The 53220-nt window shown below is 34.0% G+C and overlaps 4 protein-coding genes across 4 annotated transcripts; 3 read left to right on the forward strand and 1 right to left on the reverse strand.

Annotated features, from left to right (window-relative positions):
• Nucleotides 1-9176: 9176 nt before the first annotated feature.
• On the reverse strand, nucleotides 9177-16821 carry LOC141684927 (putative carboxylesterase 13). Its single transcript, XM_074490062.1, has 2 exons — nucleotides 16692-16821; nucleotides 9177-10183 (listed from the first exon to the last, which is right to left on the reverse strand). The coding sequence occupies exons 1-2, from the start codon at nucleotides 16819-16821 to the stop codon at nucleotides 9177-9179; spliced, it is 1137 nt and encodes a 378-aa protein (XP_074346163.1).
• Nucleotides 16822-19379: 2558 nt separating this feature from the next.
• LOC141684928 (serine carboxypeptidase 1-like) lies at nucleotides 19380-21744 on the forward strand. Its single transcript, XM_074490063.1, has 7 exons — nucleotides 19380-19743; nucleotides 19964-20071; nucleotides 20162-20433; nucleotides 20544-20780; nucleotides 20885-20997; nucleotides 21179-21380; nucleotides 21524-21744. Exons 1-7 carry the CDS (start codon nucleotides 19380-19382, stop codon nucleotides 21671-21673), a joined length of 1446 nt encoding a protein of 481 aa, XP_074346164.1. The 3' UTR covers nucleotides 21674-21744.
• A 1131-nt stretch (nucleotides 21745-22875) lies between these two features.
• On the forward strand, nucleotides 22876-25503 carry LOC141684929 (serine carboxypeptidase 1-like). Its single transcript, XM_074490064.1, has 7 exons — nucleotides 22876-23140; nucleotides 23278-23385; nucleotides 24063-24334; nucleotides 24425-24661; nucleotides 24773-24885; nucleotides 24981-25176; nucleotides 25354-25503. The coding sequence occupies exons 1-7, from the start codon at nucleotides 22876-22878 to the stop codon at nucleotides 25501-25503; spliced, it is 1341 nt and encodes a 446-aa protein (XP_074346165.1).
• A 4267-nt stretch (nucleotides 25504-29770) lies between these two features.
• LOC141684930 (serine carboxypeptidase 1-like) lies at nucleotides 29771-32634 on the forward strand. The gene is made up of 9 exons (XM_074490065.1): nucleotides 29771-29780; nucleotides 30464-30501; nucleotides 30598-30811; nucleotides 30952-31059; nucleotides 31136-31407; nucleotides 31506-31742; nucleotides 31849-31961; nucleotides 32198-32399; nucleotides 32485-32634. The coding sequence occupies exons 1-9, from the start codon at nucleotides 29771-29773 to the stop codon at nucleotides 32632-32634; spliced, it is 1344 nt and encodes a 447-aa protein (XP_074346166.1).
• Nucleotides 32635-53220: the final 20586 nt, after the last annotated feature.

Genomic DNA, 53220 nt, shown 5'->3' on the forward strand with positions numbered 1-53220 from the left:
CTCTCCAGTCGAGGAAATGAAAGAGATCGAATACATTGAAGGAATCTCCGATAAGATGACTCTCCTAGGCAAAAATTTGACAAATCGTCTTAAGCTCGAAATAACGAATCTCATTCGTGAGTTCGCAGAAATTTTGCCTAGGACCTTAAGGACCTGCCAGGTATTCCCGAGATCGTAGCTCGACATTCGCTACATATTGGAAAAAACATAACCCCAATAAGGCATAAACGTCGAATATTCTCAGAAGAAAAGAAATCGGCCATCGACCAAGAGTTAGATAGGCTCCTCGCAATTGGCTTCATCACACCGGTCAAGTTCCCTACATGGATTTCCAACGTCATTTTGGTCAAGAAAAATAACGGCAAGTGGCGAATGTGCATCGACTATTCTGATGTTAATAGGGCATGTCCAAAAGACTTTTATCCTCTACCGAATATCGAATAACTCATTGACGCTACATCAGGCAGGGAACTCCTATCAATCATGAAAGCCTTCTCGGGCTACAATCCGATAAAAATGAACAATCAAGACTTGGAACATATGGCATTCATCACACATCGAGGCATCTTTGGGTACCTTATCATGCCTTTTAGTCTCATCAATGCTAGTGCCACGTTTGAGCAAACCATGAACATTATTTTTGGTGCCCAGACAGGCATAAACATGTTAATTTACGTCGACGATATGATCTTCAAGTCGACAAAAGCTTCAGATCACGTGAAAGACCTCTGGGAAACCATTGAGAACGCGAGAGCCCACAACATGTGCCTAAACCCGGCCAGGTATTTCTTCGGCCTCACGGCCGGGAAGTTCCTCGAATTCCTGGTCACTCAGCAGGGAATAGAGGCCGACCAGGCCCAAAAAAAGGCAATCCTGGAAATGGAAAAACCGAAATTTGTTAAGGATGTGCAACGACTAACAGGGTGCATCGCTTCCTTGAGACGTTTCATTCCCCAATCATCGAAGAAGTGTCTACCTTTCTTCTCGATAATAAAGCAAGCATCAGAATAATCAAAGTTTGAGTGGAACAACGATTGTCAAAACAGCTTCACGGAGCTAAAATCAATTCTCACTAATCCTTCGATCCTCACGAGGCCTTAGCAGGGCGAACCCCTGAGGGTTTATCATTCGGCTACCGATAAAACTGTTGCAGCTATCCTCGTACGACTGGAAGACGACAAAGAAGCCCCAGTTTATTACATCAACCACGCATTATGCGACGCCGAGACTAGGTCTCCACAAGTGGAGAAACTTTTGTATGCACTGATCATCGCGAATCGGAAACTCCATCATTACTTCCAAGCAAGGGAGATTCATATCCTAAAAAATCAGCCGCTCAAGCGAATCTTACAAAAGCCTGATATGACCGGTAGGCTCGCTGCATGGACTATCGAGCTTAGGCAATTTTTCATCGAGTATAAACCACGGACTGCAATTAAAGCCCAAGTACTGTCGGACTTCGTCGCTGAATTCCAGTTTACAAACAAATAATTGAAACCCGAATTCGACCACTCGAGGGTATGGTTGTTGTTCGTCGATGGCTCGTCCATGAATAACTTGGGCAGAGCAGGCATAATATTAATCAGACCCGAAGGTTTTAAAGTGCAACAAGCTCTTAAGTTCATATTTCAAGTTACAAATAATGTAGCAGAATATGAGGCACTCATCGCCGGCTTAAAGCTCATAATAGAACTCGAAGCAAAAATTATACTCCCCCCGTCCCGTTCGATTCTATACGTTTACTATTTGCACGTATTTCGAGGCTTCTATAAAGTATAGTTTGATAATGTTTTTTTTAAATTTTTTTTGAATAAAAGTTTAAACATGAAACTTTTATTCAGAAAAAAAAATTAAAAATATTGTGGAGTTATGTTTTAAATGAGCATTGAAAAGCGTGCCGAAAAGTAACGTATAGAATTCAACGGGACAGAGGGAGTATATATTTGGTGATTCCAGCTGGTAGCCAAACAAGTAAATGGTGAATTTAAGACTTATAATGATAAGATGACATTGTACTCAGCCCGAGCTCTGGAAATACCGCAAAGGTTCTCTTACTGGAAAATATCGAATATCGACATAAATGAGAACCAATGGGCCGACTCCTTGTCGAAGCTCGCCTCTTTAGAACTTCCAAGCAATCCATGCCCAATATACGTCGAGGAGCTTCCATTCCCCTCGATCGATGTGGAGTCGATAAACGATATTCAAAGTGCCACAAACTTGCGAAAGCCCTTCATTGAATATATCCTGGATAACATATTTCCATAAGCGAAAGCCGATGCTCGTTTACCGAGTAGAAGGAACGAGTCTGTTTCGCCGGACCCTAACAGAAACCATACTCCGCTGCATCGGACCCAATGAAATCTAATTGGCGATCGTCGAGGTTCACACAAACATTTGTGGTAAACATATGGGAGGAAAAAACCAGGCATTTAAGATCAAGCGACATGGACTATACTGGCCCACGATGCGCAAGGACTGCGAAGACTATGTCAAGAAATATCGTGCATTCCAAATGCACGGCAATGTCAGTCACCAACCCTCGACCCAGCTAACCTCAATACTCGCTCCATGCCCATTCTTTTAATGGGGTGTAGATATTATAGGAACATTCCCGAAGTCCAAGAACCAATGCCAATATATCGTAGTCGCCATCGATTACTCAACAAAATGGATAGAAGCAAAACCGCCGGCAAAAATCAGGGAGAAAGACATGATAGAATTTTTCATGGAATATGTGGTTTTTCGCTTTGGAATCCCCAAAATCCTTGTCTCCGAAAACGGAACCCAATTCATCGTGGTAAAATTCAAAAAAGCCTTAGAAGAACTGAAAATTCATCATATCAAAGCCTCCGTAGCTTACCCCCAGGCCAATGGTTTAGTTGAGGTATCCAACAGAACTATTCTCCAAGGATTGAAAAAATGAATTGAAGAAATCCCACGTTGCTGGGTAGATGAACTTCCAAACGTGTTGCGGTCATACATGACGACTCATCGTTCAGCTACTGGTGAAACACCATTCCGCTTGGCCTATGGCGTCGACGCCATTCTCCTCGTCGAGGTGAGTTTGATCTCCCCCCGGGTTGAGGCATTTGATCCATCCCTTTCCCTCGAAGGTCTAAAGTTCCATAACGACCTACTAGAGGAAACTAGGGAAGATTCGAGGCTACGGATGATAGCGCAGCAGGAAAAAACTGCCAAGTACTTTAAAAGGATGGTAAACAAAACATTCAAGGTTAATGACCTAGTGCTCCGAGAAGCTGCAGCATCATAGCCCCTGACGACGGGAAAGCTCAAGTCCTCGTGGGAAGGCCCATACAAGATTGCCAAATTTGTAAACTCAGCAACCTATGAGCTAGCTCCATTAAGAACACATGGAACGGGGTTCATCTTAAAAAGTTTTACCCATAACTTTCATTATCTCTGTTAAGTTAAAGCTTGTAAGATACTATTTAAAATCTACCCCGATGCAATGAGGGTCATTATGAGACCCCCATTGAGGGTCAATTAAATTATAATACAAAAGTTTCACTTCTTAATCATGCTATATTCCTCAGTGGAATAATCCACACCCCATCGAAGGCCGATAAAACGACGCTAATATAAATATCAAACCCTAACAGAAAACATATAGATGATTAATTTCAAAACATATAAATGTCTAGTTTCAAAATATCTTGCAATAAATTACGAAACAATTGATCATACAAGTACACTCCTCGAACATAAAAGGCTATCTAAGTAAGGAGAAACAACTCCCACATAGCAAACAACTGGGGAACAAAAGTGAAGATAAGTCACAAAAATACTTTAACAAACTCAAAAAGAAAAAACCATCCAAAAATAGGAGAAATTCATCATCCATAAACCATTAAAGTAAAAACAAACTTCCCAAATCAATAAACCAAAGTACGAAACAACCATCCAAATAACATCTAAACGATAAAACAACAGTCCCCGCTTAAAGTAGTACATAATTCACGGGGCATACCCCGCCTTCATATGTCGGTTGGTGCAGGAGGACCTCGAGGGGCCCCATGCGCCAGGGCAAAGTCTCGAACATACTCTTCAAAAGAATGGCCAATGATGTCTACGCCAACTCCCGATAACCTCGTTAGGCAATGACCGTAACCATCACCCAATGCCTTAGCAACATCCTCCACACTCTTTTGAAGGTCAACCTTCAGCTTATTATTTTCCCTGACCAATGACTTGTTAGAGTCAAGCACGCGGTCTATTTCAACTTCCGCTGACTCCCGCTTACTCTTTTCTTCATCCCTCGCCAAGGTCATCTCCCTCAAAGCTTTCTCCAGGCTCTCAATCTTTTTACTCATTTCATCTCGACCTGCCTCCAACTCCCCCACTTGCTTACTGAGCTTAGTATTAGTAGTAGACAACTCACCAACCTGTCGTTCAACCTCGACATATTGGTCCTCAAATTTCTTCTTCTCCTTCTCCATAGCAGCGAGGTCCGCGGTAAGGCGAGAAACACTCTCTCCCTCCACATCATTCTTAAATTCCTCCAGAATATTGGTGAAATCATACAGAAACTAAGACAATCCAAAGACACACATTAGTCAAAATAAAAATGGAGATAAGTTACAAATAAAATTTGACACGAGCACATTAAAGTAAAACAAGAACATACCCGGCCAGCGCGACTCATACATCTATCATCTATGTCGCTTCTATTCTTAGAGGAGTATGAGACCGCGTCCTGTGAAAGATGAAAGGCCTTAAAAGCTTGGACAGGAACAAACGAGCCCCCAGTCCATCGCTCAGACGGTTGAAACTCGACGTGAACTACCTCCCAAGGTGTGTGCGGTTCGGAGGAAGGATTCATAAAAGCTCATCCCCCAATTATCGTCAAGGTCTTATTCACAGCAGACCGAGCCACATCCCTCAAACCATCTATATCACCTCGGGGCCGCTTTCGAGTCACCACCTCGAAGCCCTCACAAACAACCTTCTCCCGATCCTCGATGACACAGTCTCCTTTATCATCAATCAGCTCCAGCAAAAGTGACTTCCCAACCTTTGACGGACCGGCTTTGGAACCTCCCACCTTCGACGCATCTTCAGCTCCATTACCATGCTTCTAAACCAAAAACATCATTGCCTTGTCCATTTTCCCACCTCGAACTCCGCTGTCAAGAACCTCTTTCAAAGTACTGTTAGTGTTTGTGCTCTAGAGACAACATTGTTATGTTTATGTTATGAGGCATTTAGATTATTAATTATGATTTTATGGATTATTCTTTAGTAATTTATTATATCTTTATTTTCTGCGATAAAATGTTAGATTAATAAATGTCCTTGGAATATGATATGTAAATCTATATCTCTAAATACGTGACTTAGAAATGAGATTATGAGAATAATATTGATATTCCTAAAGGTCACTAGTCAAGTATTATTGTTAAGGGATGATAATAAATACGTTGAGACTAGTGTGTTTGTTGAATGATGATCACATCTCATTAATCATAGGTATGGTGATACTAAAGTCAAAACACAGGCACATGTATTAGATACATGGTGCTGGATTGACCCGTTGTGAGATAGTACATGTTTAAAGTGTCATAAGTTAATCTCACAGTGATAATGATGTATTGGTCCTTAGACCTGAAATCATTATATTTCTATACGAGAAATAATATACTTTGATACTATTGAAAGTTATCCTTGACCGGGTAATAATAAAAGTAGACATTGGGTATATTATGAATCATATGAGAAATATGAATGATCTAGATGGGATTTAGCCCTCCTTTATTAAAAGAGTGATATTATTGGCCTCTTGATTGAGTAAGACTATAAAATGCATGGTTGTGCTCAAATAGTGATTTGTTTAATAGTTTACTCATTGATTAAGGAAAGAAGGATTAAACGTTAACAGAGGATGACACAATGTATGCCTCGAGTTTGATCTATAATATAAGACTAACAGGATTATATTACATTTTACATTATTCACGAAAGGTTTAATTGAATCACCAGTTATTATTATTACTTGGGGAGCAATGATGTATTACTAGATGTCACTCATTGTTTATAATTTTATTATTAGAAAATAAAATTATTGCTAACGTAATAATAACCTAAAGGGTAACACACAAAGAACGTTTAAAACGAAGTGTTATTTAAATTATGAATTTAAATATTTTATTGTTGTTAATTTTAATTTAATTATTAAATTAATTAAGTGAGATTTATATATAAAAATTCGAATTTAATAATAAAATAAATCTAAAATCAGAATGGGTCCTTTTAGAAGCCCATTATGATTAGGGTTAGGCCCGAATCCCCTCTCTTCATATATATACATTAAGATGTATTTTAGGGTTTAGTTGAAAATATCACGTTTTTTAGAAAACCCCAGCACCTCTACATCTTAGAGAGGCGAGAGAGAGAGAGAGAGAGAGAGAGAGAGAGAGAGAGAGAGAGAGAGAGAGAGAGAGAGAGAGAGAAGAGACAACTAAATCGGCTAATACCGGCTCCGGTGATCGTTGGACGATCGGACGTTCATGTGGATACCTTGGAGAGCAGATCTTTGAAAGGAGGGCCGCTATGTTGGTTCATCAAGATCAGAACGTTCATCACAGTCAGAAGGAAAGCTTTATTAAGGTAAACATCAATTCTCCATAATTATCCGGTCATTATACATAGATCTTGCGGTAGGGATTCGAAATTTTTATTTTTCTGTTGCGTTTTATTGCTCGAATCCCTAACAAGTACCACCAGCGACTACATCACAGAAGGACAAAACTTAATCACCATCCAACAAAACCAAAAGATATAAATATGCATGTAAGCAACAACAACAACAACAAATAAGCAATAAAATCGGTCATATATCCTTACAACGGTGCTGTTCTAGGAACTTGTCATCTTTTATTTGCAGATGAGAGTAAACCGACATCGGCCCGTGAAACCCATCTAGGTAATCCGCATCATACTTATCCAACTTATTTAACGAGTCAAGAGTATGCTGACCGACCTTGCGGCAGGGTCGAATAAATTCCAAATCTGGACCCCCGAAGTATAACCACTTTGGGTGATACCCCGAATTCGATGAGCGCACGCTAACAATTTTCATTCTCTTGTGACGGGTGGCAAAATAAACATGTCCCTCATGATAACGTATACTGTAAATAGAGAAAAATATCTGATTCGTCGGCACCCGACCCCTCTCATAACACAACGTGAAGAACCCACTTACATGAGCAACAGAATTCAGAGTCAACTGACCGACCCCACACTCGATTGCCTCATAAAGCGCCAATTGAAATGGATGCATTGGGAGTCAAAACCCAAACTCAAACAAGATCAGAGGGATCCCGTGCATCCCATACTCGGGCATCATCCAAACCCGATCATCGGGACCCAGTACTCGATACCTATACCCGTTATCAAAATCTGCCTACTTCTGATCACCCACTTCAAGGGGCTTTTTTTCAGGGTTTCGATCAGAAACAGTCTTTATAGAGGAAGAAGAACTAGCCATATTCATAACTTGTAACAAAGACGAAAGATTTATGCAAGATAATATCAGACGGATAATGACAAGTACAACCATGATGTAAAAGTCACAACTTTGCAAAGAAAAGAAAAGAAAGAAGGAGATGAGCTTACATGTGAAGATGGAGTGGCTGTAGTCAGGCAAGAAGCGGCAATCTTATTCAAATCAGGAAGGAAAGTCGAACAGTTCCCTTGCTCTCCCAATAAGAAAAAAGTTCTTTTAAGAAAGGGGGGGTACGGAATATATATAGTTTCCCTGAAAAAACAACACAAACAAACAAACAACAAACAAACAAAGTATAACAAAATATATCCTACCTTTGCCTTGATTTGTTATTATATATTTTTTATTTTAATTATTCACCAACTTTGATTATACTTCATTTTATCTCTCCTATCCAATTTTCAGAACCCAAAAGCAAATCTATACATGCTGCTACAAATAGAGGGGATAAATGTTGGATGAAGGATTCAAGAAAAAAAGCACAAGATGACTTAATTGTAATAATTAAATACTTCCTCCGTCTCTTTCAATTATTTACATTTTTTAAAGAGTGTCTGACACGCGTTTTAAGGTGCATATAAAGTATAGTTATGTAATTTTTTTTACAATTTTGTTTTTCTGAATAAAAATTAAAACATTCAATTTTTATTCAAAAAAAGAAAATTGTAAAAATAAGTTACATAACTATACTTTTTATGTACCTTAAAATACATGTTAGACACTTTCTTAGAAATGTAAACAATTGGAAGGGACTGGTGCAGTAGTATTTAGATTAGGCCTATTAGGCCCAATTGTATTAAAAATAGCCATTTAAGCTCTCCTTTGAAAAGGAAGCCAAGGCATTTGTAAGAGTTGGATAATGGAATAAAGAAAAGACTTGCTTAAATATTATTTTCGTGTATTTGATTAATATTTGGGTACAATATATATATATATATATTGCATATTTAAAAATTTATGTATATATGAATTTCGAAAATGTAAAGGAGGTTAAGTAGAGGTCTTACTCCGCCAACATGAAAAGTACATATTTATACTCTTTCTAGAAAAGCAAACATTATTTTGGTGAAATATAATAATATCAAATTAGCAAATTTTGGTTATCACTCTAATTTATAGATAAACTTTCGACGCGGGGTCAATTCCGGCCAACTTTCAAAATAAAATGTATGAAAGAAAGTATTTTTGCTATGTTTATGAGTTTTGAATCGATAGTTATAATCATTTAATTTTAACATTAACAACCGTGAATGACTGAATGTAGAGCAAGTCCAACGATATCTTAGCATGTTCCCTATATATATTATAAAATAATGAATATTAGTAATTTAGGAGATCAAACTATCAGTTCACTTTGTCAACTAAAATTATCATTACTATTACAAAACAATCTTGGAATCTTGTTAAAGACAGTATAACAGCAAATTCGCACTTTGATTTCTAAACCTGAATTGTATTTAATTAACCTCTTTGATATAATAAACTTAATCATATTTAAAACCATACCAATAATCACAGTTCACAACTAGATGAAATATATTTCACTACATTAATACCATAAATTTGCCAAGTTCATGCACGTTATTACATCTCCTCACTAGCAACAACAATACATTAGCAACATGAGCTTGATTATTAAATCTGTATTAATCTATAACACAGAATGAACCTTGTCATCTTTGATGAAAGTTGCTATCAGTTTCATCAGTGATCCGGCCTTCTCACAATTCGGGTCGAACAAATGAAACACATGATCCGTCCCTTTAGTCTCCACAATCTCAACCTCTCCTTTCCACTCACTCTTTTTCAAAGCCTCGTAATAACTCCAAGCCCTTACACTCAAAAAATCATTCTCAGCGGTTGTAATCAGCACTTTCCCGCACCCAAGCTTTGCCAACAAACCCGGATTCGCAGCCGGGTTCAATCTCGGGTCATCCAGACCCGTTTCAGTACCGGAGCAACAATAAATCCATAAATCATGAGGTTTGTTATTCCCGAAATACGGATGAACCAAAATTATTCCCGAAATTTTGACACCTGACTCGAGTCCTTTTACACCCGCCCATGTAGCCATTGTTTGTGAAATATTCGCTCCCGCGCTATCACCCGCCAAAAATAACCGCCCGAAATCCGCATGCTCGTTTACCCACGGGTCAGGACCCGACCCGGATGCATGAGAAACAATCCATTTCAAGGCTTCCCATGAATCATCATAACATGCGGGGATTGGATGTTCGGGTGCAAGCCGGTAATCAACCGAAATAACCATCACATTGCATTGCGACGCGATGGACGAAGTATAAGGAGAGTAAAAAGTCGATAAGGCGGATTCAACAGAGAATCCGCCTCCGTGCATGTACATTAATACAGGGAGTTTCTCTCCCCGTGTCAAAGACCGGGGCAAGAAAATACGAACAGTAACTTCGGGATCAGATGAAACCACAACATCTTTTGATCTGACACCGTTTAAATTTTCTGGTGCAGGCATAAAGGGGTTGACAAATTGCCTTTCAAGTCTGCCATCTTTGTACACAATGAAAAATGGAGTCAAGTCAAGAGCAATATCAGTGGTTTTTGAGTCCATTTCCGAAGGAAAACTCCCCATTTGTACAAGAAAACACAGAGTAAGATATGGAAGAGAACTGAGATTTCTGTGTTCTGCAGTGACACAAAGAGAGTTGAATGCAAATATTAGGCAGCTGCAGAGTTAGTTTATATAGAGAGACATCCCATTATTTAGATCGGAGTAAAAATTTAATGGCGCAACTCAATAATACATGACACCAACGGATCCAACACATATAATAACCGGAATGAGGTATAATTTGTTATTTAGTTAATCCTCATTTTGGTTATGCCGTTACATCCAAATACCAAAAAAAATACTTTGAATCCTGTCAACAACAAACATTTATATTATTATTATTATTATTATTATTATTATTATTATTATTATTATTATTATTATTATTATTATTTATAAAGATACATATAAGTTTTTAGGTTCGAATCTTCCTAACAACAAACATTTATATTATTATTTATAAAAATACATATAAGTTTTGAGGTTCGAATTTCACTGACAACAAACATTTACATTATTATTTATGAATAAAATCTCATCAATCATATACTATTTATGTTATTTGAACTTAACTTGAAATTATACATAATAAAAGTATATTTATATAATCATTATTTACTATTTTAATTATTTATATAAATTTTTAATAAAATTACATAAATTAGAAATGAAAATATATAAATATTAATCAAGACCCGTGAATTGCATGGGCCGTAAGCTAGTACCGCATAAAGTATAAAGTAATGTATGAGGTCAATAATATCTTAGAAAATAATTTATATCGTAGCACATTTATACCATAATAGAATAAGTACATTGCAGAATAATTTGTAATTTGGGTATTTGATTATTCTTTTCAATTACAATAGTTAAATACGGTGTTTACTTTTTACCAATAATAAATTAAAATTGCAAAAGACAAAAGTGAGGCAAATTTAATGTTACAAAAGCTGGAATATTAATTAATAATAAACGATTTCATCAGGTCTTCTTGTTTTGTCTGTTTTTTTGACCATATCTAGACTTTTATTCAAAAAAGAATTGAACAATAATGAAGCTATCATTTTTATTCAACCTAAAATATTTTGGGACGAAAAACTCAATAAACTCATAATGATGACGCTGATTTGTGAGTCTGTCTTTCGTAGATAGACAATCAAACGATTTGTTTAAAAATATGTGTCATGCATGTAATCGTTATTTTGAGCAATTAATCATAAATTAATTGTAAGTAGATTTGTAATTTCAGTCATAATAAATAACAACAAAATAAATATTGATGTTATACTCTACAAAAATTGGTATACATTATTTTTATAACCCTTGTCACCGGTCTTTTTTTGACTAATATGGCTTATATGCCTTACCGAGAAACTGAGACGACAAGAGATAAATCCTTAACCACTTGAGCTATCTCATCGGTCTTTATTTCTTAAAGAATTGTACTGTATCTATCGACCAGGGTAGAATCATCTAAATCCAAATTTTATATCTAAACAGAAAAATGTACGCAATAATATTTTTTAGAGCAACTTTTTTGTTTAATCATTTTGAGAGCAACTAATTACTAAAATATTCATTTGTCACATCAAAATAAAAAATTCAATACAATTGATAATAATTGCATCTGTGATCTGCCCAATAACTTTCATGTAAAAACAACTTCAGTAGATTTTAACTAATTACCCCTCCTCATCATTTCAATTATCCACTTGGTTTTCTACGCGTGTTTTTAAAATACATGGGAACCTATTTATATTTTACATATTTTAAAAAATAAAAAGTCACTATTTACAATTTAATACTAAAAAAGCAAAATATTAGGAAAACATGTGTTCATTGTCTTTAAATAAAACTAAAGCGAACACGTAATTTGAAATGGTGGGTAACAATTTACTCTATTATAATATACTAGCTTACGCCGGGGCGATGCACGAGTCTTGATTAATATTTATATTTTTTTATTTCTATTTTATATAATTTTATTAAAATTCTATAAAAAAATATTAAATAATGATTATATTATTGTGCTTTTTATTGTGTATAATTCCAAGTTAAGTTTAAATAGTATATCATTGATGATATCTTATTCATAAATAATAATGTAAATATTTGTTGTTGATGAGATTCGAACCTCAAAACTTATATGCATCTTTATAAATAATAATATAAATATTTGTTAACGGGATTCGAACCTGAGAACTTATATGTATCTTTATAATAATAATATAAATGTTTGTTGTTGACGGGATTCGAACCTGAAAACTTATATGTATCTTTATAATAATAATATAAATGTTTGTTATTGACGGGATTCGAACCTGAGAACTTGTGGAGTGTATTTTTTAGTATTTAAATCTGACGGCTCTTATTATTTGATGAAGAAGATCTGACGGTCGTGATGGAAAGAGATAACCAAAATAAAGGATTAACCAAATTACAAATTATACCTCATTCCGATTATTATAGTACAGGATAGATATTCTATAGCCTACGCGTGATATACAACATTAGTATTTTCTCAAAAAAAAAACATTAGTAAATTGAGCTTCAATTAAAGTTATTTAGCTGTTTTTCACGTACGGGGTGTCTTGACCACGCGGTTAATTAGGTTATAATTTTTGAAGTTTTCTTTTTGAGATTACAAGCATTGAAATGATATTTTTGTTAAAAAAATAAAAACAAAATTTTAAAGGGTGAATAACCAAAATACCAATTATTTGTGGGTAAATGTCTTAAATGTAATTTGCCGGAATATTACGTCCAAAATACCACTGAATACGTACTTGGGAAATGAATGTATATTTTTTTGAAAATTTTGTGAATAACCGCATATGCATGCACACATGCGTGTTTCATTTTTATTTTACTTGAGTACGCATCTCTATGGAGATGCCTATTATCAAATTCAAAAAGGGAATACACATGTGCCACATGCGTATTTTTTACATAATTTTAAAAAATTGAATATGCACTTTTTTAATGCATATTTCATGGGTAATTTGGACAGAATGTACTGCTAATCATTATTTTGGACAGTTACAACTATAAAATAATTTATTTTGAATATTATTTTAACTTTAGAGTATGTGCCAAAAATTCAAATTTTAATTATCTGAAAATAAAGAGTGCGGTTGCCTACTTCAATTTTAAAAATAACCAGAATGATATTCAAACACTACCTTCCTAACTTATGCAAGGTCAATATCACAAAAAGAAAAAGAATTGTGAGATAATGATGCCGTAAGACGGCAACTGCCAACTCTGAGGGATCCCCATTATAAAAACGGACAAACTTTTATAATTTTAACTTTTTTTGATTGATCAATAATTTTTAATAATGATAGACCCCCTGCATTTATAACAAATATATCAATCAAAACACTCTAAATTTTATAAATTTAGTACTTAACATATGCTCATGAGCACAGACAAACTCTTATAAAAATTAATATAAGTTTGTAAGTGTGGATGGTACTTAAAAATGATTTCAAAAATTGTTTTAAAATAATAAATATTTTAACTATGATTATAATTTTATTAGTGAAATTTGCATAAAAGATGTATATTATTAATGGCTGAAATACCCAATAATATATTGAGAACTAAATATTTTAAATAAATTTTTGGAACGTTTTTCTGAGACCCGTAACATTTCTCGCATCATCGAATCAAGTTTACCGAACTCAGTGTATTTATACCCATAACTTGGTAAGAGCATCTCCAAAACTATTCACCAGTTAATTATAATATTTTTGTGAAAATGAAATATACTAATATGTAAAATATGGTAATATTTTTGTGAAAATGAAATATACTAATATGTAAAATATGGTTCACTTCAACGAATGCTATTGTTAGGCATAATTTTAGATTATGTAAAAAATACATGCTATTGTTGACTCTGCTTCCATCATCTAAAATAATCCATGCTATTGTTGACTCTGCTTCCATCATCTAAAATAATCCACGTCATTTTCATTCTTACAATTTCTTGTAAATCTAATCTAAACCTATTCGGGTGCTTTTTTTATTTTTTAAAAATATTACATATTCTTTCAAATTATTTTTAAATATTATTTAATTGTTAGCAAAAATTTTAAAATCTGATATAATAAACTATGTTTTAAATATATATTTTAGAATTCATATAAGTAATGTTTGTTAATTTTATTTTTTCTATTTTTAAATATGTTATATATTTATAATTATAATATTTTTTATTTATAATATTTACTTAAAATATTTACATAAATATAAAATATAAAAACATTATCATTGAATATTTATTTATTAAATACATGTTTTATTTTCAATTGTATTGATTAAAACTAACTTAAATTTATTTTAATTGTATGTTTAAAACTAAACAATAATATATTTTAAATATAGCTAATGATTATAGATAACATAGCTAATAGGTTTACATGTTAGAGAACCTTCAAGGGGATAGCTATAATGGTTAGCTAAAATATTGTAAAATAATTGTTAGCTGAACCTGTAAGATACTGTACTCCAATGGTGTTAGCTATAATGGTTAGATATAATTCAAAAACAGTATTTTAATATTATTTTCAAATTCAAACGGTTATATTTCAACGGATATATTAAGACATAAGTAGGATTGTGTAACTTATAAACAAAATCAAACTTGTAACTTATGAAAGAATGAGTTATAATAATGAATAGTTATTTTAATCATCATATTTTAAATATGTATTTAATGGTATTAATTATTAGTTAAATATTAAAATATATATTTTATATTATATTTAAATTCAATTCGAGGCAGTGACATGAAAATATTAAAATATATATTTTATATTATATTTAAATTCAATTCGAGATAATGATATAAATTTATTTGTTTTTATGAATTTTTTATTTTGTAGTTTATTAAAATAATTTTAATAAATAACTTTGCTAAATAAATATATAAAGTGCTTAAGAATAATTTTGGTAAAGGTGCTGGAACTTGGTCTTGAGTATAATAGATGACGTGGACAGGAGAAAGGTGGATATAGTCATATAGAAGACCTGCAAGGAATCAACAAATCTGGCGACTCAATTCTCATCCTCTATAATTATGTCTAACAGGTTGAACCCGTTGAGCCAGATTATTTTTGAAGATTATGTATATGTGCTACTGTTTTCATGCCAACTAGACTATATAGCTAACAAACGGTTGGAGTTGCTCTTAGGATTTTAAAAAAAAAATCTAGTAAATAACACTACTCATTCTAAAATTTACCAAGTAGATCGAGTATCCTGTAAGGGCAAATCCAATAGTGATCCAAAGATCTAAATTTGGGACAGATTATTCCAAATTTCATTCTAACAGTGATCCAAATGGTGATCTAAATTTGGATCATTTGATTTAATATAAAATAATGATTTTGTTATTTATAGTTTATGTGATTTTAAATTGATTTTTGATTATTTAATTATATAATCAATAACATAATATAATTAATAGTTAACAAAATTTATTTTTAAAATAAAAATTAAAATAATGAGAAAATATAATTTCATTAAAATTTAAAATAAAAAAATAAAGAGACACATATTACAATTAGAGATACATTAATTGAGCATTTGTGGGAAGACTATACTAATTCGGAAAATTAGTGTGTATCAATAATATTTTGTATGTTAATTATTGCAATAAATGTGTTTTTCGTGAATTAAATGCACAATTTTAATATTTTAATGTGTAATAATTTTTTTTTATTTAATTAATTTATGAAATGTTATATAAATTGTTAATAATGATTAAATGATAAATTTAAGATAAAATTGCTTAATATAATATTTATATATTATTATATGTAAAATGTATTGGATCAGATATTTGGATCAAACTATTGGAGTTGATCAAAAATTTGGATCAGTTGGTGATCCAAATTTGAATAATTTGAATTTTTGGATCACAGGACTGGTATAATACATTTTATTTATATTTGAGGCAGACTGCGCACTTGAGTTCTGATCGGGACGTGCCAGGGTACTCTTAAACAACTTTCATTACAAAATTGAAAAATATGAAATTAAACATAAAAAGATCCAAGCAGGTATTTGTCTTCTTTATTAGATGTCAAAAATTATAAAGCTAGAAACAGGTGGTTAGTATTTTGTTTCCGACAACAAGAAATGTTCACCACTTTTTAAATCCGAAATTGTGAGAGTTAGTAAACGTCAGATGTCAGATTTGTCATATGTTGGAAAGCACACTCTTTAAATATGTTTCAGGTGTTGTCTAAATTAATATTTTCCATCCTAATTTCAAGATGGTAAAAATCGGAAATTGATTCAACTTAGTTCCGTTTTGAAAAATTAAATATTTAAAATTCGGATAGCGTTCGAAATGAACACCTGAATAAATTATTTGAATCTATTTTTTAATTTTAGCACTCATATATTAAAGGAAAATTGACAAATATACCAATTTTGATATATTTATTTGCAACTCTACTACTACCTTATTAAAAGTCTTGTAAATTTACTATTTTTTAAAACATACACACAATTAAATTGTAAAAATACAATCTCTCTAACCTCTTTATCATCCTCATCCTTTCACACCTCTTCTTCCTCCACCACAAACTCCCTCCACCACCACCACCACCCCAAAATCCCCCTCCGCCGCCGCCACTTCCACCCCGAAATCCACAGCCTCTACTACCACCTCCGCCGCCTCCACCCCCGAATCCATCACCTACATCCCCCAATCCATCACCTCCGCTGCCTCCCCATCTTCGTCCTCGAATCCATCTCCTCCACCACCTCCACCCTCAAGATCTAGGAAGGAGCCTGGATTTGGAGTTATCGAGTTCTATTACTTTGAGAATACAAGGAAAATATATTTGCTAGTCACTAAATTATTTGTTTTTCTGATTCGAGTTCCTGGACCCCAAAAAAATGATTTTTTACTTCAAATTTTGTGATCTTTTGGCTGGCATTCGTATAATTTTGTTCAAATTGTTGATTTCATGGTTACTTTTGTGATATTAGTATTGGTCCCGCATGGGCACTCATTGGCAACCATTTGCAACTTATTTTGCAACTAAATGTAATTTTCAACAGATTTTTTCAAATTTGAATTTGTGGTTTCGTATATGGTTGCTAGCAGTTGCAGATATGTTTGCAAATGCAAACTCCGTATTATTGAAAATATTTTTTGAAATATAATATTTTTGCAATTTGTTTCAAAAAATGACAGTATTTTTACAAAAAGTTTGTAAAATTTGGGTATTTATGATAAAATCCCTATATTAAATTCTCACTCAAATTTGAGTATATATACATTACTCAATAATAATTTTTTTGTATTATATGTTATGGTTATATACTAATAAATAATGGGAGTAATAATTTCTTAATAGTATTAAGGGGTTATTTGTCAAATTTAAATATAAGATTGTGAATCGCCAAAATTTCCAAGTGATTAACATATTTAAATTATGAATGAATAATATTGTTTGGTATATAAAATAAATAAAGTTTCTAAATGATAATAATTTTTTATTATTATGAATTTCATAATCTCATAAATTATTTAAAATGAGCATTCTGTCATGATAATTACTAGGGCTTTTTTGAAAAATATCCAAGTCTAAAACTATTTTTACAAAAATACTGTCATTTTTTAAAAACATTTGCAAAAATAATATTTTCCATTTTCTTTGAGAAATACGATTTTTTGTAACTAGAATCAACTGGATGCAATTTTATACGAGTTTATGCAACTACTCATGTCATGTGAACTCAAATACAACAAAAAAAATGTGATTCAAGCATTTGCATATCTGCTTGACTTTGGTTGATTTCGTATTTTTGCAAAAAATATTAGAAGACAGTAAAATCACAATTTTTTTTAAAAAAAATTAGTATTTTTGATAATTTGTTTAATTATTAATATTTTCCAAGTATCATTGATAACTCTAGTAATTTTTAATAGGGGAAAACAATTGGTTTCTTATAAATGGAAAGAAATAATTAAAAAATTCAAAATTGGAAAGCAAATTTAGTTTATTTTAACATGTAACACTCTGATTTTAAAAATATTCTATCAATATCAATTTGACTCTTACCTAACGTACATATACGGGTGTGATGGATGTGAGAATTTGGTAGGATCGCCGTAGGAAATATATTTTTGTGTGTTAAGCCAGGTGAATGAATGTGATGCCGGTTTAGCACTCGGGGGCCTAGTGGTTACACAATTAAATTCTCGTTAAACAGTCAAGATAACTAGAAGCTCAAGATTAGTAATTCGGCTTATCAGGATCATATTTTGTCATCATCGACCAGAGTTCTGATACCATAAAACATCGAGTTGTTAGGAATTGGGTTTACCGAGATCATATCCTGTCATCAACAGTTTTCCATCGTGATCCAGGACTCCATGCAACCCATCTGCTGCGCAACAGATGGTTGAAAAAAATTGTAGTAAGGCCTTCATAAGATATGAAAGATCTTAATGCTTTTCAACAACCTACTTCAACTAACCAAGTCTATTCTAACTTGGGACATGCAGCAAAAGCCTGTGGATTTTGCCTTAATATATTTTTAAGATTCAATTAAAATTTCGTTAAATCACATTAAGAAGTTGAAATATATACAAACAATCTGTTTGTTTTAAGTTACTATAAATTTCTATTTGAAAACAGTTGATTTATTGCTTCATGCTTTCAATCATAATTTTATCAGCTTCTGTTTGTATTTTTGGGAGGATTTGGATAAAAAGTAATTGTAAAACTATTTATCTGCAGTGTTTTGTAAAATTATTAGCTGCAGTATAATTATCGGATAATGTGTACATAGTTATACACACATCAGATCATCTATGAACTTCCAAAAGTTGCAAGTTCTGATTTGAACAGCTTCTGTTTAACAGTTTGACGGGGGCAAGAATATGTAATTTGAACTGTTAGCTGTAGCCTGTAAGGTTTAATGGAAACCGAAAAATTTAATGAAAATGTGCATAGTTATGTTGCACATTTTATCTCTGAACCCTTAAGATCTTGCAAGTTTTGATTCACCAGCTAGCATTTGGACATGGAAAGATGAAAATGTTCTTCATAAGTATAGTTGATGGTGCACAAAGCCAAGCAAGTCAGGGTAAAGTGTAGTTTGTAAACTCAACCAGAATAAGAAAGAACTGATACTTCCAACATCTTTATTTCAAGAATTACATGTATAAAAGAAGGATAATCGTAACGATGTTACAGCATCAAATTCAGCAAATAATTTGCTTGCTAACAGTAAGGCATGACAAGGATTGCAGCCCTTGTGTCACTTTCTTTGTTGTGCCTTGTGGCTTCTGTACAATGTTACGGTGTAAAGAGAAACAACCCTCTCGCTAAATTTATGGAGGCTCAGAAGTCCAAAAGGCCATCTACTTTTCAAAATGAGGTTTCAAGTAATGAGTATTCACCGGTGTTTATTGGATCTCAAGAGGGATTGAAGGAAGCTGACAAAGTAGAATCATTGCCAGGGCAACCTGATGGAGCAACTTTTGAGCAGTACTCGGGCTATGTCACAGTTGATCCGGTTGCTGGAAGAGCACTCTTCTACTATTTTGCGCAGTCTGAAAATTCTTCTAGCCAGCCTCTGGTTCTATGGCTTGGTGGAGGCAAGTGCGGATATGATCTTATAAGCTTTAATTAATTAATTATTAAAGGGCACGCGATACTGTATATTGGAAAATTTGAAACAGAAAGCTTATGAAAATCACAGTTAGAGTTTGAATATACAAATTTGCAGGTTTTTTCCCTAAACACACAGCTTTCAAAATCTCATGACATGCACACTGACCCTAAACTTGTTAATTAACATATCAATTTGAATGACAGAACATGGCTGTTCTTCATTTGGAACTGGAGCAATGATGGAACTTGGACCATACAGAGTCAATAGTGATGGAAAAACTTTATCTCTAAACAAGTATGCTTGGAACAATGGCAAGTGGTTTTTTTCGCTTTCCTGAGAAAAAAAAAATTGTCCATTACTTTCATTGCCAGGTAACTAATAAATTTTTCTTGGATATGCAGAGGCAAACATGTTATTTTTGGAATCTCCTGCTGGTGTTGGATTTTCGTACTCTAACACATCATCAGATTATGTAACTGGAGACACAAAAACTGCAGCAGATTCTTACACATTTTTAATTAACTGGCTAGAAAGATTTCCTGAATATCAAACCCGAGATTTGTTCATTACTGGAGAGAGTTATGCAGGACACTATATTCCTCAATTAGCTCAACTAATTCTTCAGAACAACAAAATCACTAACCAAACTGCCATCAACCTTAAAGGAATTGCTGTATGTTTCTTCTGACAAAGTTTTACTTCAATGTAGCTATTTCACATTTATGTTGTCACACAGAAAACATAATATCAAGGGAAGTAATATCAGCTATATTTGCTTTTCAGATTGGTAACGCATATGTAGACCAGTTAACACATTACCAAGGATCATTCAATTACTTATGGTCACACGCTTTAATATCCGATGAACTTTACTGGGGAATCAGTGCTAACTGCAACTTTTCAGCAGTTCCAAATGTTACAGAAGCATGTACAACCTATGTTGAGCAAATAGACATTGGCGATATTTTTCCATACGATATATATGCCCCCTGGTGTGATTTTTCAAGTGGTTCGCAATCAGTATGTCTCTTTCACTTAACTTTTTAGCTATTTCTTGCAAGTTGCAGCTAATTATTTGTTTGCTCTTCTCATTAGTTCTTATGTTTTTCTAATAACCAAAACAGACATCAGGATTTGATCCATGCACATATAGCTATATCGACACATATTTGAATACTCAACTGGTTCAGACATCACTTCATGTCACTGTTCCTCCAAAGTCATGGTCATCTTGCAAGTAAGTTTCTGAACTAAGTTATGTTCTTCAGCCAAGTAGATAACACAGACGCAAATAGATAAGTCAACTTATGATTTCAGCAATTTATCCCGTTGCTTGAGCAATGAAAATTGTATTCTGATCTTGATATATATATTGTTAGTAATTACTTACCAATAGCTGGTTTATTACCTTGTTGTAGCAATAACATGACGGATCAGTGGACCGACTCCCCAGCAACAGTTTTGCCTGTAATTAAGGAGCTCATGAGCAGTGGCATCAGTGTTTGGTTATACAGCGGAGACACTGATGCTGTAGCCTCAGTGACAACGACAAGATATGCCATAGATTACCTTACAACGTCGGTTAAAACACCGTGGTACCCCTGGTACACTCAAGCTGAGGTACTTTTTTTATTTACTTAGATTTACAACCTCATCAAAAAGGTCAGGAAAGCCAAACACACTGTATAATTCTTGCCTGCACACACAATAGATATCTTGATTTCCTAATGTCAATTTGTTAATTTCCTGCCCGAAATTCTAAGGTGGGAGGATATGCGGTTGGATATGAAAATTTGACATTCGTGACTGTAAGGGGTTCTGGACATTTCGTTCCAAGTTATCAGCCTTCTCGCGCTCTTGCATTGTTTTCTTCCTTTTTGGCGGGAGAGCTTCCTCCGTCTGGCAAGAACTGATCAGGCTTTGCTGCAGTCCAGAAGACGGAACGTTTTTAGTAGTAGAGATTGAATTTGTAATAAGATGTTACAGCGGCTGTCTCCGTATCTGAGCATTCAATACATTGCAACATGTAATTCTTCTATTTAATCTTTTCACTCTGTAATTTTTATAATCGTGATGATGGCCTGTAACTGCAAAGTAGAGTTATTAACTGGACGAGTAACATATTGAATAGTCTTGCTCGATGTTGGAGAGTCGTTTAAATGTATCAAATTCAAAATGATCTTAAAACAAGATGAAAAACAGAACTGCAGACCAACTACACGTCATACGGTTATATGTGTCAATTTGAGAGGGAATGCTCAATTCCTTACCACGCCCATTTTCTTCACGATTCTTATCATAATAAATTTGCACTACCTTAACTAACCGAGTCTACTCTAACTTGGGAAATGTAGCAAAAGCCTGCAGAGTTTTAAGATTGTAGCTGTTCCAAAAGAAAAACCGAAAAATCTACCTACTAAAACTGAATCTATAGAAAAAATAGATGTGTTATAAATTTTAAATTCCTCTTTAAAACAGATACATTCATTGGTTCATACTTTTAAATTTATAAATTTATCATCTTCTGTTTGTAGTGTTTGAAGATTGGGGATAAAAAGGATTTGTAAAGTTATTAGCTGTATAGTTAAGGTTCGATGAAAACCAAAATATAATCTATAAACTTCCAAAAGTTGCAAGTTCTGATTTCAACAGCTTCTGTCTGAAGGGGGTCAGAAAATGTAATTAAAACTGTTAGCTGTAACCTGTAATGTTTGATGAAAACCGAAAAATCTAATGTAGATGTGCATAGTTAAGTTGCACATAATTTTATCTCTAAACCTCCGAAATATATTAAGTTTCGATCCATCAGCTAGTGTTTGGACGATGGTAGGATGAAAATGTTCTTCATAAGTATAGCCGATGGTTTACAAAATCAAACAAAGTCTGCGTAAAAGTGTAGTTTGTAAACTCAACCAGAATAAGAAAGAAGAGATACTTGCAACAGCTTTATTACAATATTTACATGTATAAAAGAAGGATAACTGTAAGGATATTACAGCATTGCTAACAGTTAGGCATGGCAAGGATGGCAGCTCTTCTATCACTTTCTCTGTTGTGCCTTGTGGCTTCTGTACAATGTTACGGTGTAAAGAGAAACAACCCTCTTGCCAAATTTATGGAGGCTCAGAGGTCCAGGAGGCTATCTACTTTCCGCAATGAGGTTACAAATAATGAGTATTTTCCCGTGTTTGTTGGATCTCAAGATGGATTGAAGGAAGCTGACAAAGTAGAATCATTGCCAGGGCAACCTGATGGAGCAACCTTTGAACAATACTCAGGCTATGTCACAGTTGATCCGGTTGCTGGAAGAGCACTCTTCTACTATTTTGCGCAGTCTGAAAATTCTTCTAGCCAGCCTCTGGTGCTATGGCTAAATGGAGGTAAATGCTATACTTTCTTAATTAGACATGGCATTCAATACTGCATATTTGAAACTGGAAGAATTCACATTAATCTTAATATATGCATATTGACAGTAAACTTCACTTGATAATTACTATATCGATTTAAATGACAGGACCTGGTTGTTCTTCATTTGGAAATGGAGCAATGATGGAACTTGGACCATATAGAGTCAATAGTGATGGAAAAACTTTATCTGTAAACAAGTATGCTTGGAACAATGGTAAGTGTTTTTTTTCCTTTCCTAAGAAAACAGAAATTAATCGAAACATCAATCTCTTCTTGATAATCCCAAATCACCCCGGGTCCTTCTCCTTGTTGGGCCCGGACTCAAGCTCCGTTTGGACAGAAACGGCGGCGGCGTGCGGTATATTTGTAGGGTGGGAACCTACAAAACAGAACCGGAGAGGGGTGGCGTCCCCGCGGCACCTCCGACATGGGAATGAGAGAGGGTTTTAAGGAGAAAAGGGGCAAAACGGGAATTATGCAAACGTTTGTATAGTGTGTACGTGTGTATGTATGTAAGTAAATGTGAGAGAGATTGTAATCTGTAACCTTCCTTTTGTCCTGCCTTTTATAGGTCTCTCCCTAGGGTTTAGGGGTTTGTACCTTTTCATCTGGACCGTAGGTGTGCCTTTTGGACTGTTAGACATGTGAACGCCTGTGATGCGTCAGGGTACTATCGAATCCGGACCGTAGCAATGTTCTGGATCCGGGGTACCTGGACGGTGGTGATGTTGCCACGCGTCCTGTGCCCTTCAAGATTAAAGCTGAGTACTTTTTGGGCTCTTCTTATTGGACCCTGGGCCTCTGTTATTGGGCCTGTATTAATATAGGCTATCACTTCTTCTAAAGAATACATGGTCAGGTTGCTAACAAATTGTTATTTTGGAAATGCAGAAGCAAACATGTTATTTTTGGAATCCCCGGCTGGTGTTGGATTCTCGTACTCTAACACAACATCAGATTATTCAACTGGAGACACGAAAACTGCAGCAGATGCTTACACATTTTTAATCAATTGGCTAGAAAGATTTCCTGAATACCAAACCCGAGATTTCTACATTACTGGAGAGAGCTATGCAGGACACTACATTCCCCAGTTAGCTCAACTAATTCTGCAGAACAACAAAATCACTAACCAAACCGTCATCAACCTAAAAGGAATTGCTGTATGTTTCTACTAACAAAGGGTTTATTTTCTGTTTCATGCATAAAAATATATATCAAGGGAATTGATATCAACTATATTTGATTTTCAGATTGGTAACGCATACATAGACCAGTTAACACAGTACACAGGATCATATGATTTTATGTGGTCACATGCTCTACTATCTGATGAAATTCACGAGGGCATCACCGTTAACTGCAACTTTTCAGCAATACAAAATCTAACACCAGCATGTATAGACTTTCTTCAGCAAGTAGACGCTGGCAACATCTTTGGTTACGATATTTATGCTCCCTTGTGTGGTTCTCCAAGTAGTTCTCCCTCGGTATGTTGCTTTATACATGCAACAGTTCTGTTTCTTACAAGTACTTGCAACAAATTGATGTGTTTTCTTTTATCATTAATTTTTAAACTCATTTGTTTTCACCTGAAACAGACATCAGGATTTGATCCATGCACAGATACTTATATCTACAAATACTTGAATACTCAGCTAGTTCAGACATCACTTCATGTCACTATTCCTCCATTTTCATGGGAATCTTGCAGGTACATATATCTAAACGTGTCTGTGTATCGCGTGATCAATTAAAATTAATCTACATACAATTAGTAGTCTAATTAAATGACATTGTTAACAACAGTGACATAATTTCATGGACGGACTCCCCAACCACAGTCTTGCCAGTTATTAAGGAACTAATGAGCAGTGGCATCAGTGTTTGGCTATACAGCGGAGACACGGATGGTGCAGTGCCAGTGACAACAACAAGATATGCCATAAACTACCTTCAAACGTCGGTTAAAACACCATGGTACCCCTGGTACACTCAAGCTGAGGTACCTTTTTTATTAAATTTTAGTAACTTGTTACTTGAAGAAATTGCGAAAAATGCCATTTACTTCAGCTTTACAACCTTACAAAAAAGGCCAAGAAGGCCAAACACACTGTACAATTCTCGCAGACAACTTGATTTCATAATGACAAATTGTTATTTCCTGCTTGAAAATGTTTAGGTTGGAGGATACGCGGTTGGATATGAAAATTTGACATTCGTGACTGTAAGGGGATCTGGACATTTTGTTCCAAGTTACCAGCCTTCTCGCGCTCTTGCATTGTTCTCTTCTTTTTTGGCCGGAGAGCTTCCTCCGTCTAACGAGAACTAATCGAGGTTTGCTGCAGGCAGTTCAGAAGAAGAGACCTTGAATATTTCAGTACAAGTGAATAAGATGATGAGATATATATGCCAAGAAATTCTCAACATAAATCATAACATGTACTCCAATTTAATTATGAAGTTAGTAATAATATGGTTGAAGTTAAGAAGGTTGGGGACCAATATGTCAACTTCATACTAAAACAGAACAAAAAGTTTGGCAAAAAAGGAAAAGAAACAGACTAGTGAATCATTTTATATATGCTCTAGATAATAATACTCCCTTCGTATGAAGATGATCTTCCTGTTTTGACTTTTCGTACTATTCATGTGATTGAGTAATTTAATACAATGAAATTTTTATATTTAATACTAATACGAAATTAAAAATATTAACAATATAAAATGTGTATTGGGAAACGTGTCCAACACAAATACAAAACGTTTTTAGGGAGGGAGAGAAACTACTCAAATAATTACTCTACAGTAATGACCAAAAAATATATAAATTATATATAGATGTGATAAATTAAGTAAATAGTTAAAAAATGCTTATTCTGTTCACAAAAATATTCAAAAAAATCAGTTGTGAGCTTCTTTTTCAATTATTCAATTTTCATATACAACAGGAACCGAAATTGTTTGGAGATATTAGTAAGTTCATGATAAAATTTTCTCGGATTTTAGATATTTTTTGACGCAATTTAAAATGTAAAAGCTCATATTTTTTAGCATATATGAAAGCATTTTTCATTTATGCTTTGGCAAAAATATTGCAGGTAACTAAGTGTAGTATGTAAAAGTAAAATAGTGAAATTGCATATGTAAATGAATCTCATGCACGTATGTAATTATACATATTTTAGATTATAAGGCTTGCAGTCTGAATTTTTTTTGAACTAAAATAACTAAAAAGCCAAAGTAACGAGTCTAATGACTAAATTCTTAGTAAAAAAGACATTAATTTTATATAAAGCTTCATGAGAACTCTAAAATAAAAGTAATTTATTATAGAATCAACTAGGTGAAATTACCGCGCTTCGCGCGGTCTGAAAAAATAATTTTGCAAAAAATAATTTAATTAACTATATACATAGATAAAGAAAATGTATCCATTTATATATAAAATTTAACTTAAATTTATTTATGCTATTTGATGCATATACAAGAAGTCAAAACCGTCAAAACTCAGAAAAAATAAGATGTTTTTGCGGATCTTTTAACAAATACAAAAAAAAAACATGTTTTGATATAGTTAGGGATTGTTTACAATTACAATCCTTAGTCACAATTCCAAAATTTGAAACATTGTACAAAAACTTGGTGCTTGAATAACCACCAAACAGTCACTTTCAAGCGGCACTCTTACTTGAAACCTTTGTATATCTGCAACTTTCATTGACTGGAAATACTAACACTAAAAAGAATTGCAGACCTTAACCTGTATGGGGCAAGTTGACATTGGAAAAGTGTTAAGCCCCCGTTCCTGATGATCACTTACAATGAAGTTATGTTAGCACAAGAATTTTTTGGATGCTGGAAAGAGTTTAAAGCAAAAGAATGCATGAAAATTAAATGAAAACCATTTTTGTATATGATAGATGTTGGGTTGTGCCGCTATCTAACATTGCCTAACTATGCCTAGCATTCTAGCAAGACAACATAGACGCAAAATAGCTCTTTATAATCACCTGAATGATGAAGTAAAATGAATTACGATTATCAATAAATCAATATTTGTTGGTAATGTTGCCCTTTAGCTCCAATCTAGCCTTTCTTCTCCAGCTTCTTGATATAACAAAAGCAATATAAAAGAACACTCAGAATCGCATTAACCTCAAAGTAACTTAGATATGTTCTATAACTAGCAAAAAAATAAAAAACTTTAATATTCTTTACATACTTTGTGCATATACAGAAACAACTTGCTTTTTCATTACCCTTGTAAAGTAGAATCTTATAGTTCACAAACTTGTTTTGAGGGAAAAATGAAGTCTATTTTGTTCCCTAATTCAAATCCATTAGTGGAAAAAAAGTGGAGTTTAAATTTCAAATCAAATAATTTTAATTGTAATACCATGTTATAGTTAGGCAATTTCACATTTCACCACTATTTACCATGTATCAAACAGAGAAATATTTCAATGAAGTCGTGGCTTCAACAACCTAACTAAAGCATAAGTTCAATATGCTTATAAATATGCATACCTATATATGTGCCTATAGCAAAGAGTTGCAGGTTATTCGAAGTATTTTACCATTTCTAATGACAAAGACAATAACACAATGATCAACATAATATTAACAGATCAATAGGAAACAAAATTGCAAACATTAACTTATATGTATAAAGGCTAGAGGCAAGATAAAATATTGAACATAGTGTAATACGAACACAAAATGACATCTATACCGGGATATCAAAATCGAGAATAAGATATCAATGTTCCTCATCACAGTCTAATTAAGGAACTTAATGGCAAATTGACAATGGCAAATTGACATTAATAAGTGCATTACTTAAACCTCCTATACGTGTTGCTCTCTGACCTAGGACGATTAGTTGCAATGAATTTATATTTGCATAACAATTTTGGTTACACATAAAATTATTAGAAAAGAGTTGCATCGAAAGAATACATGGTAGAGTGCTGAATTTAGTGCTATACTGATATATATTTTGTATTAGTTGCAAAGAGTGTTGAATTAAGTGCTTTATTGTCATTTATTTTGCGGTTTTATCGTAGTGCAAAGTGGTTGCCACACCATTGACCTCCTAACTTCCATAATTGCACGACATCTATATTATACGGTTTCAAAAGATCACAACCATATATATAGACAGTAGAGTAAAAGACATGAATTATAATTTAAATTATCAATTTTAAAATGAACGGGAATTCAGGGTAAATAAAAATAGCTACCGGGGAGACTTCCAAGTCATATGCCTAAGATCCTCCTTTATAGATTCACTTGAAATATCTGCAGCAAAAAGGATCACATATTTTTAATCAAACAAAAATGTATATATTCAAATAACCAACACAAACGGGTGTTGCAGTTCAATTATTTAACTCTCGTCAGTTTTAACATTAAAAAACCTACGAAATCTTAGTTGCTTGATTGCTAGCTTGATACATAACAAAAAAAATCATGATATACTCTAACATAATATACCCTACTGTTGAGACTGCTCCAAAGAATATACACAACCTCGAAAAACATTTTTTTATAGCTTCTATTGTATCACTCATGAATCTTCTCAAGTTCTTTAGTACAAAATATAAAAGTCTAAATGAAGGAAAATTCAGGGAAAATAAATAGCTACCTGGAAGGCTGCCAGGTCAAATGCCTAAGACCCTCCTTTATAGATTTACTTGAAATTGAAATATATGTAGCAAAAAGGATCGCATATTTTAATCAAATAAAGAAAATATCTTACTGCTCCAAGAATATATAGGACCTCCACAAACATTTTTCTAGCTTATAGTATACGACCTCGACAAAATTTTTTTCTAGCTTCTAGTGTATCACCCATGAGTCTTCTCAAGTTCTTTAGCGTAGAATGTAAAAGTGGACTTTAACTAAATTTGGCCTTATAATGTAAATACGTGTCTCGAACTTCCAGTGAAGAATGATTACATAGTACAACACAATATCTTGTGACAAATTTTATATGCAAAACAAATAAAGTAATAACTTAATTTAATTTATTTGCCTGAATTGCTAGCTGAAAAGAAATTGTCACAAAAATCATATACGGTCAATGTTAATGTTATACTGTAATCATCTTGATCTTGACCTTAGGATTAGTAAATCATGTATCTGAATTGAGATATAATTGGATAATTGAGGGCTAAAAATCAAAACAAATACAGATCATGATAATTTTGCAAATACGTCAGAATTTCGAAAGCAAATACATTAGAATTTCGAAAGTAAGTACCTATCAAAGTTTTCGATCCCAAAGCAACAACACTTCCGATGAGTTTTTAATGTACATGGAGAAAACAATATACGGTGCTATCATGTAACCGAGCGACCACTTATGGAATTAGCTGTAAATGCACTGCAACAATTAAAAAACAATGAACTAAAGGTACAGTCTGTTAAACATAATCTAATCATTGGATGTGCAGGAGAAATTATCTAATCATTTATATAAACTTTTCTAATCATTTAGATAAACTTATGCAATCATTGAACCGCGTATTATACAATATATACATACATATCAAGAAAATGAAATCGAAAACTGTGGATAACCAACCTCAGTAATGGGTAATTGTCTTTAAATTCTTCCTTCATTTGGCGTAGCCATTAGTTATACATACATTTACCTAATCAATTTGGCGTAGCCATGGTGTTTTGAGCGGGTTTGGTAGATGAAAAGGTTGTAATTGATCGATAATGGAAGAGTGAAAGCCCAAAATTGATCATTTGCCAAAAAGTAGCCCAAAATTTTCAAAGTCCTAGAAATGCGAGAAATTGGCAAAGTCAAAGCTGACGCGAGATTTTCTTTTTGTATAGATATATAGATGCTTTCACAAGTATTTTAATGGAAACTTCAAAATAAAAGTAATTAATTACCGAATTATACAATAAATATCCTTTCTTCTCACTTTTTTCTAAATGTCAACTTTTAACTCTTACAATGAATACCAAATGATCATTAACAACAGCTGTAAGGTTCCGATATGAAAAACTAAGAAATTTACTGAGATGTTGCAAGTTTTAATTCATTTAGATAGTGTTCGGAAAACATTCTTCATAAGTATAAAAACCAAACATGTCATGGTGCTTTGTTTGTAAACTCAACCAGTATAAAAAGAAGCAGTCTTTACAACACTACTTCCAATAGCTTTATTACAAAAATTGCATGTATAAAAGACCGATGATTTTATCGATCTTACAACATCGAAACAGCTATAATTTGCATAGCTAACAGTTAATTATGACAAGGATTGCAGCCCTGTTATCAGTTTCATTGTTATGCCTTGTGGCTTCTGTACAATGTTATGGTGGAAATGGATATAACCCTCTTGCCAAACTTATCGAGGCTCAGAAGTCGAAGAGGTTATCTACTTTCCGCAATGAGGTTCAGAATGTTGAGTACTCACCTGTGTTTGTTGGATCTCAGGATGGATTGAAGGAAGCTGACAAAGTAGAATCATTGCCAGGGCAACCTGATGGAGCAACTTTTGATCAGTACTCGGGCTATGTTACAGTTGATCCGGTTGCAGGACGAGCACTTTTCTACTATCTTGCTCAGTCTGAAAATTTTTATAGTGATCCTCTTGTGCTATGGCTTAATGGAGGTAAATGTGGAATCCTTTTGATCTATACACTTTCAATTTTAAAGGGCATGCAGCAGTGCATAATTGAAATACTAACTAGGTTTAGCTCTTATATTTGAAGTGACTGACAAATTTATAAATATTCAAAATTTGTTTGATAGGACCTGGCTGTTCTTCATTTGGGAATGGAGCAATGATGGAACTTGGACCATTTAGAGTCAATAGTGATGGCAAAACTTTATCCCAGAACAAGTATGCTTGGAACAAAAGTAAGTTTCATCTTCTTGAAATTGTTCAAAAAATTACATTGTCTGGTCAATAACACTATTCCGGTTGGCAATGCAGAAGCAAATATGTTGTTCTTGGAATCACCAGCTGGTGTTGGATTTTCATATTCTAACACAACATCAGATTATGTTACTGGGGATACAAAAACAGCAGAAGATGCCTATACATTTTTGATAAACTGGCTGGAAAGATTTCCAGAATACCAAACCCGAGATTTGTTCATTACAGGAGAGAGCTATGCAGGACACTATATTCCTCAATTAGCTCAACTAATTCTTCACAACAACAAAATTACTAACCAGACTGTCATTAACCTTAAAGGAATTGCTGTAAGTTTTCATCAACCAATATTTCCTTAAAGCAATAACACTTGGCACACATAAAATAGGAATCAAGAGAAATAACATCAACTATCTGTACTCAACAGATTGGTAACGCATATATAGACGAGGAAACACAGAACACGGGATCATATGATTATTACTGGTCACATGCCCTATTATCTGATGAAATTCATGAAGGCATCACTCTGAACTGCAACTTTTCTCCAAATGCAAATGTTTCAGAAGCATGTATATACTATGTTAACCAAGTAGACCTTGGCGATATCTTTCCTTACGATATATATGCTCCCTGGTGTGATTCTTCAAGTGGTTTACCCTCGGTATGTTTGTTTCACAAACTAACTAAGAATTTACTTGGAAAAAATAAATAAATTTTTTTACTTCTCTCATTGTACTGTACTCATGTATCATTTTTACTTGACACAGACATCAGGATTTGATCCATGCACAGAGAGTTATATCGACACGTACTTGAATACTAAACTAGTTCAGACTTCACTTCATGTCACTATTCCTCCAAAGTCATGGGCATCTTGCAAGTACATTCCTAAACTCAGCTAAATGTCTTGTACTTTGTGTATAGTAAGTCTCTCACAGTTAAGCCAGCATATAAATTTCAGTCAACAATCTTGCATTGCATGAGAAATGAAAGTTTTACAATCTCTATAGGTGCAGATATATGAACAAATAAGACGCCCTATATAATATATCGTGACAGACATATTTAGTTAATGGTTATTGATGGTAGTTGATAATTTTTCTGACTTTGTTCTAGTTTTAAAATTAATGGTCAATGGATGGACTCCCCAGCAACAGTCTTGCCTGTTATTAAGGAACTCATGAGCAGTGGCATCAGAGTTTGGCTATACAGCGGAGACACTGATAGTGTAGTGGCAGTGACGACAACACGATATGCGATAAACTATCTTCAAACATCAGTTAAAACTAAATGGTACCCCTGGTACACTCAAGCTGAGGTACAAATACCAAATAAGCCAACACAATCAGATATTTTCTAAAAATAACTAATTATTAATTTCCTGAATGAAATTTCTGTTTTAGGTGGGAGGGTACGCGGTTGGATATGAAAATTTGACATTCGTGACAGTCAGGGGATCTGGACATTTTGTTCCAAGTTATCAGCCCTCTCGTGCTCTTGCTTTGTTCTCTTTCTTTTTGGCCGGAGTGCTTCCTCCTTCCGACGAGAGCTAAATCTCAAATTCAATGTAGTCCAGAAAAGGAGGCGTTTTAAATTTATCTACAGGTTGATTTTGTAATAAGATGTTGAGTTACATTTGGGAATAAGTTGGTGATCATCGATCACCATTGCTATTTCAAATTCTGATTATCCAATGTACTGTAACCAACATATTATCCATACTGTAAGTAACATATTATCCATAAATTTTTAATCATATTATTTACATGTGTTCTAGTATTTTACTTATCTACATGTGTGTTTTTCTCACTATGTCCTTGTTTTACTATGGGTATTGTACCATAAAGAATTTACTATTTCTATCATCAGCATATGAAGTGTATTTTTTTGTATACACAGATTATGAAACAGGAATCCCAAAATTTGGCATTAGCATAAGCAAATAGTAACAGGGAAGCATACATAGTTAATATTTGACAACTAACAATCATCAAAGACAAATCTTGTTATTACCGCACAGAGAGAGAGAGAGGGAGAGAGAGGGAGCGGGAGAGAGAGGGAGGGAGAGAGATAGAGAGAGAGGGAGGGAGAGAGAGAGAGAGAGGGAGGGAGGGAGAGAGAGAGAGAGAGAGAGAGAGAGAGAGAGAGAGAGTCTCAATCTCAACCACACTTGTCGATGTTAAATTTGCAGTCCCCTCCACATTGTCCCAGACACTCCTCTCAACAATCTCCTCGTTCTTCTTCTGTTCAATGTTTTGACCTTTAGCCCTATTAATTAAACTATGATCAGTACTTTTGGACCCCGGGATGAATACAGGATTCTTAGAAGAATCGAACGTGATTTTACAAAGAACAACATCATCCCCATTAGCAGATTTAAGGCCCTTATTAATCCCGCTTAATGAGTACTCATGCATTCTAAAGTGCCCGGCCTTACTAAGATCAAACTGATCCCCAGTACTGTCATGAATCTCAAAAAGTAACATTCGTTGCTCACCGATAACATTGCCATTACGAAAAAAAATACTCCATTAGAAAATAGATAAAAGCAAAAAATATTATTAATTAACACGCGTGTTTAATAAAACACATTAATTTTATTTTAATTTTAAATACAGAACATCATTATAGTTTACAGAAAACATAGATTTTAATTAAATAATATAATTTTATTTTTATATTATTTTTACAGAACTTTATAGTTTCTGTAAATAGGTGTTAAAGTAAAATAATTTGTAGAACATGTGTAACAATTGCATGAGAAATCAACATAAACAATATTACAAAAAAAAACAAAATTCAATACACATAATTTTTTTAAATATTTTACACAATCTTAGATTTGATTTTACAGTAGAAACTATAAATATGTTACAATTTTTTTTATAGAATACGTGTTTAAATAACATTATATTCTTCAAAATAAATTATATTTTTTTATATTAACGCGTGTTTAATATAACACATTAATTTTATTTTAAATACAAAACACCGCTATAATTTACATAACACAAATAATTTATTTAAATAATATAATATTATTTTACATAATTTTTGAAGAATTTTATTTTTGATGAAATAGTGAAAAAATGAATGAAAAACGTATAGATACACGTGCATTTAGAAATATCACACAAATAATAAGCAACCTGCTTAGGGGCCAACCTGGATCTAAGGGGTATCAGGCTCAATTGATGGATCAAGACCCCCCTTACCTAGCACAATCAAGTGGAGAGACCCAGGCTCATGACCAATCTAGGACCTGGATCATCTCCTAACCAGGATCCAGCCCATTACCTGGATCTTCTCCTACCAGGGTCCAGATCTACTTGATTTTCTTCTTCTTCTTCTTCTTCTTCTTGATCATCTGGCGCTAGTGATGATTGTTTTAGCAGCGTATTGAATTTGATTGATTTTGATTCCATAATTAGGGTTTAGTGAATTAATGTGTTTATTTTAGTGTGTGTAATTATAGGGGTTTGTGTCACCTGTCTACCTGGATCTAGCCTAGAATCAGGATCACCCTAAAGGGGGTCCCAGCAACCATATGCACATTCCACAACCCGCCAAGGAAGGATACGTGGGCGCGAGATGATGACAGCTATCAACAACTAACGTATCAGACAAACATGACGCGTGCCAGAGTACCGTTAGGACACCCTGAGGGTGGTCCTCGCCTGGACACGTGTACGCAATCCACCCAAGCCAGGCGTCCTCCGCATCCAAGAACCAACGACCCTGATCTAAATGTACCAACCCCTAAACCCTAACTTTGGGGCTATATATACCCCCAAAGATGAAGGGTTTAGGGGCTAGAAACAATTCACTACACACACTCTCATATACACAGCCTATACACACACAAGCCACCTTAGTCCTCTCCATCTTCATCTTCCCCAACCAGCTTCGTTTTCTCACACCAAAGGCGTCGCGGGGACAAAACCCCCCTCCGGTGTTGTTTTGCAGGCTCCCAACAGACGCTACACCTTATTCACACCTAGAAGGTCCAGGAACGGCATCGAAAAGAGCCGCCCCGCTCACCGGAGTTATCATATATATAACGGAGGTCAGTTAGTTCCTACGTTACTCGTTTAAGTAGTTAGTTCCTACGTTACTCGTTTAAGTAGTTCCCCACTGAGACTCACCATATATATATATATGCAATTACTCAAATACAAACCAATATTAGAATACAAACTACAAACCAATAAGATCCACATATTTAATCTGTTTCTCTCTCTTCCATGTGCATTATGTATTATTTTCCCCTTCGTTTTTAATTTGACTTTTCCCGTTAATCGGTTAACTATTTTTAAAAATTAATTTTATCATATTTTTATCCATCTCTCACTCATCAATTTGTATAGTATATTTGCTATATTTTGACGAGAAATCAGTATTTAAGCTTAACTGAATCACTAAGCTGAAAATCAGTACTATTTTAGGAACCAGTAGATTTTAGTGATTCTCGTAGGCATAATTACTGATTTATCGCCGAAATATATCAAATATGGTATTCATACTGATGGTTGGATGATATATAAAAATACAGTGAAGTTAGATTTTAAAAAGAATTCACCAATTAACGGGAAAAATTCAATTAAAAATAGAGGGAATAAGGTGGAGTTGTGTGTGTGATGGTGTAGTTTGTAGTTTGTATTTTAATTTAGTTTGTATTGGAGTAAAACTCTCTCTCTCTCTCTCTCTCTATATATATATATATATAGGCCTCTACTCCTTAGAGAACCATCTTATACGGAGAACCGTGGAAAACTATTGATTTTATTATAGATACTCATCACAAATTGGAAATTTTATTTTTAAAAAAAAAAAAATTCGATGTTAATCTAGAATAATAATTATATTTGAATATAATAAAAAATTTAACAATTAAAATTAGATAAAATTACTTAATTTTAAATTTGATTCTACAGTGGAATAATTTTTAATAAGTGTGATCTACTGTGATTCTACTATATAACCAACTTAAACTTTTTGATTAATTTCAATGATTTTTTAAATAAAAAAATTGTGTAACTTCGATTTTTAACTTGATAATTAATATATATAACTATATATGATGAAAAATAAAATAAAATATATATTTTAAATTTTTTAAATAATGGTTCTCCACGATTCTCTATATAAGAGGGTACTCTATGGAGTGCTGCCCTATATATATATTGTGTTACATATTGAATTCTCAATGATCAGAAAAAGCTCAGGATCTGGCTGTTCGGGTGTCATTAGTATTTGATGTGTCGTCAGGATTTGACACATCATCAGCATTTGGATGTCATCGGTATTTGAAGACAGTCAGCTTAGAAGATTTATTTTGTTATTTGTATTGTGCAGTAGATATCTTTTACTTCTGAGTTATAGGACTTTATCTATTCAGTTGAAGATATGTATTTGTTTCAGTTAGCTTTTGATAATACATATCTTAGATTGATTAGTTGTAGTTGTGTAGTATATAAATACAGTTTAGGTCATCACACAGTATATCGATCTCGAGTATCATTCGACCTAGCAGCTCTCAAGAACATCGGTATTTTTTGAGAGAGTTTTGTAACAGTTTTTATCAGAAATATAAAAACCTGTTATATTTTATTACTTGTTCGAAACATTTATACAATTGTATCCAACCCCCCCTAAACAATTGTATCTTTACTGGGAAATAATTGGTATCAGAGCTCACTGATAAACTTACAATTAGAAACGATCTAAACATGTCTCTGAACAAGTATGAAAGTATTAAAATTTCCATTCTGAAAAAGACTGAATATCCTATATGGAAGGTGAAGATGCTCATGCACCTCGAAGCTACAGATCTAGATTATCTCGACGTGATTAATGATGGACCCTATATGCCAACAAAACTGATGCCTGCAACTCCTACTATTACTGAACACTATCAGCTAAAGGAGAAGAGTGAGTGGACTCCAGAAGAGAAAGTAGTTGTGCTGAAAGATGCAAAGGTAAGAAACATTTTGCATAACAGTCTTGATTTCGTGATGTCAAACAGGGTTATAGCCTACAAGACTGCCAAAGAGATATGGGATGCTCTTGAAACTCAATGTCAAGGAACCATGGCCATCAAGAAGAACAGAAGGGATGTTCTGATTCAAGAATATGAACACTTTGAGGCCAAGCCTGATGAAAGTCTCACTGACATCTATGACAAATTTCTGACCCTGCTCAACAATCTGTCTTTGGTGGGAAAGGTGTATGATCAAGAGGATTCAAACACCAAGTTTCTGAGAGCCTTGAGTGAAAAATGGGAGACTCAGACTTCAATCATACGACATCAGTATGATTTGGAAATAATCACTCTGGATGAAGTCTATGGCATGATGAGAACTCATGACTTGGAAGTCCAGCAAAGGAAGGAGAGAAAAAGCAGCAAAGGAAAATCAGTTGCTTTGAAAGTAAATGATAAAGCTTCAAAAGAAAAGTATGTTGGAGTTGTAAGAAAGAAGAACAATTTGCCAAAATCAAATACTGATGATTCATCATCCAATCCTGATGATGATACTGATTCTAAAACTGATGAGAACATGACAGATTCTGATGTCATGCAAATGGTTGCATTGCTGGTTAAGGGCTTCAAGAGGATGCAATTCAGGAAGTCTAAGAACAACATAAGCTTCCGGAAGAAGTTCACTGGAAGTGAAAGGAAGTCAACTGGGAGAAGAGATGGAAAGGACTCTAAAGTTGGAAAGGTAGACAGGACAAAGATCAAGTGCTACAACTGTGATGAACCTGGTCACTTTGCTACAGAGTGCAAGTAAACAAAGCATGATAAAGGGAAGAACAAAGCCCTGATCACATCAAGCAAAAATTGGATGAACTCCTCTGATTCTGAAAATGAAGACACATGATATGCACTGATGGCTAGCCTTGATGATCCTGCTTCTTCTGAGTCTAAGGTACCAACTTCTTTCTTCTCTTTTGATACTGAAGATATATCTGAGTTGAAATCTATTCTTAAATCTCAACATGGTAATTTTAAGAATAAGACTCTAGAAAATGATAGACTTATAACTAAAATTGAGATCTTGAAATCTAGGAATGTACAGTTAGAGTCTGATTTAATAAATCAGATTGATTTTAAGAAAGAATGTGAGAGAGCTAAACATACAGTAAAGATCCTTGAAGCTAGATACAGTATGTTAGAAAAGGATTTAGAAAATGAGAGAAAAACCATTAAAGCCTGGACTGATTCAGGTAAAAAGGTTCATGAGATGATCTCAAAGAAAAACTGGAAAGAATGCCTAGGCTATAAAGATGGAGTTAAAGATGTTGACACTGAAAATAAAATTTCCCTTAAGACTCCTGTTAAGTTTATCTCTTCAGAAGCTGATGAGCCCAAATCCATCTTTGAAAAGGGTTCAACATCAGTATCACAAGAAAAATTGGTAAGTAATAAATCTCAAAGAAAGGACAGCAAGGAAACCATTAAGACTGTTAAGAAAGAAAAGAACATAGGACTTTTGTCAGCAAGACAATTGAAAAAGAAATTATCTGAGGTTACTGACAAGCCTCAAGTAAAAAGTCCTAAAAGAAACAGGAATGGTAAGCAAGGTATTTCTAAGGATTCAAATTACAAGGTTGTTCCCAATGCTCCTAGAAAAACTTGTTTTAACTGTGGAAATACTAATCATCTTGCTATTGATTGCAGGAGGAGTAAGAAAATGAAAACTGTTATTCCTGAGTCTGATGTTAGAGGTAGATCAGTATTTTATAAATCATAAAATCCTTGTTTTCATTGTGGAAGTAGTTGGCATTCAATTTATACTTGTAGTTCCTATCATAAGCTGTATCACAACTATTATGAACCTTTGCCTAAATTTAATAAAGTTGCTTGTGTGCTTAATTCTTTTGGTTCTACTAAATCTGCTTCTGACAAGACAAATCCCGACAAAGGAAAAACTGTCAGAAGTACTCCTGACACACAAAGGCTTAAGTTATCCAAAAAGAGGTCCCAACAAGTGTGGGTCCTTAAAAATTCTTCTAATTAATTATTCTTCTGATTGCAGGGTAACAAGAAAAATACACTTGTCTTAGATAGTGGATGTTCAGGACACATGACTGGAAATAAATCCCTGCTGTCAGAATTTGAGAAGAAGGCTGGCCCAGATGTATCTTATGGAGATGGAAATGTAGGACACACTCTGGGATATGGCAACTTGATAATTGGAAAGGTAACAATAGAGAATGTAGCTCTGATGGATGGACTGAAGCATAATCTTCTGAGCATCAGTCAAATCACTGACAGAGGTTATCATGTGGTATTCTATGACTCACACTGTGAAGTTGTTAATAACAAGTCAAATAAAATTGTCTTGATAGGATACAGACATGGTAACATATATGAAGCAAGGCTACATGAAAGTCTTGAAAAGGAAGCTACTTGCCTTATCTCTAAGGCATCAGTAGATGAGAGCTGGAATTGGCACAAGAAGCTCTCACATCTCAATTTTAATTCAATCAATGAACTTGTGAAGAAGGAGCTGGTAAGAGGATTACCAAATATGCTATACTCATCTGATGGTCTTTGTGATGCTTGCCAAAAGTCCAAACAAAGAAGAGTATCTTTCAAAAGCAAAACAGAATTCTCAATTTAGTGCCATATCACATGCTACACTTGGACCTCTTTGGACCAGTGAACATAATGTCCATCAACAAGAAAAGGTACACACTCGTAATTGTTGATGATTTCACCATATATACTTGGGTTTATTTTCTACACATGAAGAATGAAACTCCAGAAATTCTTCTGGACCACATAAGGCAAATTGAAAATGGATCCACTCATAGAGTGAAAATTCTGAGAAGTGATAATGACACTGAATTTAAGAATTCAAAAATGGAGGAATTCTGCAAGTACAAAGGCATAGAACAACAATTCTCAGCTCCTGGTACACCTCAACAAAATGGAGTTGTTGAGAGGAAGAACATAACTTTGATTGAAGCTAGCAGAACTCTGCTAAAAGAAGCAAAACTACCTACTTACTTTTGGGCTGAAGCAGTAAACACAGCATGTTATACTCAGAATATCACTTTGATAAACAAACATGGTGTTACTCCTTATTAAATGCTGAAAAAAAAGAAGCCCAGTCTCAAACATCTTCATATATTTGGATGTAAGTGCTTTGTTTTGAGAACTCATACTGATCAGCTAGGAAAGTTTGAATCAAAAGCTGATGAAGGAATCTTTGTTGGATACTCACCATCAAGAGCATAAAGAGTTTTCAATCTGAGAACAAACACTGTAGTTGTCTCCATAAATGTATTTTTCGATGATAAGAAGATTCCTGGTTTTGAAGAAGACACTCATGAGAATCTAATTTTTGCAAATGAAAATGCATTGTTGGAATCTGAATCAAACTCTAATGAAGTGTCAAATCCTGATGATCCAAATCCTGACACTCCTTCAGATTCTGAAGATAATCATTGTACTGATGAACCTGCACATGTTGAGGGGGAGCAACAACAAGGGTCAGCTGATGGTACTAACATTGAAGAATCATCTCAAGGTTCTTCTCAATATAATCTCTCAGAATCTCATGCTGACTCAATATCAGATGAACATGAGTCAAGTCCCAATATTTCATCAGGAGATAAGACAACAGATTTAGGGGGAGCCTCAAATGCATTTGATGAGGCATACAATTTAGGGGGAGCATCTAGCTCCAGAAGGACACTACCCAGTGCTAGAAAATGGACTAAAGATCATACTCCTGATCTGATCATTGGAAATCCTTATGATGATGTAAAGACAAGAAGTGCAACTCAGAATGAATATTTATATCACGATCTACTTTCAAAAGAAGAGCCAAAGAAAGTAAAAGATGCACTCAAGGATGCAGATTGGGTCATGGCTATGCAAGAAGAATTAAATAAGTTCGAAAGAAATAAAGTATGAAGGCTTGTGCCTAGACCTAAGAACAGGTCAATTGTAGGCACAAAGTGGGTCTTTAGAAATAAGACTGATTCTGATGGAACAATCATCAGAAACAAGGCAAGACTGGTGGCTAAAGGTTATTCCCAATATGAAGGTATTGACTATGATGAGACATTTTCTCATGTTGCTAGGATGGAAGCAATCATAATCTTCTTGGCATATGTTGCTCACAAGAAGTTTAAAGTCTTCCAGATGGATGTCAAAAGTGCATTTCTCAATGGAGAACTTGAAGAGGAAGTCTATGTTGAACAACCACTAGGATTTGTGGATCCTAAACATCCTGACTATGTTTACAGACTTGATAAAGCACTCTATGGACTGAAGCAAGTATCTCGAGCATGATATGAAACCCTTGCTCAGTTTCTACTTAAAAGTGGATTCAAAAGAGGTACAATAGATAAAACCTTATTTTATCTGAATAAAGGTAATGATTTGCTTTTAGTTAAAATTTATGTTGATGATATCATTTTTGGATCAATTAATCAAACACTGTGTGGTAAGTTTTCAAAGTTGATGCAATCAAGATATCAAATGAGTATGATGGGAAAGATGAGCTATTTTCTAGGCTTGCAAATAAAACAGACTGATAATGGCATCTATATTAATCAGTCCAAGTACACAAAGAATCTACTGAAGAGGTTTAATATGCAAGAAAGTGCAATTGCAAGTACTCATATGACAACTGCTACAAAACTTGATCCTCATGAAGGTACAGCAGTTGATGTCACAAGCTACAGAGGTATGATTGGTTCTCTTTTATACCTAACTGCTAGTAGGCAAGACATTATGTTTACCACTTATTTGTGTGCAAAATTTCAGGCAAATCCAAGGGGCCACATCTAATTGCAGTAAAGAGAATTTTTAGATACCTCAAGGGTACTGTTTCATTTGGACTCTAGTATGCAAGGGAAGCTGATTTTGCATTATGTGGTTATTCAGATGCTGATTTTGCTGGATGCAAAATAGACAGGAAGAGTACATCAGGAAGCTGTCAGTTTTTGGGAGGCAGATTAGTCTCATGGTTCATCAAGAAGTAGAAAACTATTTCTACTTCAACTGCTGAGGCTAAATATATTGCAACTGGGAGTTGCTGTGCTCAGTTGTTATGGATGAGAAATCAGCTCATGGACTATGGATTATCATTTTCAAAAATTCCTATTTATTGTGATAATCAAAGTGCTATTTCCATGACAGGAAATCCAGTGCAACACTCTCTCACCAAACATATCAGTTTCGGATATCACTTTATAAGAGAGCATGTCATGGAAGGAACCATATATCTTCATTTTGTTCCTACTGATCAGCAGCTGGCTGATATCTTCACAAAGCCATTACATGAAGCAACATTTACAAAGCTTGTAAATGAACTTGGTATGGTTAGTTAGGACAAATAAATTCTTTTCGATTTATATTTGATTAAATCCTGATGTATATCGATCAAATCCTGATATGTCCTAAATGTTATTTTAGATATTAAGCCAGGAATATTTGATGTATTTTATTATATGCATGATAAATTAAGTGAATTTATTTGCTAATTGTGCATGTATGAATAAATATATCATTGTCATCATTATAAATCAGTCTAGGGAGACGTGCCTTAACAAGACATATTTTGGTTAAATCATTAAGTTAACTCTACACTTAATAATTGATCAGTCCTCTAGTCCTTAGATATTCCCTTGGTTATTTAAACCATCACTCTCATTCCATCAAATCACCCTTGCCTATACACAAATTGCCTTCGTCACACTCATCTCTCATATTGCTTTTCTCCATAAACAAAAATGGTTCTTTTCAACATGTTCATGAACTTTGAGAACTTCAACGTCGAGTTCAGTTGTGATGACTAGCAGCAGGAATGACACATCACTGCCATTCCCAATGAGGTGTGGAACTTGGTTCCACAGGAGATTCAAACATATCTCCTGTTCTTTGAGATAGATTATCATCTCCATCTTGATCACTTGGAAGAAGCACGACGAGAAGCCCTTCTTCAGCAAGAATGGATCATTCGTCTTGCTGTGCTATTTGTAAATAGTAGGAGGAGCTAATCAACATCAAAAGCCTTAGTTCTTTGACTAAGGCTGTTGATGTTCATCTTTTTAGACTAGGACTATCTTGTAATTTCTTTTGCATATAATCCACAGATTTTATAAAATGTACTCTTCTTATATATTAATGAAATTTCTTTTGATTTCAAGATTTAGTCTATGCTTATTTCGCTATGTATGCATGTGAATGTTCTTAAATTGAAGCATGTTAATCTTTACATCATCCACTTAAAATGTATATCTTGATGATTATTTTGATTAAAATTGTGGTTTGCTAATAATTTGTGATGCTTGGACAAACAACTGTTGAATTCGAATCGACATATCCTGAGTTTGTCAAATCCTGACAGAAAAGAGGTCTCAAATACTGACGACAGGTCAGCATGTTCTAATTCAGATTATTTGTACTAATTAATTTCTGAGTAGTTTTATTACTGCAATTAAGTGTCTCACTTAATTAATAGTTAATGGTGGATTATCTGATAAACAAATTTCTACAGTTGTGTCTTGACATATCTGTATGTATTTTGTCTTTACTTCCGCAATTTACTTCACCGTCAAATTCTATTACTCAGTAATTGTTACCTATCCGAAGTCAAATTCACTAAATTACCTTCTTCATATGAATGTGTTATACATACTCCAGAGTAGTAAAGTTAAATAACCAGAAGAAATTTTGTGACACAATTCATCATACACATAGTTTCATTGTGCACATCTCACTTATACTCTCTCTCACAAGCTATACACATCATGACACCGTCTGAAGTTTCACCACTTTTCAGCCAAACCACAATCATTCATGGAAATACATTTGGCACTAAAAATTACTTAGCTCTACTTACACATCAGCAGCTACCATCATCTTTTCATGATATTCAGGATTTTCTACTTCAATGTCCAATTGGGTATGCTCTTACGAATCCTGTCAAGGTGTCATACAGGGCTGTCATGCAGGTATGGAATACAGCTTTGGTTAATTCAACAAACACTGGGTTTTTTTTAGTATGAGGGCCAAAGATATGAAGTGGATGCTGATATTCTGCTTCAAGCCTTGAGATTGCCTGCCCTTGATGGTGCTCCTGATACTCATTCCACTGAGCAGTTGTTTGATATGCTAAGGAATTTAGGCTATCAAGGAGAAATCACAACCATTGGAAAACTGGAAAGGACTAAACTGAAAGGAGAATGAAACTTTTTCCTTGATTGCATCAGCAGGTGTTTCTTGAATAAAACAACAAATTTTGATGCTCTTCCATCCACTTCTCTAAAAATTGGGTACTCTCTTTTTTACTCTGGTAATTTTGATTATGATAATACTATACTACAATTCATAATTGCTAGGAGAGCAGATGCTTCAGGCGTGATAGGGTATACTAGATTTCTACAACTGATTTTCAATTTTCTATGCCCTACTGCTATTTTTGATGATGATGAATTACTTCCTGTTTTTCAAATTTCTGAAAAAGCTATCACTGATCATATTAAAAGGGATGAAAAGAATAAATTTTCAGGACCTCCCTTTCTGCCTAGAGAGGCCAGACAATTTCTGTTAAGAAATAGACCTACTCCTACACAAGTGCCTGCAAATCCTGATGCTGGCACCTCTGTCACAGTTCCTGATGCTGAGAATCAAGAAACCACCCATCTTGTTTCTAACCCAAGCATTTCTTATTCTAAACAACAAACACACCCAGCTTCTAAATTAGCCTCCTCTGCTGTCTCTCAAAAGACATCAGTTGTAACAAATAAAAGGCTGTTTAAGAAATCTGTCACAACTGGACATAAAGATAAACAAGCCTCACTGAGTGAGAGTGAGAAGAAAGAAGACTATTTTCAAGTCAGGAAAATAAGACTGATCATACATGATGATTCTAACTCAGATGATCAGATGCCAATAGGGTCACTGTCTAAAATCAAGAAATCCATTGATCAACATCCTGATGACTCTGTTGACACTACTGGAACCAAGTAGCCAACTACTGATGCTAGTGCTCTGCTCGACAAGCTTCCAGTAATTAAAGCAGATGCTAAACTCAAGACAACTAGAAAGAGCCAGTTGAAAAGAAAAAGTGAAGAAATAGTTGGATACATAAGAAAGAAGAAAAAGACTTAGCCTCTTGCCAAGGATGTTAGTACACAAGAACCTAAGTCTCAAAGGGATTTAACAACTGCAAAACATCCAGTCACACAAGAACCATCTTCTCAAAGGGAAGATACAAACAATGAGGCTGCACAAATCATTGTTAATATTGCTCAGAGTGATCTTCTTGTTGACTCTGTTCAACTACTACATGAAAATCAAACTCATCAGGAGATACTGTCAAAGGTGGATGCAATCATAAATGATCATATTTTTTAGAAGAACACACAAGAACCTTCACCAAGCATTGCTGAAGCAGCTCACATTTCTCAGACTCCGCAAGAACCATCAGTTCAAAGTATTGATGCTGGTCTCTCACCTTCTCCTGACAGATCAAATCCTGATGTTACAACAGCTCCTATTGATATTCATCCTTCAACTGAACTAGTTACTATTGATGATCCCCTACTGATTGCTAGTTTGCAAAAGCATCCTGATGTGCTGTTTATTCCTCCACTATCATCACTTCCACTTGAGGACTCACCTTCAGGTATTGCTAACTTCTCATATATTCTCATGTTTGTATGATTATAAATTGTTTCTTCTTTGAGGTTACCTATATTTATATGACAAGCATACTACTCTTCTCAGCCATCTCTTATTTCTTTGCTTAATGTGTGATTGAGCCTTTCTGTGAGACTGTGTGAAAATATCATAATTGTTTTTTGAGTGGCAGTCTCCTGTACTGGCAAAAGGAGAGGTAGCTTTGAGACAAGAATCTTATAGGTTTTTTTTTACTTATAAAGTTTCTTCTGTGAGGACAATATTACTCTTAAAAGTAATATATTGTGTGAGAAGTGATAAGATCACTTGAAAAGAACAGAGAGATTTAGGTGTTACCATGTTTCTGTTTCAGGATCTTATCAACCACAGGCACCTCTTGCAAAGGATTTCGATAAAGGCAAGGCAATTCTGCCTGATTCTGCAAATTCTTCTGATGGGTTGTCTGATTCTGATAATGATAGTGATGCAGATGATTCTAACACAACTCAACTTAAGACTGCAATTGATGCATCTAAGAAGCCCAATGTTGGTTCTTCTTCGCACTTCAATGAAAATCCTTCTTATTACAGTGCTGATGTTGAGCATTTTCGACAGACATAATGGGATTATAAATGGAAACTTGCAAATACTTCTATCTCTTCTGCTGTTGGCCTGCAACATATTCATCGTGCCTATGATGAAATTCAAACTCCTGATCTGAAGTTGCATCTTAAGGCCTCCACTAATTCTGTTAAAGGAATTCATTCTGACCTTGATGATATGAAGAAGCCTCATGCTGCTGTCAAGGAGAAAATTGATGGATTTATGCTTCACACACCTACCTCAGCTGAATTCAAAAGTGTGAAAAATACTATCATAGATGTTGTTGAATCTCAACACTGCATGGCCTCTAGACTTTCCTCCTTAGAAGATAAGGTCTCTTCTATAGGTGACAAACTGGATGCTCTATTTTCTCTTCTTTCAAATACTGATGCCAAAAATGGTGAGAAGATAGTTGCTACAAAATGTATACCAGATTATATTCATAAAAAGGATAAATATATTGATGATGATGCTGATAAGAATAAGAATCCAGTTACATATGTTCAAATTTCTTTAACTGCTCAACAACCTCAACATTCCAAGAAGACTGGTTCTTCAGGACAAAGGAAGTCTACTGGTGCTCATAAAGCCAAGCACAAGACTAATGCTGGTGCTCCTGAGGATGATGATGTTACAATCTCTAATTTAGCAGATGCTAAGGGATTATTCTTTCCTTACAGGCATAAGGAAACAGGTGAGGAGATTGTCTTATACTACAAAGACAAGAAGTTTGAGCAAAAGAATGCAAGGAGTGCTCTTGGGTATATAACTGAAAAATTTCCTGATCTAACACCTGAAGAAGCAGTTATGCAATAAAAGGAGTTAATGACTCAAATTGAAGCTGAAGCTAACACTTCTAAAGGAAGAGGAAAAAGACGTGGGAGATTTACAAGAGCTAAAGGAAGAGGAGGAAGAGGAAGAACTTCTAAATTAAGTCAAGTGACTGCATTTAACTCTACTTTTCTGAATTTCCTTTCTAGAGAAGGTTATGTTCCTGTACAAGGACATGAAGAAGATGAAGAAGTTCAGAAGCCAGAAGAGTTGATTATACAAAAGAAGAAAAGATCAGCCACTGACATTGATCAAACTGATATAGCAAATCAGAATGCAACTCCTGATGCAGACACAAATCTTGAGGTAAAAGCAGATCCTGATGCTATGAACTTGATAACTGATTTTGACTCTGATGAAAAAGTGATCGAAGCATTAAATGAGTCAGCCCTTACTACAGTAGTCACTCCTCGTATTTCAGAGGTTGATGAAAAATAAAAGGTTGATAGAAGGAAAGCTGATCAAGCATGCAAAGATTATGTGCAAAGAGTTTTAAAATCAAATAGAGAACTATGGCATAAAGCAAAAGAGAAGATTCATGATCTGTCTACAAGTTATGCTCCTCTCAGCAAGAAGGATATAAGATGGAAAGATGTTTATACATTCGATTATCCTAAAGGGTTCAAGCATGTTGAATTTGTGTCAGCAGGGTTAAAAGATTCTATTTCAGTTGTGGGAGATGTTGATAAGTCCATCAAGAAACCTTCTTGGGTGAAATACAATGAAAAACTGAAACTTGTTAAATCTCGAACCAGAGGAGGCATTGGTCATTATAATATGGAGATTTTAAGATCTGATCTGCTGGATACAAATACTCTGACAGAGAATCTTAGTGAAAAAATTTCTCCTTCACATCTTGAGAAAATTGAAGTTGTGAAGATCGTTTATAGAAAGATAAATGATAATGATGTCAGAAAAGAGATTCTGTACTTTTTCAGGGATGGTAAAGTAAAGAGCTTTACATTGCAGCAACTCTTAACAAATACTGTGATAGAATTGAAATACATTCACTATCTTCTTAGAGTTGAGAACAGTGTCACCAGAAATTGGTCTTCTATGATACTTGAAGCCATCAAAAGAAGAGTCATGACAAAAGATGATAAATACAATGGTGATTATGTTCCTGGGTACAGAACTTATACTGGTCAAGAAATAAAGATGAAAAAGGGAGCTGCAGTGCTAAAAATTTTTCTCAACAGTCCTCAGTTATCCTTCAGTCCCGATCATGAAGATGTCAGTTTCAGTTTCAAGTTGATTGGTGATCTTGAGATAAACAAAAGCTCAATTTCTAAGTTGAGATCATCCATCTATCAGCTTGGAGAAGATACTGAAGAAAAGAGAGAGTTTAAGAAAAAGCTTGTTAAAGTTCTACGAGACAAGGAGGAAAAAAGATTGAAAAACTTTCTGGAAACAACTGTCAGTTATCTGAAGAGACTGAAGTAAGCTTTATTCCTTGTACATTTTGTAGATTGGTTTTGGCATCATTGAGAATGAAATTTGTGCTTCATTACATTAAGCATAAATTGGGGGAGATTGTTACATATTGAATTCTCAATGATCAGAAGAAGCTCGGGATCTGGCTGTTCGGGTGTCATTAAGATTTGACACATCATCAGCATTTGGATGTCATCAGTATTTGAAGACAGTGTTCTTAGAAGATTTGTTTTGTTCCTTGTATTATGGAGTAGATATCTTTTATGTCGGAGTTATAGGACTTTATCTATTCAGTTGAAGATATGTATCAGTTTCAGTTAGTTTTTGATAATGCATATCTTAGATTGATTAGTTGTAGTTGTGTAGTATATAAACACAATTTAGGTCATCACATAGTGTATCGATCTCGAGTATCATTCGACTTAGCAGCTCTCAAGAACATCAGTATTTCTTTAGAGAGTTTTGTAACAGTTTTTATTAGAAATATAAAAAGTTGTTATATTTTATTACTTGTTCGAAACATTTATACAATTGTATCCAACCCCCCTTAAATAATTATATCTTTACTGGGCAACATATAGCCTCATGGTCAAATAAAAACTAATCATAAAATAAAAATTATAAACCCTCCTATTTTATACTATCCCACCCATTCTTGCCCCGTCACTTTCCATTCACCCACATGGCCCACCCCAATTTAATTAGTGCCAATATCTTTCAGGCATCTCCTCGACACAGTTCCCACATCTCATTAATCCCCCCTTATTTCATAGTAACCCACCCCAACCTCATCTCTGCTTTCACATTAACTTCAAAACCTCAATCACCAACATCCCTACTCCCGACAATCTATAAAACTTCGATCATCTTCATCTATTACGATCATCAATATCCTCACATCCTCATTTCACCCTTTCTTTTGAATTTCTCCTCGTCTCTCATCTTTGCGATCAATGCGTAACACAGTAAATTAGATTAATGCAATCATGTCAATCAGCATAAAAATATTTGATTACCACATCGTTCAATGTTTAGAACCAACCACTATATTAACATTATCATTAATCATTGCACAAAATTATATATAGTATGTATATGTCTAGATATAATATTTGGTGATTTTAGTAATATAATTTAGTGATTTGTGTGATATAAATTAGTGATTGTCGTTATACGATTTAGTGATTAAAGTGTAGATCTAGTGATTTATGTCATACATTTTGATATTTGTGTTCATATATTATGTTTAAATTTCAGATCTAGTAATTTTAATTGAAAAATGGTGGTTATTGTTGATGATTGTTAATGATTTTGTATTTCATTCACATATACCCTCCCTTAATTCACAGTAAACATTCAAATCCCCTTCCATCAATACTTTTACCAGAACAGTGATTGAAGGTGATGGTAAGCAGGTGATCGAAAATGGTGATGTAGGTAGATAGGATTTGGCGACGATGATTAGAGATAGTGAAGGTAATTTGAGATGTGGTTGATCGATTTTTAATGGAAGACAAAGAAAGTGGTAAAAGAAACGATTATGTTGGTAACTATGTTCTGTGTTTGTATTACCCCGATTCAAGTGGGCTAGACTTGGACTGTTATTTAAATATGTTATTCCCTCTGTTTTCTTTTATATGTCGTTTGACTTTCTTGCACATAATTCTAAGTATTTTGACCGCATAGATAATTTTTTTTTGTAAATTAAAGTTTTAGTTATATATTTTTATTCACAAAAAGAAAAAAAATTAAAAATTATTATTCTAACTATGCCGTCAAAACACTTAGAAAGGTGTGCACAAAAGTCAAACGTCATATAATAAAAAACAAAGGGAGTAGTTTCTAGTTTTTATTATACGGTAGTTTCTATATATATATATATATATATATATATATATATATATATATATATATATATATATATAGGGGACTACTTCAATAAAAACCAATTTTAGAATAGAAACTAAAAATCAAATAATTTTTTTTAAATTACGTCGAAACATAGCATATATGGTATGCAAATCGATCGTTGAAAAATGAAGAAAAATATAGTGAAGCCGAATTTCGAAAAAACTTACAGATTAACAGGAAAAATCAAATTAAAAAACGAGGGAATTAGGTGAGATTGTGTGTGTGAGGGTGCAATTTAATTGTGTGTTGTGCTTGTAGGAGGTGTTATTAGATTAGATTGATTAGAGCATCTCCAACCATAACCTCCTGTTAGCTAAAAATCCTATGTGGCACTAAGATATAGATATTAGGTAAAAAAAACAGCACTCCAACCACATCATCTATTAGCAAAAAAATTAGATATCCTTCATCTGGTCTTCTATATTTGTTGAATCTGGAGGCATTAGCTATATCTTCCACGTCACATAAATTCATGTTTACATCTAAATCTACACATTAATACATATACATACACATTAATATATATATATATTTATATAATTTTTAATACATAAATATTAAAATTATTATTTAATATATAATATTTTTAATTTATTTAATATTAAGTGTGAAAAGATTGTTCTCTTATTAATAAAACTTATTAATTATTTTTAGCAAACAATATATATATAATACAATATATATTAGTAACTTTTTATTAAATATATTTTTGTTATATTTACATGTTATTATATTTCAGTTGTAATAATTATTAAATTACAATTATATATTTTTTCATGTATTGAATTAAGTATTAACTAAATTTATTTTAATATTTAAAGTTTTTATATATATATATATAAATCTAAAAAATATGAATAATATAATATTTTTGAATATAACTAATGATTATAGCTAATACCACCGGAGTGCATAGCCTTACAGGTTCAATAAAATTTTAGATAATCCTGATTTAGCTACCCATTTTAGCTATCATGGTTGGAGATATGCATGTTATGGATAAAAAGCTAAGGTTATTACTTGCTGTATTTATTACTAAGATTCGGGAGCTCAAGGCCTTTAATGGCTGCTCTCGTGTTTCGTAGCTTAATTCTGCCTTTACGAGATGCCTACGTATCTCTGTGAGTTAGAGAATCAAGCCAAAAAACGTAGTTCTGATTTGTGGGGTGAGGCCCCTTATATAGATGTGGGAGTCCTTGAATTGGACTTGGTATAGGAGACTTGGTGGACAAGCCTCTGAATTAGGATAGACTTAGGAGTCCTAGGAAGTAGGAAGCTGATCCCTTATCCTTTTAGGTCCCCTTGAGGCTAATCTATAAGGATTTATATCCTTATCGGGACTCTTCTCAATAGCTGATTTTTCCCTTATTAATTAATTACGAAATTAATTAATAATTAGGGCTTTTGGGCCTTTTTTATTCCATCAGGCCTGATCTGGTCCATCAGGCTTAACCTTTCTGGTCTGAGTTTCATATATCTTTTTATTGGGCCTAGCAGCCCACAGCTTGTACAATTAATGCAGTATTTAATTATACAATCATAATTTATTTATCCCTATCATTTGCCCCCCAACTTTTGGGAAACATTGAATAGGTTTCGCAGAAGTTAAGTCTATTTGTTCCCTTACAGGGTTTCGTTTTTCCGTAAAGTGTGGAGCGACCTACACGTTTACAACGAATTTTTCCTTTTATTTAGGAATTATTTTGATTTCCAGGAATTTTTCCCTTATTTCCCGGATTTTTCCCTAATTTCTGGAATTTTCCCTAATTTTTCTGGGATTTTCCCTAATTTTTCTGGGATTTTTCCTTATTTTTCTGGGATTTATCCTTAATTTCTGGATTTTTCCCTTAATTTCTGGATTTTTCCCTTAATTTCTGGGATTTATCCTTAATTTCTGGAATTTTCCCTTAATTTCTGGATTTTTCCCTTAATGTCTGGATTTTTCCCTTAATTTCTGGGATTTATCCTTAATTTCTGGAATTTTCCCTTAATTTCTGGGATTTTTCCCTTAATTTCTGGATTTTTCCCTTAATTTCTGGGATTTATCCTTAATTTCTGGAATTTTCCCTTAATTTCTGGGATTTATCCTTAATTTCTGGATTTATTCCTTAATTTCTGGGATTTATCCTTAATTTCTGGATTTTTCCCTTAATTTCTGGATTTTTCCCTTAATTTCTGGGATTTATCCTTAATTTCTGGATTTATTCCTTATTTCTGAAAACATTAACATTTTTCAGAAACTATTTAAGGAATTTCCTTATTTTTTGTAATTTTCCAGGATTTTTTCTTCCCTTTTTTTTCCTTTTCTCTCTTTTTTTTTTTTTTTATACAATTTTCGACCAGGAATCCATCCGACCAGGATCCTGGTCGAATTAGCCTTTGTTGTGCCTTGGTCGAAGGATTTTCGAGGAGATTCCATTCGAGCAAGAATCCTGGTCGAATTTCGGCCAGGATTTCTCCCCTTTTTTTTTTTTTTTTTTTTTAAATATTTCGACCAGGAATTTTCGACCAGGAATTTTTTTTCAACTTCGGTTAAGATTTTCGGTCAGGATGTCCATTTTTTGACCGAATTAACCATCATCTCTTGCCTTGGTCGAAGCTATTTCGAGCTGGATCATTTCGACCAAGATTTTATCTTGTTCCCTGGTCGAAAGGATCAAGGAACAAGGTCGAACATTATTCTGGCATTTCGGTCAAAAAACAATCATTTTCG

The sequence above is a fragment of the Apium graveolens genome, chromosome 9 (assembly GCF_009905375.1).
Source record: "Apium graveolens cultivar Ventura chromosome 9, ASM990537v1, whole genome shotgun sequence".
NCBI classification, from domain to species: Eukaryota; Viridiplantae; Streptophyta; class Magnoliopsida; order Apiales; family Apiaceae; genus Apium; species Apium graveolens.

Bases quoted from the DNA above. Each gene is read 5' to 3' on its own strand.
- LOC141684927 (XM_074490062.1), bottom strand. From the start codon at position 16,821: ATGGATTCGGGGGTGGAGGCGGCGGAGGTGGTAGTAGAGGCTGTGGAT. The intron at 10,184-16,691 runs GTGTGAAAGGAT...GTGTCACTGCAG, and splicing joins TTGTGGTGGAGGAAGAAGAG to AACACAGAAATCTCAGTTCT.
- LOC141684928 (XM_074490063.1), top strand. From the start codon at position 19,380: ATGACAAGGATTGCAGCCCTTGTGTCACTTTCTTTGTTGTGCCTTGTG. The intron at 20,998-21,178 runs GTAAGTTTCTGA...ACCTTGTTGTAG, and splicing joins AAGTCATGGTCATCTTGCAA to CAATAACATGACGGATCAGT. The intron at 21,381-21,523 runs GTACTTTTTTTA...CGAAATTCTAAG, and splicing joins CCTGGTACACTCAAGCTGAG to GTGGGAGGATATGCGGTTGG.
- LOC141684929 (XM_074490064.1), top strand. From the start codon at position 22,876: ATGGAGGCTCAGAGGTCCAGGAGGCTATCTACTTTCCGCAATGAGGTT. The intron at 23,141-23,277 runs GTAAATGCTATA...TTTAAATGACAG, and splicing joins GGTGCTATGGCTAAATGGAG to GACCTGGTTGTTCTTCATTT. The intron at 23,386-24,062 runs GTAAGTGTTTTT...TTGGAAATGCAG, and splicing joins CAAGTATGCTTGGAACAATG to AAGCAAACATGTTATTTTTG.
- LOC141684930 (XM_074490065.1), top strand. The intron at 30,812-30,951 runs GTAAATGTGGAA...TTTGTTTGATAG, and splicing joins TGTGCTATGGCTTAATGGAG to GACCTGGCTGTTCTTCATTT. The intron at 32,400-32,484 runs GTACAAATACCA...TTTCTGTTTTAG, and splicing joins CCTGGTACACTCAAGCTGAG to GTGGGAGGGTACGCGGTTGG.